This window comes from Rhineura floridana, chromosome 1 (genome assembly GCF_030035675.1).
Source record: "Rhineura floridana isolate rRhiFlo1 chromosome 1, rRhiFlo1.hap2, whole genome shotgun sequence".
Lineage (NCBI taxonomy): Eukaryota > Metazoa > Chordata > Lepidosauria > Squamata > Rhineuridae > Rhineura > Rhineura floridana.
The window spans coordinates 114,635,018-114,707,106 of NC_084480.1; the positions used below are offsets into that span (position 1 = coordinate 114,635,018).

Genomic DNA, 72,089 nt, shown 5'->3' on the forward strand with positions numbered 1-72,089 from the left:
TAACTGTGAATTTGTTTGCTTTTACACCTCACTGTTAATATTATGAGGAATCAAGCAACTAAATCCCAGCACACCGCATTGAAAATACCCCTTAATGTTATTTTAATGAAGATCCTTGTATGAGTAAATTATTTCAGAGTCGCTGAGCAGTTATTATCTTCTTTAGTTTTTAGTGATCCCCCACTGGGTAAATGTTCCCTTATATTATGTTTCAGCCCAGCATTTTTGCAATGCTGTTGTGGGGCTTTTATAGTTATAAATGATTTTCATTGAGTTGAACAATAAGAGACTAGCTGAGTAAAGCAGCAGGACTTGGACTTGGCAACTCACTGCAGCCATCCATGGGGAACTTTTAATTTATTAAATGTCTGAGATGCTTGTGTGGTAATGGTGGTGGGGAGCGCTTTTGTTTTAGGTACTCCCAATCTCTATGTATGGATGTGAAAGTTGGACAGTGAAAAAAGCGGATAAGAGAAAAATCAACTCATTTGACATGTGGTGCTGGAGGAGAGCTTTGTGCATACCATGGACTGCGAAAAAGACAAATAATTGGGTGTTAGAGCAAATTAAACCAGAACTATCACTATCATACTTTGGACACATAATGAGAAGACATGATTCACTATAAAAGACCATAATGCTGGGAAAAACAGAAGGGAGTAGAAAAAGAGGACGGCCAAAGAAGAGATGGATTGAGTCCATAAAGAAAGCCACAGACCTGAACTTACAAGATCTGAACAGGGTGGTCCATGACAGATGCTTTTGGAGGCTGCTGACTCATAGGGTCGCCATAAGTCATAATCGACTTGAAGGCACATAACAACAGCAAAGCTAGCAATTCCTCCTTGAGCTTTATCCCACTTTGCCTGTTTGCCTTTGAATAGAACCAGAATGACATCAAGGCATATCGTGCCATGGGCAAAGTATTCAGATAGCAAATGAATGAACATCTACCATTTTGAGGATGCTTCCAGACTGTTGCTATCTTCGGGTAGGATGTTGTTATTGTTGTTGTTGTTATTATTATTATTATTATTGCTAGTCAGTTGCTTGTTACCAAACATCTTATAGCACGTTAAAAATGTAAATATTTGCTGACCTCAGACTGCTGTCTGTGGCCCTGTCCTGACAACTGTTCTGTTTGACACCTTTGCCCCACATCCTCTCACTGCTGCTAAGACTCTTCTCTCTTGCTTTCCCTCTCTGCTGTTCCTCAAGAGCATCAAGGCACCATTAGGAAGGGCACCATCCAAGTAGTGGGACTATCCAAGACTGTGAGCATTAGAAAACAAATTATCTAAGTTTTGAGTTCTAGTGCTGAGTAAAAAATGCCTACTTTCCTGTCTACATTCTCAGGCCTCAGAAGTAGAGAGCTATTTTTGGTGATTTGCTCAGTGGTGGGAGAAACTCTAGAAATTTGGCAGAGGTAGGGACTTAAAAATGGTGGTGGCAGTAGCTCGCCACCTTCTTTTTAAAATTTAGTTTGGCTGCTGCAAGCAATTGCAATGGCTTCCTCCCAGTAGTTATTTTTATTTAATTTGTATCCCACCCTTCCTCTAAAATGAGCCGATATTGCCCCATAATGCCCCTTTTGGAATGATCCTATCTAATGATGTGGCTTTTTTCTATAGGCAATGGGGGACATGGGGGAAAAGCCATCGCCACTGGCCACATAGTGTCATTCCAAGTGAGGTATTATAGGGGAACATGGCAACCTGCTGAACTGCTGAGAGAACTTTTTTTAAAAAAAAGAAGCCTGCTGCTGCCACTGCTTGTCCAATTAAATACCTCCCCTAAAAATGCCTAGAATTGCTTTTCCCTATTCATAGAATTCTCAGATTTCTTTCTCCCTTTTGCTTTTTGTTTGTCTTCAAAAAAACTTGCAAAAATGGGGAAAAGTGACTCAACTCTGATTTTCATACTTAAATGTCTCTTGAAAATTTTGTGGAAACTACTTGTTAATTCCCTGATACTCAGAGATCCATCTCCTTGGCCTGAATTAGCATTCAGGATTCTGTTAATATTATCCAAATGCTAGCTTCCTTGGGAGCCAATAGTGGTAGGAAGCTAGAGTTTAAATGTTTAAACATTGTAAATAAAAATTTAAAACCTGGTTTTGGAATGTCAGACCCTTCCTAATGAATTATCAAGTTCATTAAATACAGGAGTGGGACAGTTCAGAACTGGAGGAGAGGAGTCACAGGCCTGGGATTCATAACCCTGGGATGGTGTTAGTTGCGATAATTCCATTGGCCAACCCTCCTTGTGAAAAATAAAATGATCTTTCTCTTGCTGTAAAGGTATACAGATACTTCTTCTCATTAGAAATCTATTTCCTAGCCATGTTACTTTAAGTATTGGTGAAAATACAGGGCTGAATACTGTTTAGGATGCACAGCAGAACTTCCCCACACCAATCTGAATCCATTTCCTAGATGCTAACATTGCATGAAGGTTTGTGTGTTTTTTTGTATTGTTCTCATGGCTACACATTGTCTTTGAAATGTATCACTTGCAAAAACAATGCCCCGTTCTGCTGAATAGTATTTTCCCCAAAATTGCTTGTGATTAGGTAAGCTAATAATAACTGCTATGAGTAAGGAAGATTTTGTAAATGTCTTTCTGGAGTCTCCACAAACTGCTCATGGAAGTCAGGGACAGAGAACATGTGGCCCTTCAGATGCTCCTGGACTAGAGTGCCCATCATGCTGGACCTTGGCCATGCTGCCTGGAGACCAATAACATCTCGGCAGCCATTAGGGTTGCCAGGTGCATGGCCTGAGACTGATCCTGTATCTTTAGGAGAAGAGAAAGTCAACCAAGTGCAGGTGTTCTTGCAACTCTGTAATGAGAAAAACCACAAGGTGGAATTCTCCCTTCCCCCTGCACAACTTTTAAAGGGGGAATGGAAAATTCCACCTTGTGGTTTTCCCCATTACAGAGTTGTAAGAACACCTGCACTTGACTGACTTTCTCTTCTTCTAAAGATACAGGATCAGTTCTCGGGCCATGAACCTGGCAACCCTAGCAGCCATAGATTCACCACTCCTGATGTAAGCCATGGCCTATTCCATGAACATTTTTGTTTGTAGATGTATTTATAGATCCTACTTTTCAAGCAGACAACAAACAGTTTGCACTTCAACTTTGTTGCATGCTAAGCACTATAAACAACTTCCTACAATATCCAGCTTTTCTTGGTTGGGTAAGTATTTTGGAGCATGTGAAAAAAGAAGGGAAGACGTTTTGGTGTGTGAATACATGAAGCCTGATTAACTCTTATCGACACCGGTGATCTCACCAATTTACTCCTTGCTACCCACTAATGAGGAGTTCATGTGATGTGCCACAGCCTATGATTATGGTAATGAGTGCTAATCTAATTATATGCCCCCAATTGACTTTGTATCATACTACCTCAAAGGCAGCCATCTAAAGACACTAAGTTGGAAAGTGAGGTGGAGGGAGTGCTTCCGTCAGTCTCAAGAGAGAAAACCTCAACGACTAATGCATTCAGGTTGATTTTACTTGGAGTAAAAGGCACAGTTTAATGCTAATTTCAGCATGAAGCAATGAGTTAAGTACACAGATTTACTCTACCTTGAGCAAGCTAAGTTCAATATTGCTTTTTTTTTTAAGTGTTCTATCAATTAGGTATATATTTTCAAAAGGCATTCTAATTATAAAAATCCATGTTTCAGTTATTCCAGCCAACTGTGCCTAAATGAACCTACTTTACGTCTGATTTCACTAGCTGGATTAATTTCAGACACTCTGTCTCCTTTCTTTGGTTTCCTTTATTGATTTCTGGGGGAAAAAAAGAGAGAGAATGATATTTGATTAGAATGGAAGTGTATACCCCAGCCAATTTTGATATTTTCATTTGCAAGTAGCTTCATGTAATGTCCTACTCCTTTGATCTAATAATGAAAATGTGTCACTATATTCTCATTACAAAAGCAAAGTAAGGCAATCCAAGACTCTTGGGGACAGTTGGACTGCAATGCGTGAATTTGAAATCGTTAAGGTATACTCCTGGTAGCTGGTACCTTCCTCAGTACTGAGGATTTAAAGACAATGGAAACAAAATACATTCAATTCATTACATAGCCAAATATAAAATGTTAGATTTTTTTTTATTTCCATGTCAGTGTCAGTGCTTGCAAACTTTCTCTCTTTCCATCTCTTCCCCCCTCCCCCCAACACATACTGAGTTCACTACACATGATACTTCACATCATGGTTATATGTATTCCTATGTGGCTCCATGCCAAAGGGAGCAGAGGCAAAATATATATTCCTTGGTGAAGGTACTTATATCACACACTTGGTTTTTAAAACATGTTTTTGAAGATTGCATAGGAAATCATTATATTTGTCCAGAGTCAGACAATCAGTTCATGAAGGTCAATATTGTTTACATTGACTGACAGCAGCTCTCCAGAGTTTCAGAGAGGAAAGGAATCCTTCCTAGACCTACTTGGCAATGCCAGGGATTGCACATGGGACTCTTTCATGCATGCAGAGCACATGCTGTATCAATGAGCAATGAGCTTCCCCCAATCGGACCAGAGATTGTCTCTTCCAGATTTGATAAATTTAGATGTGAATAGTCTGTTCATTTCTATGAGATGGATAGAAATATAGATTTGTTGGGGACTTGCAAACTGCAAAGAAGGAAACTATAAAAGCTGTACCACCACAGTGCTATTAAAATGACCTATATAGCTTTCTGTTTTCATCTGGGCACAGCCATCTGGGTTTCCAACTAGCCAGAACTGACAATAAATGCAGTTATAAAAATTGTTTTATTTTTTGTTATAAACATGCAGACAACTCATGAATTATAACACTGCAGGCTTTGCTGAAAACAGAACTGAGAGCAAGGACTTTTGGATTTCTTCCCCCTACGAATTGGAATAAAGCTTAATTTCATGGGTTGGATGATAACTAACTAGATGTGTAATTTGTAAATTCTAAAAACCCCAAACTTCCAGTGACCCACATCTAAAATGTATTCATCTTGTGCTTTCAGCACATATAATATGGGGGCAGAGGTATATTTGGGAGAGGGCAGGAAATCTTGTAATTAAATGTGTTATGTTTTTATTAAGGGTGTGTAAAGACCAGAATATTCAGCTCAGGCCCTAATTTGGTACTTTGGAAAACAGTCCACCTCACTCCAAAGCACACCAGAGGCAACCCAATTTGGCTCAGTGTTGAAGTCCACTTTGTAAAAAATGAGGCTTCTTTCCTCTCTATTCAGTATTGGAAAATAAACAAAATGGCTATAACATTTTTCCTTTTTACAGAAGTGGATGAAATTTGTAGGCATAGTGGAGAAAGTCTATCACATTACAGATAAATAGGTCTAGGGGCATTGTGCAGGGAATCTTTAAAATTTGAGTGTTAGAAAGAGAACTATTTCTAACTTTGAAAATATTTGGTAGAAATGGATGTAATTTGCAGGCATGGCCACCCATTCTGAATGAATGCATCCTGCCAAACTTCAGATTTATAGATCCAGTGGTTTTTCTAGAAAGGGATTCATTACAATTTTGGAATGGGTAAAGAAAGGAATCTCTTAATCACATTCAGTGGGAGTTTGGTCTAGAAAGTGGAGACCTGAGTATCCATCCATCCATCCGTCCGTCCGTCCAATCTAATCTAATCTAATCTAATCTAATCTAATCTAATCTAATCTAATCTAATCTAATCTAATCTAATCTAATCTCTATTCCACCTTTCCTCCTGGCAGGAGACCAGGGCAGTATCATGAGTATCTCTATCAAACTACAGAAAAATACATTAACAGGTTTTTTGTGTGTGCTAAGCACATGTTTGCTTGTTTGTTGCAGGGGTGGGAGAATTAAAGGAATTGATGCTTTTTGGAGCAACAATTTATTGTTAACTAGTGGGTTTGCCCCTGTGTGCTTCATGTGCCACTTCCCCACAGAGAGATATATTTCCAAACAGGTTGCCCTTCCCCCCCTAAATGGGTCTCCAAGTTCCCTTTTCTCCCCCCACCCTCAAATGGGTCTCCAAGCTTTCTCCTCTCATCCCCTTTAGACCTTCTCTGTGAGGAGCAGGGAGGCAGCTGGGCGAATAACACAGGAACAGTGTGGAGTGGATGGGGAAGTGCCTCAGCAACCGTTGTGCTCTCCTGCCACCTCCCTCATCCTTGCCTTCTGCCACTGAGGTTGTCAGTGGGGTGGGGGGCAGCAACAGCAGAGCAGGACAGTGGATGAGGAGCTACCCTAGGCTGTCCTTGCTCGCCCAGGCCTCCTCACTCTTCCACCTTGCTTGTTTCCTTGCCTTGCTCACCCACCTATTTGCCACCTTCCTTGCCTCACATTCTCACCACACTTGCCTCATGCTGCTGCAGCTCTGCCCCTGCCCCTGCACCTCTCCCTCACCCCATGAAATGCTGCAGTCACACTGTGTGACAGCTTGCAAAAATATTATATGTATAGATAGAAATTGTGTACATCACAGAGGTAGCCCTAGGACAGTAAAATTCAGCAGGATAGGTACGGTGGCTAGACAGACTTAAAAACAAGAACTCTAGACTAGTGTTCTGCTCAATTGGCACCAAAAGTCACAGAAACTAAATGCAAAGCTGATGTGACAGGAGTGCATATATGAAGCTGTGGGACGGAGGCAGAAGGACTTGAAAGTCCACCATTTTCTAAGCAAACACCACTAGCAGAACTAGCAAAGAACACAGAACAGACAAGGGGCCTTTCCAGACATGATTTTTATTGTAGATTCATGATTATTTGCACTCATGATGGTATTGGGGTGGGTATACGCAACCCTGCTTTCAATACTGTTTCTCCCCCTGCAAACGTTTTGGGGTGGACATACAGCTAGTGCATGTCTCCTGCTGAAATCCTATAACTTTTTATACCACAAATGTTCAGAGTAGGAGGAGGGTTGTTCCACTTTTATTGCACCTACAGTGCAAAAGTGTCCCTCTAGATGTCAATAATGTTACACTGGGGAAGCATCACAGAACAACTAATAAAGCTGAATGATGTGTGGACAGTCCAGCATGAACCCACCACTAATAGACTATTAGTGTTCATCAGCTCCCACTGGTAGTACATGCCCTGGTCACCTCTCGTTTAGACTACTGCAATGCGCTCTACGTGGGGTTACCCTTGAAAACGGTCCGGAAATTACAACTTATACAAAATGCTGCGGCTCGACTGCTTACAAATTGTCGCCGCCGGGAATACATCACTCCAGTGTTATTCGATCTACACTGGCTTCCAGTTATTTTCCGGGCTCAATTCAAGGTGTTGGTACTAACCTTTAAATCCCTACACGGTTTTGGACCAGTTTACCTGATGGAGTGCCTCCAGCGTCACCAATTATGCCGCCTGACAAGATCAGCCACTCAGGGCCTTCTCTCAGTCCCACCAACTAAAACAGCTAGGTTGGTGGGGACTAGAGAGAGGGCATTTTCAGTGGCAGCCCCCACTCTCTGGAACTCCCTCCCATACGATCTTTGGCATGCCCCTTCCCTGAATGTATTCCGCAAAGCCTTGAAGACCTGGCTTTTCAGACAGGCCTTTGGGACTTCCGGGGAGGGTTAATTTTCAGGACTAACTGCCTATTACTCTGAACTGTTATCATTCCTATTTATAGTTTCCTTGTTATATTGTATTTTATGTGTATTTTATTGTGCTGCATTTACTGCAACTGATTTGTACGTCGCCTAGAGTGGCCATTGGCCAGATAGGCGACACATAAATTAAATTATTATTATTATTAATGCATCAATGCATGATGCAGAATTCCCCTGCATAAAAATACTAGTCTGGAGGGGCCCAAGATGATAAATTACTTCAATATACCAGTGCCAAACACTGTGATTGGAGAGACCTGGCAAAATAATTTGCTCTGATTGGAAGCTAGGTCTATCAGTTAGAGAAGAGCTCTTCCTACCCTGTCTCTCCACCCTTTCTTTTTCCTTATTTGGCAAACCTAAGGAGATATATTTCAATTTTTGCAGACACACTGTCAGCAATATTTTTTTAAAATCCGTGTCACTGAATCACTTTGGAAAGGTCCTCCTTTGGCTTTGTTAGGTCCAAACCCAACACGCGAGCTGTCTCTGTCTACCCCAGCTCACATCCACCCGGGAAGGGTGCGGAGATGAGTGCAATTAACCCACTATCAGAGATCAAGTAAGCACAACACAATTCCTTTGCAAAGGGGAACCCGATACTTACAAGCCATAGGCCGTTCAGAATGGGAACCCCATTTATTAATAAGCCAGAGACTATATAGCCTTTCCCCGAAGGTTACAATATTGGGGAGCAGCATCATAAACTACAAAGAAACATTTGATTGTCACTATAACCTAAAGATATGCTAAAGGAGGTGAAGGGGTGCAGAGAAAGAACATAAGTAGAAACATCAGAATATCTTTCAGACTATGGGTCTGCATATTTCACATGTCCTTGAGATAAGCGCTCTGCTACTAGGAACAAAAGAGAGATACAGAGAAGGGGCCCCAACTGCAACCGGGCGCCCCTCAGGTGGCGACAGACTTAATATTGCTAGACTTGCATTTCAAAGGTTTACATGTCAAGGTTTATGGGGCATCAGAGAAACGTTAACATTTCTAGACAAGCTATACTTTGCAACTATATGCGAGGCAATAAGTTTGAATGTGATACAAGAGTCAAGGAAGTAAGAGGAGGGGAGGTTTCCAGCTTAAACCGGCTTTTATTGTGTGAGCCACTGGAATGCAGAAAGAGGTCAGGTCACCAGGAAATAAACCGTTGTTTTATATCAAAAGTCATTCAAAGGCCACTTTGATTCTGATCTTAACACTGTTTGTGTTAATATGGGCAAAACATAAAGCAAAGCTATATGTTTAAGGCAATTTCAAATTTCAACCCAACAGCTTGGACAAGCCCCAAAACTGTCTAAGGCAGCCCTGCTTCAGTTCTTGATTTGGGATTTGCCTGACTCTTTTGCATATCTCTAACAGGGGCTAACCTCATCCTGTTGTTTATTGTTCTGGAATAGTGCAAGCATAGCACATTCTGGATAAGTGCATTTTGCATTGCAAGTGATTCCTGACCCTTTCCTTTGGCTTTTTTAAAAATCTTGTAAACCTATAGGCAGATTATCTGTTTGTTTTTTTATCTTGTATAAAATGCTTAAATTTTGTAATACTAATGTAATAATTTAAAGGAAAGGCCTTCCAGATGTGAAAGTGCACCATTCATGCAGGAACATATCTTTACTGGAAATAAAATTAACTACATTGGGTTGTATCGTGAAACAGAGCTTTACTGTCTTCTCCTACCCATATGAGCCCTTACATCTTTTGAAAAACCTATTGTGATGGTCAGTGGGCCCTCAGAGAAGCCTTGGGTGCAGAGGGAGGGGGGATTGCTGAAAGTCAGAGGAAGTAGCTGGTATGAGCAAATTCCAAATTGAGCAATCTGCCTCCCCCCAATCTTTGATGATTTCCTTTACCACTGCAGCCCACAGCACCATGTCTAGGGATGGGATCCATTAGCTGGTTGGAAAGCATTCTGTCAGCCTAAAAGGCTGGTATTAATTTGAGTTTGTTTGTTGCCCACAAACCGCTACTTTTACTGATCTGGTTCCTCCTCCCCCCCACACCTGGAAAAAATATTTATTTATTTATTTATTTTATTTCATTTCATTTATAAACCGCCCATAGCAAGTAGCTCTCTGGGCGGTGAACAAAATAGGATTAAAATACAATATTACAATAAAATCAATAACAAATAGCAGCAAGTTAAACGAAAAACATTGAATATGAAACATTGAACATTAAAATGCCTGGGAGTATAGCCAGGTCTTAACCTGGCATCTAAAAGAAAGTACCGTAGGCGCCAGGTGTATCTCCTCAGGTAGGCTGTTCCACAGTTCGGTTGCTGGTACGCTCCAGAGAGGTGGCATCCAGGCGCTGCTGGTTTTCCGCCAGCTTTACCACCTCGTTCACGTATCGGAGGATCTCACGACACTGGTCCCAGGCCCAACACAGCTTCTTGTGCTCCAAAGTCTCCCCATCGGTGTGCTTGATGATGTTCTCCAGCAGCAGAGGGTACTTTGTCAGAGATTATGAGATCTTTCATCTGAAGATGCTGGCACTGAGGGTTGCTCTCAGCTTCTTCACGTTCGAAGACGTTCAGAAAATCGAGTGTGAGATGAACAGATTGCTTCGTCAGAGCGAAAACTATTATTCTTTCTGCAAGGTCACTCTCTTCCAACCTGTACAACGTGCAAAGTTCCACCACCGTTTATCGCCTCCGCTATTGCTCAGCCGCTCATGTTTCTCGGCTACAGTGCCCCCGTCTTCGCCCTCTGCCACGTCCAGGTCGAAGACCCTGAGCTTGCCCAGTACGGCCTTCACAGCCAGCGGCACCATTGCCGACCTCCTTTTCCGCCACTTCTCTGTGGAGACGAAGAAAAAAAAAATATTGACATTAATATTGATCTTTTGAAAGGAAATATCGATATTAGGAAAGGAAATATCAATAATTGAAGGGAATATAGATATGAATATCAATATTTTAGATGCAATTTTTTTTAAAAAAAATCAATTTCTGAAAATAGTGGCAAATCACTACATAAAAATCCTATCCACAATGATAGTGAATGAGAGAATTAATGGGAAATTCAGTACCAAATCCAAATTGGGTGTATCCCTAACCACATCTGAGGCCTTTCCTCAGAGGAGAGGCTCAGAAGAGGCTTTTCAGGAGTCATATGAGGCTGTGATGGAGAGGAGGAAGAAAGCCTCACTGGACTAATGATCTTCTGTTTGCATAACCCTGAATACATGAAACTGAAGATTCCTGCATCTCATTCCTTCTTACATTGCCCTCCCCCCCACCTTCCTGGTTGTTCTTTCCAAATACAAAGGAAATGATATTGCCCTTTGTATACTATTTGTAAAGCAAGCTTCAATTAGTGTTTCTTTTAAATCAAATGCATTAATCTGTGAGCTCTGGGAGGCCACACTAATGCTGTGTTCTGTTTTAACCTGTTCACCTAAATAGCTAAGCAATTTTCTAACTTGGCTCACTTCATAGATAGCTTTATTCAGCATGGCTGACCTTCTCTTTGTTAACTTGGCTTTTTTCTTACATAAGTGCTTTGCATCAGACACTCCTTCATACAAAACAAAACAAGTGATTATGGCGCATTCATCCAACAAACTCAGATCATATTTGCCATTCTTGAGTATAGAACAGGACACACTCACAGCATGCTCAGCTCTGAGTGCCAGTCCTTATGTAGCCAAAACAGCACCATCCACATACAAGAGGGAGATACCAGCAGGCTTGGACTTACCTCAAAATTTGCAGAAGTGCAAAAGAAAAAAAAACACCTTAAGGGGAAACGGGCAAGGAACCTGAAACAGCCCAATGAGGACTGAGCAAGCTGAATGGAAATAAAATGCTGACTGATTTGGTGCAGGGGGTGAGAATAGAAAACTGTGGAAGCTGAAATGAAATGGAGTATCCTGGAAGAGGGCATGGGTGACTGGCCATGAGCAGGAGTATTATACATGTAATACAATCCTATGCATATATTATACAGCCATGAGAGTGGCTGTATACTATAGCCAGCGGGGATTTTTCACATTCCGCAATGTTAAATTGAAAATACCCCCATGCCATTCTGATGCTTCCCATAAGCTCATTTCAAAACAAAACCTTACACAACTTACAGTCTTGAACTCAGAAACACTTGCTTAACAACCCTCTAACCATTCATGGTGATACACAAAATGGTCAGAGAGAATAGAGAGTTCAAAGTGTAAAAAGAGAGGGGGGGAACCAGACCCCTTTGGGACTTTTTTCTGTCAGAGTTCTCATAATTTGTTGAAATTAATTAAAAATCAGCCATGTTCACAGAGTACCTGTAATCCTATTGCTGACCTTGCCCCATATGCTGACTTTCATCTTCTGCAGTTTAAAAGTTAAAAAATGCATAGCTGATTTTTAATTAGTTTAAGAAATTTAGCATTATGATAAGCTGGGGCATGCTCAGTAAAATTCAACTGTGAGTGTTCTAAAAGTCAGTCTCACAGCTGCTGGGCTTGGCTAATCAGGGAGCCACACAAGACCTTTATTTCACTTTAGACAGTCATGGCTTCCCCAAAGAATCCTGGGAAGTGTAGTTTGTGAAGTGTGTTGAGAGGAGACTCCTATTCCCCTGACAGAGCTCCAGTGGTCAGAGTGATTTAACAGGCAGCCACTCTGATTGAATCTCTGTGTGAGGGGAATAGGTCATCTCCTAGCAACTCTCAGCACCCTTCACTAACTACACTTCCCAGGATTCTTTGGGAGAAGCCATGACTGTCTAAAGTGAAATAAAGGTCTGGTGTGGATGTGGCCAGGGACAGCTTTGTTTTAAATTTGGATGGGAGGTTACATGTCCCTCCCACCCAAATTTAGAATAAACATATTGTTATGAGTATGGGGGTTGGAATGGATGATCTCTGTGGGTCCCCTTTCCAGCCTCTGATTTGGAATCCTATGCCTTGGAATGAGGAACTCGCACTGCTGGTCAGATGAGTCTCTTTTGTTAAGCTAATATAGTGGCCAGGTAGAAGAATGGGTCTAGCAGTTGCCCAGCAACTGGTGAATGTGCCAGGAAGACCCTTTTGTCATTGAAACTCTTCAGGAGAGCCTCCCCCCCCTCCTGGCTGCTAGGAGAGGCTTGTGTTTTTTAGTTGTGTCCAGGAATTGCTGGGGACTAGAGGCAGGCAGAGAGGCTGGCTCTCTGCACCCTGGCATTTGGGGTGCCTCCTGTAGCACTGATGGGAAAGCTGGATATTGGACTGCTGATACCTTGAACCCAACCATCCGAAGCTCAGGTTGGAATGTGTGTAAATAAATAAACCATATTTCATAAAGACACCACAGTCTCCACTAACCTTCTTCCCAAAGGAAACCAAACCCTGGATGAGCGCAGGGAGCCTGGAAATCTCACCGCTCAGAGATTGGGGAGGCGAGCAACAATATAGAATAAAAAGGTGGGGGAAACCCTGGAAAGGAAAGGGGCTGCCCAGTGCCCACCCATCCAATCTCCTCTCCTCCCCCTTCCCTCCCCTTTCCATCCTCCCCCTCCTGTTCCTGCCCCTCCCCCAGGTCAGTTTCACTTATCATAAACAGGATTGCACAGGAGTAAATTCCACTGAACTCAAAAAGCATGCATATGATCAAACCTCCCCTCCCCTCCCCTCCTCTGCCCTCTTATCCCCTCCCTCCTCCCTCTTCCATCCCCCTTCATTCACCCTCTCTTCTCCTACCCCATCCTCTTCCAATATCCTCCTTCCCCCTCCTCTTTTCCCTCTCCTCCCCCTCTCCCCATAGTCAGTTCTACCTATCCTAAGCATTATTGCACTGGAGTAAATCCCATTGAACTCAATAAGCATGCAAATGATCAAACCTGCCTTCCTCCTCCCTCCCAAAACATCCCTTTTGCCCCTTTCCACCCTCTTCCTTCACTCCTCCCCCTCCCCTTCCAATCCTCTTTCCCCCTCCTCTTCCTTTTGCTCCTCTCTTCCTCCTTCCCCTACTCTCCCCCTCCCCTCCCCCATGGTCAGTTTTACCTATCCTAGCCATGATTGCACAGGAGTCCCACTGAACTCAATAAGCATGCAAATGATCAGACCTGCCTTTTCCCTCCTTACCCTCTCTGCTCCCATCCTCCTCCCTTCCTCCTCCTCTCCCACCTTCCTTCTTCCTCCCGCCCTGCCCAATCCAGCCCTCCCTCCCCATGGTTAGTTTTACCTATCCTAAGCATGATTGTATGGGAGTAAATTCCACTGAACTCAATAAACATGCAAATGATCAAACCTCCCCTCCCCCTCCTCCCCTCCCCATCCCCTGTGGTCAGTTTCACCTATCCTAAGCATGATTGAAGGGGAGTAAATCCCACTGAACTCAGTAAGCTTGCAAATGATCACTCCATTCTCAGCAAGCTTGCACAGGATCCCATTTTTTACCTCCCGGATTAAAAAGCAGAGGAATTCACTAATAGGCAAAAAAAAACCCATGCAGTTTAAGAACATACCTATAGCCAACAGAGATTTCTATCAAAGTTTAAAAAGCAGGAACATTGGGCAGCTATAGTGAATGCACCAGGGGAGCAGGAGACCTGACCTCATCTCTGAGATATTGTACTGCCCTACAAATTTGTCAAAATGCAAACACAATTTGGGTTGGTCTTTCACAGTCCAATCCACTTCCTGTGTAGCTTGGAATAATTTGGTAACATGTGCCTCTGAGCATATGATGAGTGGTGGCAACACTTGCCATCTCTAAAGATGGAGAATTACATTTTTGTATGTTTGTTGGTGTTCTTCTTACTTTGCTTATTTTCTGTTAGTACTGTTTCTACACAGAAACTAACCTAGAAAATTATATTTCTCTCATTATTCGTCTTAGAAATCTGTGTCAAATTTATTTTGACAAATTTTGGCAAAGTGGGGTAAAGGGGCACCAAATAGAGATTTGTTCCCCTTTTGTGGCGGTAAGGTACGGGAAGGGAAGTAGGTAAGGACAGCTAGGTGGCCCCCTTAGGCACCTTTGGAGGTGATTGGCGGTTCCAGAGGCCTGTCTGTCAGGGCTTTATGGCCCGAGGGCAGGATATGGACTGTTTCTGGGGCCAACTTACCTTATCCACCCGGAGTTGTATGGCCCCAGGGGTTGGTGACATGGGAAGGCCCCCCTACTCACCTACAGGGCATGGCCAGGGTAAGGGGTAAACAGATGAGCTTGCCCTTGCCCCAGCAGGTGCTGGTTGCCCAAGAGCTGTATGGCAAGCTGCTTGCTTATAGACAGTTCCCGCACCTAGGTTTCCCCTGTGCAGGTCACTTTAAAAGGGGTTTTGTTTGCTATAGTTTTAATAAAGTGGCCCTTGTTCAACCCAAGCTGATGTGTCTGTGTCTTATTTCGCCCCTCAACTGCAAGTATAAGCCACGGGGACAAGGAAGAATGACACAGGGTCAGGGACTGATGTATTATGGGCTGGTGATATCATTACTTAAATAGACTTAAATAGAGCATGGCTAGTACACAGTTTGAGTTTTCTACTTTGGCAGATTAGAAAGTAGACATTCTAGAAAGTAAAGTCAGAAGTGTATACAATATGTCTGGCCATATGACTCAAGCGGAGCTTTGAATCCATCCAGAATTCCCGTGCAGGCAGAATGTGATTTCAGGTAAAACTGTTAATGTAATTCTGGCTTATGGGTTTCTCCTAGGCATTTGGTGGGCCACTATTAGAATGGAACACTGGTCCAGATATGCCTTTGGTCTGCTCCAGAAGGGTTCTTCTTTTGTTATCTTTTAGAAAGATTGGGGAAATTATATTGCAAGGCCTTTTCAAATGAGCTTTCAGCTCCTAATGAGTGGACTGCTTTAATGTAGGGTTTCCCTTGATTATATAACCTTAGATTTATTATTATCATTATCATTATTATTATTATCATCATCATTATTATTATTATTATTATCATCATCATTATTATTATTATTATTATTATTTATACCCCGCCTTTTGGCCAAAGGCCCTCAAGGCAGCTTACAAATTTTATGTGGGGTTTTGAAACTATAACCTTCCCTGAGTCCTAGAAAAAAAGAAGACTAGAAATCAAATTAATGGGGGGGGGATTAAAGTTGACAAAAACATTTTCTTTATTTAGATAAGAAAAAGCCTCATAAAACATGTTTCTTCTTTCCAATTTTCCTCTATGGTTCCTAGCTTTCAAATGTTCTAAATTTCAAATTCAAATTGCAGGTAGATAAGCTGAAGAGACTCCTTTATGAGCCCTTGCCAAAGTGTTCTAGATTTTGTTCAGGTCAGCCTCTTGCTTTGAAGTTCCAATTAACTTGAGATGGCCACTTATGTCGTGTGCTGGTCTCAAGGCCCTGGTGTAAGGAAGCCTGAACCAGCAGCAATTGCCTGTGATTGATTAGTTCCTGAAAATTCAAAGCTACCATAGAAATCATAATAGAGCTCCAACTGAAAGAGTTGTTCCAAGTATGCTGTTCAGTTGTGAATTGAAAAGCAAAACAATGCAATTCATAACATTAACATTGCTGCAATGCATCATTAAATTCTTGCTCCAGTATTTTTAAAAAAGATATTTTTAAATCCTCTTTCCCATTGTTTCTATGGGTGAAACAAATTTGGTATAGTATAATTAATACACCATAATTAATCAGAAACATAAAGTCCTTGCATATTAAAAATGTTGTGGAAAGTGTTTGGCATAGCAATTTGCTCTTTGTTTAATAAAATGTCATTAGCAGGCTTATGTAGCACCTAAACAATCTGCATACTTAACAGTCCCTAAGTATTCATAAACATTATCAACTGTAATGCTTCCAGATTAAAAAGTAGATAACAATATGAAGGCTGTGGCCTGAATGGCATACAAAAGCCACAGAGTTCAAAGCTATGGTAAGAGAAGTTATCTTAACTCACCTTGTAAGCATCTCACCAGTAAAATGTTTGGGTCATGATCTAAAATGGGTCTTGTTTTATGGGTCTAGTATGATCTGCAAAAAAAAATTGTGTTCTTGTTCAGGGTGCCAGCCAGCCAGCCATGTTCCAGGATAAATAATAAGTAGTAATAAAGCCTTACATTTTCACCAAAGTCCTCTCAAATGTGTGTGTGTGTGTGTGTGGCATCATACACATAATTCAGTTCACCACACGTGCAGTTCCCATGTGTGAAGGATTTCAATCAGCTTAAGACATCACTGTTTTCCTTTTCTCTGTCTTTGCACATGTGTTTAGGCTGAATAGCACATTGCTCATAAGCTTAATAGAGCCCAGACTTCCATCCATTTCTCCATCTGGCCATCTGTCTTACCTCAGTGCAAGTTCTGGAGCATTAATAACTTGTACTGAGCAAAGAGGAAGAGCAAGGTGGAGATATGGAAGGTGCACAAACCTCTCTGTTATGTTGGCAATGCTTTACATTGTCACTGTGCCGATCTGCACACATAGGTGCTACAGGGGAACACAGAGCTTGAGTAGAGGGACATTTTTCACATATGAGCACTACAGTCTTAGTGGACTGGATCACAGCCATCTGTTGACTTTAAACCATCAAATCATTTTAGATTATTTCCCCATAGCAGATATTGGTGCTGCCCAGACAAAGTTAAGTCTGAACTATATTACTTTAACTGAAGTTAAGCACCTCATTCTTCTTGATTACAGTAGGGGTTTGGTATTCCAAAGGCTGACTGCTCATTCTGCATTAGGATGCAGGGACCTCAAAGTACCTCTGGAATAGTATTCCAAAGTGAGAAACTAGAAGGATGACTTGATGCTGTGCTACTGGCATTCCTCTGAGTTTTTAAACAAATTACACCTTTTAAATTTTCCTTCATTTGACTCACCCAATGCTGTGTCAGCTGTTGTTAATGTCAGCATGTCAGTTTGAATTGTGTGATGTGGCATGATAACACAATTAGGTAACATGCATCACATGGCTATAACAGCTGGCAACAAAATTTTAAAATATTATTCTGGTGCTAAAATGCATTGAATCCTACTCTGCCTTCCTGTTATTAACTGGAAGAGAGAGAGAGATTCACTGAACGTACCTGTTAGGCTGCAATCCTAGGCTTAAGACTCGCTTCATTCATACACTGATGCTGGTGTGGGAAACATTTTCCTCATCGTGCTGGAGAAATGTTGCAATTTAAACAAACATATCATTGTCCCCAGTCATACGGACATTTTTGGGAGGTAGAAGATCAGTATTTTGCCAGGAAGGAGGGTGCTAAGCTGTTGAGGAAGACACAAAATGGCCCCACCCATGCTGGGCTTCTGGTGTACAGGAATGCTTAGTGACAAAATCAACCATCAGCAAACATCTGATAATAAATATTACCATTTATTTATAAATCACCTTTGCCCTATTTGGGCAATCTACTTGCACAGATAAGGAGGACATGCAAGTGAGGCATGGGGCCATGACAAGTAGCTTCTCCCTCTGATCATCTGTGCACACAATGCAAATGCACACTTTTAAAGCTCCCAATTATGCATTGACAGCCATGTTTCCACCTGCCACTGACTGGATGTCACATGTGCTGCCAGATGTGGGACAGATGGGTATAGTTTGTGGTAAGCAGCCTTACAGGCCAAATTAGACCCATGCCAGGCCTCATTAGGTCTGTGGGCTGGAGGTTTGCCTTGCCTGGTATATAGAGTTGTAGCCTTGGGGTACTGAGTATGTGTATGTGAGGAAGCTAAGTCAGCATGAAATAGCAAAGTGTACATATAATTAGTGCATTTAAAGTTATTTTATTAATTTGAATTGAATTGGACTGTAATTACAAGATACCAAGTGCTCATCTAAGCCTTTGATTCTAGGGTAACCACTCAATAACCATTCATTCAAAGAGTGGTTCTGTCTATTCATTGTAGCATTATCTAACTAAACAGTTTTTGCTCTACCCAAAGATGAAGTCTACAAATTCCTTATGGGCAATAGTGAACAATGTTTCACCCAGCTGCCTTCTAAATATCTCAGAGATCTCTAAACCACTGAAGAAATGACCATAATGCAGAACTGAAAATGTGACGTTCTCAATACCTTCATAAAAGCAGCATATTTATTTATTTATTTATTATCATTATATTTACCCCACCCTTTTTCCAAAACTGGAACTCACAGCGGCTTCTAGATAAAAGCACACATATAATTAAAAACATACAAAAGTCTAGATTAAAATCGAATTAAACTATTTACAGTATTAAAACCATTCATTTGGGTGAGGATGGAGTTCTGACTAGGCTGAAAGGCGATGAGACATGTGGAACATTGACTTCCACACTGAAGGGCAGACCTAGGAGGCTTTTAAAGCATGCTCCACCCTGATCCCAAGCTCTTTTCATTTCTGGCACCGACCCACTCTCTTTGATCTCAGTGCAAGATTAGTTGGTCACATCAGTGCTGCGTAGGATTTTTGATTTTGCCTGTCTACATGTAGCGGCTTTACCATTAGGTAAAGTGAAGTGACTGCCCAAGGCAGTGGATGCTGTGGGACAACAGCAGTAGACTTCAGTGTTCCCCCTGAGCTCCACCCCCAGCCATTTATCTCCGTAGCCAGTGGTCCCACAGCCTGTGCTGGACCTCTGGACCTGGCCTGCTGCCTCAGGTGTAGGTGAGAACATTATCCCATCACTGGAATTCAACTGTTCTATATATGGAATGGGGGGGCAGGGACCATCTCGTCCTTTGCCTCAGGTGCCAAAATGTCTTGGGGCAGCCCTCTGTATAACAGGCAGTAAGGAACAATGGGGTCATGATAGAGAGCAAGAGAACTTTGAGCAGCTAAGCCAGGAGAGTTGGAAATAACGGACAGTTATATTGTAAGAAACAAGTCCTAAAAGATAAAGTGGGGCAAAGCTATGCAAATATGTAAAGGTAGGGCTGTGTGCTAGATAAAGATTAGAGAGGGCATGGTTTGAGCACTGGGAAAGGTGAATCATATTGGCGGCAGATGTTCGTACAGAGGTGAGACAACTGAGGTGTAAATAGGAATGGAGGAGAAATTCATTCACACTTCCCACGACAATATGCAAACTGACACAGCTATTATTTTAAATTCTCACTTCTCTAAATTTTGCGATTAAGTTGTCCAAGCAAATAATGTATACAAAGATGCATATGTTAGGGCAAAGTGTGCATAAAAATGAATATTTCTGTGAAAGTAACTTGCAAAAATGCATTACATTGCAAAAAATGTGCGTTAGGCAAAACTGCATACAAAAATGTGTATATTAGGAGAAATGCACAATTTTTGTGACAATTGATTACACAGCCCAACAAAAAAAAAATTTTTTTAGTTGCCAAGGATGTTTGAATAACTTTAGGGTATTTTGGGGGTGCTAAATCCAAAAATGACATTAGTTTTGCCGAATTGGCTCTAGTTTTTGAGATAATGGATACCCCTCAAATGATGATTGTACCCCAATACGACCTGTAGCTGCTGACATACGCAGCAGGGTTTGGTCTGTTTTTTTACTCTTGAACATTGTTTTGCAAGTTTATCTATTGCATATAATATCATTTTAATTTTTAATTTTTTTTTGAAGAGGAATAAGAGTTCATCACGAAGAGGCTGCTTAAACAATCCTAATGCGTTCTGCTACATTTGTGGTGAATATACTCTGCAAAAACAAAGAAAAAACATCACTGACTTTGTAAAACAAGCATATCTTGCTTATTTTGGAGTGAAGCTTGGAGATCAAGATAAGTCTTGGGCTCCCCATAAGGTTTGCAAAACCTGTGTAGAGTGCCTACGACAGTGGAAAAATGGAGAAAGGAAACGTTTAAACTTTGGTGTGCCTATGGTGTGGAGGGAGCCGCTAAACCATCACGATGATTGTTATTTTTGTGTTGTGAATGTGAAAGGCTTCAATCCCTACAAGAAACATAAGTGGGAGTATCCTGATTTGGACTCAGCAAGGTGACCTGTGCCACACAGCGAAGACTTTCCCATACCAGCGTTTACCTCACTGCCTGACCTTCCATTGTCAGATGTTGAAGAAATGCTGGACGTGGAGTGTAGCACAGGTGGTAGCCCTGGAAGTGGATAGGAAGAAAGCTTTTCAACACCTGAGCAGTTCTCCCAAAAAGAACTCAATGATCTGATACGAGTCTGTCAGTCTGTCAAAGCAAGCATCTGAACTTTTAGCATCCAGGCTAATGGAAAAGAACTGTCTACAGGCGGAAGCTAACATAACAGCTTATCGGACACGAGAGGAGGGACTTCTTCCATACTTCAGCCAAGATGAAGAACTTGTATACTGCAATAACATTCCTGGACTTCTTCTCCAAATGGGACTACAGGAATATCGACCAGAAGATTGGCGGCTTTTTATAGACAGCTCCACCAGAAGCTTGAAATGTGTTTTATTGCACAATGGTAACCGCTATACATCTCTTCCAATTGCTCACTCAACAAAACTTAAAGAAGAATATGAAAATACCAAAATGGTCTTGCAGAAGCTCTGCTATCATGAGCACCAGTGGTCTATTTGTGTTGATCTAAAGATGGTGAACTTCTTGCTTGGGCAGCAAAATGGATACATGAAGTACCCTTGTTTCATCTGCTTGTGGGATAGTAGGGCAAAGCAAGATCATTGGAAAAAAGTGACATGGCCTTCAAGGGAACACATGACTGTAGGTGCAGCGAACATCATTAACAAGCCATTGGTGGACAGAGAAAAAATCATTCTCCCACCACTCCATATCAAGCTTGGACTGATGAAGCAATTTGTTAAGGCCTTGGACAAAGATGGCGATTGCTATTAGTGAATATATATATATAAGCACTGCCTGCTTGGCCTGCTTCCTGCCCTTCTTTAACTTTCTCCAGCAATGATATTGACAACTGTGGAACTTGGCAGTGGAGATCCAGATGCCACATCTTAAAATCTGTTCTTCCAGCCGAAGGAGCATCTGGGTGTTTATGTGCAAGTTATTTTTGACAGTCCAACTGGCCTTTCTGACTGACATTTTCTTTCATCTTTGCTCATGTCATTTTCTCATTTATGAGTGAGCTGGTTATAGGTAACTATTTGCTGGAGGCCATCCATTAACTGTTCATAAAAACAACAGGCCAGACTTTTATATAGCTGGTTTCTCCAAAATATATTTTCTATATAAACACATCTGTTGAAACAAAAGGCAATTTATTCTACAGCAGTGGAGGGCACATTTCAGGTCTGCAGGATCTGCTCCTATCCACCCACCCCAAATGACAAGATCCACGAGTCAAATGCAAAATAGTGGCCAGTGGTGGTGGAGCATACTCTTAGAATTAAGGGACAATGCACCTCTGAACATAGGCTCAGCCCAGGAATTTGTTTTCAGTACCAGACCTGTAGCTTGCTGTCCTATCATACAAAAAAATTACTCCTGGTCCCCCCTCTCCAAAGTTCATCAGCAGCCAAACATAGCATTCAGAATCCTTGCTGATCTACTGCACATTTCTCAGAGATATTCCAACCAACTGGTGAATACTGTCACACAAAAGCACTGATACCAATAGATTCAAATCTACTTTCTGCCCAGCCCTGTTCTACAGAGTGCAACTCGCCTCTATTTCTGTATCAAAATTATTTGAATTCTTAGCATTCATGTTGTGGTTATTTTAAAAAATACATATGGGAGTTTTTTGTGATATGCCTGTAGAATGGCTTTTTAACTCATGTTAGTGGCTTGTAAAGAGGCATTCAGGAAATTAATTTATCCTGCAATAATCATCTTCAAAACCATAAAGTAACAAAAATATCTTCGTTTCCCAAGGTTGCCTCTGCATTGGAGCTTCCTGCTATTAACTTAGCTTGAAAAACAGAAATCTCAAAAATATATTACTGTTAGAGTGTCATTTCATAATTATAGGGATTCTCCTATAATTTTTCTTCTCTTGCCCTCATGTTCTCTTGACAGAACACACAGGAAGCTACCTTATCCCAAATCAGATCATTGGTCCATCTCATTCAGTATTGTCTACACTGAGTGGCAGTGGCTCTCCAGGATTTCAAAGTCCTACCTAGAGATAGCAGGAATTGAACCTGGGACCTTCTGCATGTGACATATACACTCTACCACTGCGTTATGGCCCTTCCTGTGCTTCTCTTTGGGATATGGAGGAGATATGATGGGAATGACTGCTTATCTGGCATCCAGTATTTAGAAGCTCTGGGGCCCACTGCACTCCCCTGAGAGGCGCCACTTGCTCTGCTCCTCCATTGGCCAACATGGTCGAATGAGATCTGAAGGACATGCCATATGAACTTGTTAGTAGGACACTTTACTGAATGGGGATTGAGGTGCTGGTCAATCAAACCTCATATTCCTCTGAAAATGGATATTTAGGGAAATGTTGCTGACCAGGGCACTTGACACTTTCCACATGTGGTTTACACGAACTAGTGTCACTCTTATTGATCTCAGTGGAAGTATCTAATTCAGATATGGTGGGAAAAATACATTTTTTTTACTTCCTAGTGTACAAACTACAGAGCATCATAGTGATATCACTGTTTTTTTCCCATCATAGACATTCTTGCTTCTCTAACTGATTGAGATGTGAAAACATCCTAGGAATGTAATTCAAAGGTCAGATTCTGAATTCTCATACTGGGAAGTTTTCTTGTGGCTGATAACCTTCATATTAACCAAGTATTACAAGATGGTTTCTGGTAGGTAATACAAAGATTCTTCCCACCCAGGAAAAAACAAAGGGGGTAAGCATAAAATATAAATGATATAAAAAGTGGGGGAGTACTATGAGAAGCCTGAGGAGCACACACAGACAGCTGGCCTGCATCTTCAATTTCTTCAACAGTGGCTCAAAAAGTTGAGATCTGTGTCTATCTGGACCAATAATGGAATAAAACCAACACTTTTTGAGGAGAGTTCAACAGAAGAACCAAGGCAACCAGGGATAGCGCAAGGCACGAGGGGGCTCTCAGGCACCAACACACCCCATGAAGCTGGCATGGGCTTAAATAGGCCCAGCCTCCCTGCCTCCTACATTGTCACACCAGTGGGCTAGCATGCTGCATGACCACACCTTCACACCCACTAATGTAGCAATGCAACCTTTCTCTTTCAACAAGCCTTTTAAATTGAGACCTTGTCCCAGTCTGCTTCTGTGTTGGAATTGCTTTTTAATATGCTTTTAAAGCTTTTTTGTTTTAAGATGTTTTTAAAGATGTTCTGTTTTAATATATTTTAAACTCTTTTTTAAAGATGTTTTACAAGTTGTATATTCCCAAGGAGCCCAGTTGCCCCCCAGCTGGCAGTTGCAGACAAGGAAGGGGCTGGCTTGTGCAGCTGTGGCAAGCTGAGCAGGCCCTAGTGAGCTGGGAGGACTAGCCTCAGAGGGAGGCAATGGTAACCCCCCTCTGAATACGGCTTACCATGAAAACCCTATTCACAGGGTAGCCATAAGTCGGGATCGACTTGAAGGCAGGCCATTTCCATTTCAGAGTGTTTTTAGTGTTCGTGTTTGCCACCCTGGGCTCCTACTGGGAGGAAGGGTGGGATATAAATGTAATAAAGAAAGAAAGAAAGAAAGAAAGAAAGAAAGAAAGAAAGAAAGAAAGAAAGAAAAAAAGAAAAAAAGAAAAAAAGAAAAAAAGAATACAGGAGGTGGGGCGGCTGCATTGAGAGGTGTGTGTGTGTTGTCTGAGAGGAAGAAGTGCCTGCTCCATGATCCATGCCAGTGTCAGTTTGGTTTAGGTCATGTCACAGGGTATGATTTGAAGATCATGTCAACCCCTTATCCCAGGCAGCAAATTACACCCTGCAACCGATGCTGGTGGGGATCACAGAGCTCGACACTACGATAGATTTAGGCAAGGGTCCTTCTGAGCTCCAGGGGGCACTCTGGGCCCCAGGGACTCTTGGGCTTGGGCCTGGCCTCATCTGGCTGCCAGTTGGCACCGGGTCTGAAGGCAACACAGATCATCTTTAACAGAATGAAATCATTAGTGATTATTTAATAGCTAATGAGTCCCCAAAGTGAACATTATAACTCAAATCATTTCTATATTGTGGACTGCTGGTCAACAACAATTGCTCATTGCACAAATTAGGTGGCAATAATCAAAGGAGTATCAAACCATGTCTGCACAAATCCTCTCTTCATGATCATGTGCCAATTGAAGAAATAGTGGGCATGTACAGTAGAAGTGATGCATACAGGCAGGCCCAGCAAAAGCAGATGGCCAGGTCAGGCACTGGCTGAGGACCCAGGAGCTCACAGAGGTCCCTCACCACCAACAGCAAGAGGGGCATGTAGTGAAGGACAGCCCTAGATGGGTCTGTGAAAGAAGGGGAAAGGGCATGGAGGTGAGTCAAAAGAGAGAGGGGGAACTAGAGCAGAGGGTTAGGGGGTTGGAGAGAGAAAGAAAGTGTGAGTATGGGGCTGGTGATGGAGGGGCTGGTGATGGAAAAAGAAAAACAGCATGGAAGAGGAAGGATCTGGGGAAATGGAGGGATAGAGGGCAGGAGGGATGAGGGGTTGGTGTATGAGAGAAAGAAAATGGTATGGGGTAGGAGAGGTGTGAGGAGAAAGGGAGAGAATAGGGGGCAGGAGGGGCTGTGAGTGAGAAGGAGAGGGGGAGAGCAAAATGGGGGCATGGGACAGGAGGTTGTGAGTAGAAAGGGATGAATATAGGGGTGGGAGAGGCTGGTAAGTGAGTAAGAAAAATGAGGATATGGACCAGGATGGCTGGGATGAAGGAAAATGGAGGAGGAGGGGTCAGGAGTGGCTAGTCTGTGTGTGTGTGTGTGTGTGTGTGTGTGTGAGAGAGAGAGAGAGAGAGAGAGAGAGAGAGAGAGAGAGAGAACAGGTGCATGGGGTGCGAGAGTGTGAAGGGAAATGGCGGGTTTATGAGTAAGGAGGAAAATGAGAAATATGGATGTGGAGGTGAGAGGGAGAAAAGACATACAAGATGAATGGAGAACTGTGGTAGGGAAAGGGGTACATAAGGTGCTATGGTGGTAGCGGCTGCCATACAGTAACACCAGGTGCCCAACAGCCCCCAGAAACCTGGAGCTGGCCCTGCATACAGGCCATCTGTAAGGCCAGGGACCTACTACCAAGATAACAAGTTGGCTTCCTGCCTTAAACACTGGATTTCCAGGAACTTAAACTGTTTCCTTGGCAGACCTAAAATATACTAGTTTAATCACATTGATTAAACTTTCCAGTCAGCAATCGAAATAATAGGAATAATAGGCATAGGGATCCAGAGTCCGAGGAGCCAAATGTGGACTTCCAGGCCTATCTGCCCTTTGAGACTCTTCCCAGGAGACATCCTCTCCCCAGCCACACCCTCTCATCCCAGGCCAGACTTCTTTGCATCCTCCCTGGGTGCTTTTGTGTGGTGGGAATGTGTCTGTGAACTTTGATGCTGCCTTTTGTGTGCCGGATGAAGGTGAGTATGTCTGAAGTGCAGTCTGCTGTATGTACTATAGAAAGATAATGCACTGCTCTGCCCACTTTTATCTCTTGCCTTGCCCAGCACTGCCATATCTTCCCCCTCCTCCTTCTGGACATTTGCTCAGAGGAGAATGTGGCCCTTGAGCCGAAAAATATTTCCCACCTTTGCCCAAGGGAGAATGGAATGTGGTGAGATTGCATTTGTGAAAGCACAGATGAGTCAGCTATAGGTGACTTCACTCTGTGGAAAGTCTACACACACAGCAACACAGCAGATTCTCTCTCTCTCTCTCTCTCTCTCTCTCACACACACACACACACACACACACACACACACCTTCCTATTTTGTTCCTATTTCCTGTTCCTATCTTCTGGAACTAGATAACAGACTTTGGCTGTCAACACACTTGTCCCAGATCAAAGTGTTTCTGTTAGCCACACCTGGAGGGGGAATGGATTGATCTGCAAATCAGTTGTGAAATCTCGTTGAAGCTGATTTTTTTAAAAAATACACTCAAGCTGCTCCCACCAGGTTTTACAGTAGAAAGGGGTGGGTTTGACTAGTGTCGTGTGCCCTAGTTTTCGGAAGAGAGAGGTGGAGATGTACTGGAACTAGCAGAACAGTGAGTGTGTTTTCTACCTTTTCTATATATCAACTACTTTCAAGGCAAGGAGATAATTGTTACTCTTGTGGACTTAAACATGCTTGACTCTATGCTCCACAGGGTATAAACACATGGGAAGTTCTCCCATTCCTTGTCTTCCATTTTAGTGGATTTTTAAAATGGAAAGAATATCCTAGCTCTGTTCTCAGAACTGGCAAAGAAGCGGTTAAGATTTTTATTTCTGTATTTACAAAAATATTCAGTGCTCTTAACATGGCTGAGATAAGCAGTCTTTAGGAGCTCACCAGACTTTGTTGTAATTAAAATACAGTAAAATCAAGTAAGCATTTTCACTTCTATGGCCATTAGTAAGTGAATAACTGGTCTCTTAACCATGCTAAAAACTCCTGAGGGCAATTCACATGGCCAAACACCATTACCTTCCACTAAGTATTGCTTTCCAGAAATTTTGTGTATATATGTGTATGTGTGTGTGTGTGTATTCGGTAATGCCGGAAAAACAAAAGCTTTTGAATGGGTCAATTGTTAATTTGCTACTGAACCCTATTATTGTTAATTATGCATAGCATACTTTGTGGCTTCTACTGTACTTTATGGCTACAGATAACTGCTTAAACTGGGCAAAACCTACTGATCATTCAAGGCTGACTCCTACCTAACCATTTAGTATCAGGCAAAATATCAGTCTGCGCTAAAACACCAAAGATAAGGAAGATGCTTCCCAAAAATATTGGCATGGAAATCTATTAGCTTTATTAGTTTAGCTATTTAAGTAGCCATCCTAGAATGCTTTTAATGGTGTAACTAAGCACTGGATCACATGAGCAAAAATTAACACTGACTGTGTAGTGAGATAAATTTGTATCATAGCTGCAGCACACTCCATCAGTCATCAGATTGCTCTGTTGTAGGCCTGCACAACTTATGAGCCGCTAAGCCAAATGCCAGCTGCCAGTTATGTGCTATGGTTTGCCAAGTGCATGACATCCCTCAGATTTTCATGCCATAGGCCAGGAGCAAGAACAGGAGGTTTATCAAATCCATGCAAGGTTGGTTGAGCTTCAGCCTGCTGAGAGTAATGGGCCTAAGCACACTTAACTGTGTGAAAAACTATAGCCGGGATATGTCATCATGTGGAACATCATCCCCTTGCGTTGTTCCATGTTGGTGCTGTGCCAAAATCTGCCCTCCTAATTTCTTGACAGTTTTCTTCTTCCATGAAAGAGGCTTCATTTTTTCTGCTTCATTCTCAGGGCAATTCAAAATTTCTTTAGAATTTTGGTGGGTGTAGAGTTTTGAGTTAATATTATCATCGCAAGGTGGCCAATAGTGGTATATGTGTGTACATTTCTCCTGCCCTCTCCAGCCTGGCTACTCAGTGTTTGTGATCTGCTAAGGCCTCATGGGAGGACATATCACATGATGTCTTACTCTAGACTTTAATTGAAGCATGGGCAGATAGAGATGAGATTTGTAGAATGAAACAAAGGATACTCACAAACACCCTGAAAAGTAAGGTAAGTGCATTAAAAACCCTTTACCCACCCAGGATAATTTCACCAAATATGTTATCTCCCCTTTGATTATTTTTGAATGCAATTTCCTTTCTTATTCAGTGATGGAGAATGGTGAGGAAAATTGATTGCGACCCAGGGGTGAAATAAGACGCAGCCACAATATGATGGGTCAAATAAAGGGCCACTTTATTAAACCAAATTCATATTATGATAATGAACCTGCAGAGGGGAACATAAGTACGGGATTCTCCTGATGAGTCAGGCAAAGCCTGCTTGCAGCTATTGGGGCGACCTAAACCCCTGCTGGGCAAGGGGGTGCCAATCTGTCAACCCCTTGCCCCGACCACACTCCAATTGTGCGTAGGGAGGCCAACCTGCGTCACCGCCCCCCGGTGCCCTGAAACTCCGAGTGGATGAGACCTGTTGGCCCCAAAGGTGACCCGTATCCTGCCCTCGGGCTGTATAACCCGGAGCTGCAGGCCTCCGGAACCACCTGCAGGCCTCCGGAACCAAAGGTGCCTAAAGGTGTCACCTAGCTGCCCTTCACCTTTAACCTTTCCCGCACTTCCTCAATAAAGCAACCATAATTAAAATATTAAATTCAAACAGCCAAATTAACCTAATAACCGCAAGAACACCCGTGCTAACCCTGAAATACCCTCCCCACTAACCACAGTGTGGAGTAGGCAAAAAAAAAAAAAAAACGCCGGCTAAAACGCAGGTGGGCCAAAAATTCCTAGTCGACCCCAAAGGCGACCAAATGAATCACACTGCAGCAGAGGGAGGGTAGGGCAGGTGCCGCAAAATTAGAAGAGGGGGAGTGGGCGGCTGGCACGAGCCTAAATAAGCTCGGTCGCCCCACCCACCTGAAGCAGCACACCGTGACGACATCACGTCAGTATGGCGCGCTTGCCCTCTTCCATAATGGAGGCTCGGGATTAGCCCCGGGCTGCAAACTCCGCCCCGCGACCCGGTAAGTCCCGAGTGCGGAGCGGGGTTGCGACCCAGGGGTGAAATAAGATGCAGACACAATATGATGGGTTAAATAATGGGCCACTTTATTAAACCAAATTCATATTATGATAATGAACCTGCAGAGGGGAACATAAGTGCGGGATTCTCCTGATGAGTCAGGCAAAACCTGCTTGCAGCTATTGGGGTGATCCAAACCCCTGCCGGGCAAGGGGCTGCCAATCTGTCAACCCCTTGCCCCGACCACACTCCAATTGTGCGTAGGGAGGCCAACCTGCGTCACCACCCCCGGTGCCCTGAAACTCCGAGTGGATGAGACCTGTTGGCCCCAAAGGCAACCCGTATCCTGCCCTTGGGCCATATAACCCGGAGCTGCAGGCCTCCGGAACCACCTATCACCTCCAAAGGTGCCTAAAGGTGTCACCTAGCTGCTCTTCACCTTTAACCTTTCCCACACTTCCTCGCCACAGAAAGGGGACATTGATACCTGCAGTTAATCAAACCCACTGAGATTATGACTTCCTGGTTTCTTCCAGACTTACATATAATGATGGACAGGACAGAACTAATTTGGTTCATGCCTCTTTTTCATGTGTTCCATCCCATTTCTCCGCAGATTTTAAGGATATAATCTTTAAAAATTCCCAAAAATCCACACAAATTCAAAAGGAAGGGCAAGAGATAAATAATTAAATATTTTTAAAAAAATGTTTGTAAAGTACATGTGCAGTAGTCTAAGGGATGATTTGGTTCCTTTTTCCTCTGCCCTGCCCCAGATATTAGCCACTGTTCATCTCAACAGTTCTTTATCTCCATTCTGCTGCTGCCTCCTTCTCCTCCTTTATCCATGTTCTTGCCCTCCGGCTCCTTTCCCCCTCCACTCCATTCTTCATCACCACCATCTCTTTTTTTTAATAATTGTTTTCTCCACTCCTCCCCGTCTCGCTCTCCACCTCCTACCCACCCACAGATCATGAGGGAAGAGCGATGCTGCACAGAAGCCCAGTTTGAGGCTCATGATTTTCATCCACAAATCAGAGGAGCAGCTTCCCCCCCCCCAAGTAATGCCCCAAAGTAATGCTAGGAACATTACAATTACTCCTCAAAAGTAATAAAATTACTCCTAGTTCTATTACAATCAAAATGTAAAGGAATTAACCACTTGTTCCTCAAAAACGTAATGAATTACAGGTAATTCGTTACTTGTAACGAATTACTTCCATGCTCTGATTGTAATAAAAAATAAACAAACAAACCTAAAAATATTTCAAGACAGATAAAAGACAGGTCTTACAAAATCTGTCATACGAAAAGAGGCTACCAATACCCCAAACCCTTCAAATTAAGGGCCAAAAGCCCAGCTGAAAAGGAAGGCTTTTGCCTGGCACCTAAAAATAGATAATGTTGGTGCTAGGTGTGCTTCCCTGAGGAGAGCATTCCACAAGCAGGGAACCACCACTGAGAAGGCCCATTTTCATGTTGCCACCATTTCCCCTCTCATTCTCTCACAAAAGGGAACACCTTTTCTAAGATTGTGCCTGCTGTTATGCATCATCTTAAAGACAAAGAGAGTGTCATGTTTATGGTGGCTATATATTGTCTCCAGGATCAGAGACAGCATGCCTCTCTGAAAACCAGTCTCTGGGAAATGACTGCTGAACAGAACTTCTCCCACCATGTCCTGCTTGTGGGCTTCCCATAGGTATAACTGGTCACTGTGGGGAACAGAATGCTGGACTAAATTACCATTTTATCTGAAAACCCTGAAACAGCAATGGAATACTAAGAGGATATAGATATATGACACAGCAAATGGCAAGACTAAAATAATGATGGAAACATAAGCATAATTCAACAGAAAAGTCTTCAGTAGAACAGCTTAAACCTAAATCTCAGAGTTGATATTAGCCATCTTGATGGCTTACATCAGGAATGGAGAAGTTCTGGCCCAGAGTCTGGGTGCAACCCCTAGGGCCTCCTCATCTGGCCTGCTGTTTCCCCTCCTTACCTCTTGCCCTGATACAGTTAGATTTCAGGACAAAACTTTTATTGGAGCCAATAGAAGGCCTTTTCGTGCCTAATTTCAGTGCAACTATTTTAGGGGGGGCAGTTGCAACTGGGGAGGAAAAGGATAACCCTCCTCTCATCTTGCCCTGCAACTGCCACTCCCCAACACTACCTCCACACCATAATCAGACTTGAAAAAGCCCATTGGCTCCAACAGAAGTGTTTCCCCTATCAAGACTAATTGCTGTGGGATGGGGTGATCTTACTGAAGAGTGCAGCTGGGAAAGGAAATGCTAGCTCTAAGCACGAGGCACTATTGTGGGGTGGTGCACAGCCCCAGGCGGCAACAAATGGGGGGAGTCAACCTCCCAACGGCCAGTGGTGGCTAGTGGTGCCATGTCAGCAGAGCAGTGAAATCCACTCCAGGTTTTAGTCCAAACTTTCAAGGACCTTTCCAAGGTGCTGAACCTATTTTGGGAAGGTTTCAGCATCTTGGACAGCTCATGGAAAGTCTGGACTAAAGCCCAGAGTGGATTCCACTGCCCAACAGACATAGAGCTACCAGCTGCCACTGCCATTTCATCATCATCTTTTCATCATTTTATTTGTATGCCGCCTTTCCACATAAAATTGTGCTCAAGGCGGCTTACAGCAAGGTGAACAAAAATACATCTCAAAAACAATTGCAAAAACAATTTCCTAATAACAAAAAATAATAAAACAGGGACATAACAAATATAATAAGCAAAAACAACTTTTCAACATTATGAACATAATAAAACAATCTTTAAAAACAAAGAAGTAACCATTAACACCCCAAGCCCCTAAAGAGAACCATTTACTATATCTCCTACAAGACTTCATTATTCAGAGTGGAGGCTTGCTTTGTATCGGCACAGTCTCTTTGTAAGCAGAGGTGTGGACTCCAAAGTGTGTAGGCTTCCAAAGTCACAGAAGAGGCAGGGCGGGTGGTCTCCCAGGCTGGCAGAGCTTCTGCAGAGAACTCCTTACCAGACAAGGTCTCAGCAGAGGCACAGTCTTTGTAAGCAGAGGTGTAGACTCCTCCCCTTCAACACAGGTGTAGGCTTCCAAAGGCTGTTTCTGCCAAAACTGGTTGTCAATACTGCAATGTGTGTCAAATGCGACACAGGATTAAGATGCACTTGGATCTTCATCTTGGGATATGTGTCAAGGCACGCCTTCCACTTTAATCTGCAATTCAATCTACCACACAAAAGGCATTTGTTAAAAATGTCAGAGAGCTTCAGAGAAAAAAATAATGGCTTCCCATGTTTGCTGAAGCCTTTGATTCACCGTGTATTGGAAAAATGCCACTCACATTCTAGCTCTCATGGGACAACCTGTAATCCTGGGCCATCCTGCGAGAGCTCTAGGGGGTGGAGTCAGACCCAACCCTTTATGGAGGCTCAATCACTCCGCCTCTGCCTCTTTCTTCGTGCAGCAGCTTCCCTACCTCTCCTCCCACATTGGGCTGTAGTGCATCACTGAGCTTTTCCTAAAAAGGTCACTGGCTGGACAGGAATTTTTCCTCTTAATCACATTGGCCCCTGGTTGAGCTCCCCCCCCATATTCCTCAGTGATTGCTGTACAATTTGTTAGGGGTTCTGATGCTTTCGTTACAACTTAAAGATAACCTGGCATGGGGCAGGATCAAACGTAAGTGGGACCCCTCAAGGGGTCTAGTGGGGTTATTGTAGGCCATCTCCCTAGCTTGGGAGGGGCCAGGCCTCATCCAGTTTACACCCAACCCCATGGTTGGCCAGCAGACTCAAAAGTTCATTGGCTTGCACCATACTCAGGGTCTCATGCTGGCCAATACCCAAGGTAGATTCCCCAACTGCTAATTGGGCAAACATTCCCTCAGCGAGGGCTGTTGGAATGAAAGCAGATCATTGCCTTACCGCCATGTCAACCCCACTTACTTGCTGTAATCAATAAATTTGTGGCCCATAAACCATTCTTGGTTGTTTTATTCCCATTGCTGGTGGGGGAGGGATGTACAAGGGTTAACCCTCCTTCCCCTCACATATATTCATCTGTGGGAGGTTTAAAAAAAACCCAGGAGAGTTGCCCTTTACAAGGCCTGGAGATTATCTGGCTACTTGTGATGTGTTTACATTTAGTTAATTTACAAGCTCAGTTTTTATATGCCCAAAGTGGCTTATTGTAATCATTAACATATTTATCAAAATGCATACTGTACTTTTGGGCTGACCAGTATTTTAGGCAGAATATGTCCTCTTTCTAGTATATATATATTCACATAGTTTATGTATTTTATTTTATTTTTAGGTGAATTCAGTATGTGTGTTGTATAAATACTCTGAGCTCTTGCATGACCTAGTTTTACTTGCCATTTACTTATGCCACACAATGAGCGCAATCTTATTTTAGCTGTATGCTCAATTTATTTTAGCTGTATGCTTATATTTATACTTATATTTTTAGCATATTTCATTTTATATATTTATCATTATTTTTAAAAAGCCATAAACTGCCTGAACCTATAGGATAGATAGTGGGTAACGACTGGACGGAAACAAGCAAGCAAGCAGACACACACAAATAAATAACTCATTGCAACTTTAAAGCGAGAGAAAAAAATAAGGATGATCTTACTAACTTCAGGAACTGTTCACTCAGTATCTGTTACCAAATGCTGGAGATGGGAAAAGGGCAGAACAGAGTATGGAATTTACGTCTTCTAATTGTCAGGTCAGTGCTTTAATTAGGGATGACAAAGATTCTGGTTCACTGCAAATTTTGGAGTGAGCCTATCTGTTCCGCCCCTATCAGATCCATGTACAGATTGGAACACAGATTTGTGGATTAAGCTGCATAATTGATGAACTGATCCACTCAGGAGTCTGTACTGTACTGTCTATTTCTCTTTCTTTAATTTTTTTTTTACACTGTGTAGAGCAGCTAATACCACCTATGCAGTGTTTTTAAAAACTGTTTTAAAAAGCTCCAATAAAGTGCTTTCTCTTCCTAGCCTAGATATTGTCATCTACTCTGTTCCTGAATCGGATCAGGGGACAAGACTCCCAGAACCGTCACTGACATTGGCAAGGAGTTGCTTCTCTTAACTGCATTATAAGAACTGACAGTTAAACACTTGACCTTGCTTTCTAACCCCATCTGTCCCATCCCTTTTTCCTTGCATGTCATGTCTTAGACTGTAAGCCTAGGGACATACCGTCTTAATACTGATTTTTGTAAACTGCTCTAAGAGCCTCTTTGACTAAAGGATGGGATATAAATGCTGTAAATAAATAAATATGTGAATGTACAGCATAATGTGCAGTTCCTTACTGTGAAGATTGCACAGAGAAAAATGGCTGCGCTTGTATACCTATGGGGAGCACCATCTTTTTTCTATATCATATCCTTGAAAGGTTACCAGACATATTTGTACAGGGAAAAGATGGCTGCCCCATCTTTTTTCTGTGCATGGTTTCCCCAGGAAGGGGCTATGTGTTATGGTAGTTGCTTCCTGGAGAAGCTTTCAAAACAGCTTTTTTACTGCAAGGCCACAGAAAAGTGATTAGTTGCTCTGGGCCATCCTGGGCTCTTTCTGAGAGGAAGGATATACATTTAAATAAACAAATAAATAAAAGTTAAAGAAAAAGAAAGATAGCCTTTAGACCACCTCATAAATACTAAAAAAGAGGGGGCAGATCTTTTAAGATTTCTCAGGATTTTCCTCACAAATAGGATGAGATAGAGTTAATTTTGTGTGTGCACAAAACTCTCTGGAACATAAACAGGATGATCCATCCCTTGCTTTAACTCAGGTGCTCTCTAATCATACTGGCTTTCCCACCCCCCTTTATTGTGTGGGCTAAATAATTTTCATACAAGTTGAGACTGCACTGTGCAAGGGTTGCAATGCTGGTTGTAATGCAAAATGTTGCCTAGGATTATACAGCCACAGGAGTGGCTATATATTATAGCCAGCATGGATTTTCCACATTCTGCACTGTTAAATTGAAAATACCCCCATGCCATCCTGCTGCTTCCCATAAGCTCATTTCAAAACTGAAACTCAGAAACGCTGGTTTAACAACCCTCTGTGTTTTCATGGCAATACACAAAACACGCAGAGAGAATCAAGAGTTCAAAGTATAAAAAGAAAGAAAGAAATCCAGATCCTGTTGGACTTCTTTCTGTCAGTGGTCTCATAATTTGTTGAAATTAATTAAAAATCAGCAATATTCATAGAGAACCTGTAATCATTTTACTGACCTTGCCCCATACTCCGACCTTCATCTTTTGCAGCTTAAAATTTTTAAAAATGCATGGCTGATTTTTAATTAATTTAAAAAATTTAACATTGAAGTCAGTAAGAACCAACTGTCAGTGTTCTAAAAGCCAGACTAACAGTTGTTTGACTTGGCCAATCAGGCATTCACACCCATGCCAGACCTTTCTTTCACTTGAGACAGTGATGACTTTCCCTAAACAATCCTGGGAAGTATAGTTTGTGAAGGGTGCTGAGAGTTGTTAGGAGACTCCTATTCCCCTGACAGAGCTCCAGTGGCCAGAGTGGTTTAACAGTCAGCCCCTCTTCTGGAGATTGTAGCTCTGTGAGGGGAACAGGGCGTCTCCTTGCAACTATCAGCACCCTTCACAAACTACAGTTCCCAAGATTGTTTGGGGGAACCCATGACTGTCTAAAGTGAAATAAAGGTCTGGTGTGGGAGTGGCCAGTGACAGCTTTGGTTTAAATTTGTGTGGGAGACTACATGGGGAAAACCTTGAAAAACAGTGATAGTGTTCACAGTGTTTTCCATTTAGAAAGGAAAGGGGTTTCCCTCTGCCCACTGCCTACCCACCCACCAACCCACCCACCAACCCACCCACCAACCCACCCACTGTCTTCTCTCCTCCCTCTCTCTCTCCCTCTCTCTCCCCTCTTCCCCCTTCTTGCCCCTCCCCAGGTGTTTCACCTATCCTAATCATGATTGCACAGAAGTAAATCCCATTGAACTCAAAAGGCATGCAACTGATTAAACCTGCTCTTCCCTTCTCCTCCCTCCTATACCCTCACTCTTGCCCCTTTCATCCCCCTTCCTTTGCCCCTCCTGTCCTTCCCCCTTCCAATTCCCTCCCCCCTTCCTCTCCCCTCTCCTCTCCCTTCCTTATCTTACAGACTCCAGAAGTGTCATAAAATCATTTAAACTGGGACCATTGTTTGTTTGAAGGATTATTCCCTGGCAGTGTTAATTATTAGAATTCTTAGATTATCAGTTCTGAAGTCAGGAAGCCTGTTCTGGTCTTCCTAATTCACAAACAACTCAGAGTTCAACAAAAGGCCTGTTTCCCAGAATACACTGCAACTGAGCTCTTATGCTCTGATCCATTAATATGAACCTATGAATAAGAAAAAACTCAAAATATGTGTCTTCTTACAGTATGCACACCAACTTTCATTCTCATTTCTCACAGAAGATATCACAATTCATTATGTGCTTGTGTATGAAATGCAAAATGTTGTCTTGAATATGTCTTCTAACTTTCATTCCGATACCTTCCATGAGCGTTGAGATATCACAGCCACTCTCTAAAAGCATGGACATTCATGTTTTTACTTCTTTTCTGGACCAATTTAAAAATGGGTGAGGGCACTGAGATGGTATTTCACTGTGAAATGAAGAATTGTGCCTTCAATGGATGATGCAAAGTTCATTCTGTTATCTCAGTGTTCAGCTAAGATATTGCATTAAGAACTAACCAACAAATGTACAAATAAAATGCAGAATAGGTGAGTTAAAGGCCCCTCTTTGCTCAGACAATCATTCTGGAAGTAATTACTTTTTTACAATGTGACTTCCATATTATTTGCTCATGTCAGACATTTCATTTGACCTTTGACCTGTAGTTTATTCCTCACAGAACTCAGTTCCCAGTATCCTCAACAAACTACACCTCCCAGGATTCCCTTTCTTTTGGGGGGAATATACTTTTGATGGGCTTTAAATTATTGTGTTTACATAGCCAAGATCTAGTATTTACAACCATTGTATAAACCTAAACCGTTTCAAAGAACTAGTGAGATCAAGCAAATGAAAGGGCCTTTCTGGGATTCGCCAGAAGCTAGTACAGATTTTGAACTTCCCCCACCCTCACCCCTCAGATTCCACAGTCAGTTACTACCAAATGGATCCCCAAATGACTCAGTGAATTCCATGTTCAAGAATCTAATAATTAAGGCAACACCTATTGGAACCACACATTTGAAACCTGCTGAGACTCAAGGCTCATCTACACGGTGATTTACTGTGTGTTTGGTGCTACTCACATCTCCTTTGCATGATTCACATGACATTACTGGCAAACAGAAGCTATCACACAGTTTTCCCCCTGTAAATCCAAACTATCCCAATCTGCTGATAATACAAAAAGTGGAGAGAGAAAAAGTCTCCGCTCCGTTTCTCTAGTGGTTTCATTTTGTTCCCTGTGGGCTGGCAAACAACTTCCAGCTGCTCTCCGCCATTCTGCTGGCCTTTTTTTATGTTGCTGTAAATGATGCCTTTATTTTCTTTTTCCCCTAACTTGTGCACAAAAGCATAACACTGCTCAAACAAAGAGTTGTATTTCAGCTCTTAAACCATAAGCAGGGAAAACACAGATATTGGCTCTTGTGGGGTTTTTTTTTAGGAACTTACTACAGCTGGTAGAACAGACTGAGCTTGCTCGGTCACCTAGCAACCAGAGGGAGTGGAAATGTATAATTAAGGGGTGGGGCCACAAGGAAACAGCAAGACTAATCCTTCCCAGAGGAACACCTACTTGTGTGAATGGGGAAAAATGATTGGCAGCTACCATTGAGCAGGAACTGCAGATGGTGCAAATCAATAATGAAGGCAAAAACAATGTATTTGCTATGAAGAAATGCTCCTGTGTAGATGAGCCCTCAGTCTTTGAGTCAAGCCAGATATGCCATCATTAAAGCAATTAGCAATTTATTTAATATCCCAACCTTCCTCCTAGAATTTGTGTGAAAGTTTTTTTGTAAAGTAAACAGTAGATGTAGGAGGCCAGATCAAGACCAGGTCCCTGGTGGAAATCAGGGAACTTTTTCTAGATTAGAACTGTTGCACCTGCTATTTGCATTGGAAGGAAAGCTTCTTATTGTTGTGAATAGAAGCTTTCAATGCAAATAGCAGGTGTGACGGGCTTGATCTGTATAGCGTCTGCAATGGAGGGAGGATGGTAAAACTCCCTTTTACTCCTTGCCAGGTGCCCATTCAAAATCCATCCTGTTTACTTTAAAAAATAACCATTCACTTGCTAATTGCATGAATGGTTTCACATATAATTTGGCCCTTCTACGCTGCCTGAATGAATGCCATCAGTTTCAGTGGACTAATTTCCCAAGTGACTACACTAGAAATATAGGAATCTGCCTTTTACTGAGTCACACCAAGAGTCCAGTGTTGCCTACAATGACCGGCAGCAGCTCTCCAGCATTTCCGACAGGAGTCTTTGCCAGCCCTGCCTGGAGATACCAGTGACTGAACACAGGACAAAGCAGATGCTCTGGCATGAGCTATGGCCACTGTACTACTGCTTTGCTCAGCAATGTGTTTCTCTGTACTTGACTGTTTCCCACATAAATATGGTTATGCCTCAATCCTGAAATGGATTTCAGGATTTGAATAATACTTGCTGTTTCTGATAGAACATCCTTCCAATTAGCTCTGACCTTACTAAGCCTGCTTAAACCTTGTTGCCTAGCAGTTTAGTGCGTAGTAAAGATAACAAGAAACAGAAACATTTAAAAATAAGGCATGTGCAATTGTTTCCCTGTAAATTCATAATGACTGCTTTGGAAAAACAAATATTTCTGTCTGAATCCAGGAATCTATTCCTGGAAACAAGTCAGGGTTTGTTTATTTAGGGGTACTAAAAGCATTTTAGGCATAGTTTTTAAAGACAGGTTTCAAACTATCACAGCTGAGAAAATGACTGTGCAGTGATAGTATTGGCAAAAAATATTGTAGCATGTTTTACAATTCATAAATACAACGAACATGTGCAAACCACTCAGCAACACATAATCCTATAGCTTTAGATAAAATACAGATCGATCTTGCAAACGTTTCTGTGTGCATCTAGATTGGCCCGTTATTGCATCATGAAATCAATTTTTCATACAGTATAATTAAGATGAGATTTATCTTGAAAATTTGTAAACTAAAGGAAGGGTTCTGTTTTTGCTATTCCAGGCATAAAACCTAGGAGGTTTATTGAGAATGGCCATGTGGATATGAAACATAGGAAATGGCCTTATATCACTCATCCCCCTTGCACCACCATGCAGATACATTACATATGACATGGGACTGGCTGCTCCATGTGGATATCTCATCATATGATGGTTCATCCACCCATCCTTGCACAAGGGGAAGAAATTGCTATCCACCTGGAGCACCTGCGTAGGAAGCTGTTTTATCCTGAGTCAGACCACTGGTCCATCTAGCTCAGTAATATCTAATACACTGACTAGCAATGGCTTTTTAGGGTTCTAGACAGGAGTCATTTCTAACCTTGTCTGAAAATGCTACAATCTGGAGTCTTGCATGCAAAGCATGTGCTCCACCAGTGAGCTACAGTATGTCCCCCCACCAATCAGCTGTAGTGAGTGAAAAGTGATGTAGATGCGTGAGATAAAGTATTGGGTTTGACAAAAAGAGACAGTGTATGCACATTTTATTCCAGAATCAATGGATACTGAGTATTTTTTCTACATAGTTCACACGCATGCTAGATCTATAGCATATTCTTTTTTGCCCCTAAAAAGGGCTTCTTGAGAAACTGCTTTAATTCCAAAAATAAAAGCTCATTGCAGATTGATTCTGCATTACCCTGCAGTGTGTCAATTTGAAAACAGATGTAGGCAATCCTGGCAGTGGGGGTGTATCGCCCAATGAAGTTGTGGGTAGGTGTATACGAAGATCACAATCATTATTTCCTTCTTCATTCATGTAGGGCTTGTGCAGGGATGAAAACCTACTTAAGGGGAGGATTTTCAAATAGGTATCAAGTAACCACATCCACCCTTGTGGACAGCAGAATGTAGTATCTATTGCAGAGTAGCGAAATTGGGAATGGAGCATCTGAGTGAGCTTTTGTTTATTTGAATCTTTGCTAAAAATTACACCTTCACTGGAATTAGTCAGACAGACTTTAAGCTTTAAAATAAGAAAGAACTACTTTATTCTGGAAGTACATACTTGATAGGAAAGAGTTCTACATCTAGCTAACTAGCTAAGATGGAGATGCAATCACTAAGCTTAGTGTTTGCCCTCATGCTTGGAGGAGAGGGAAAGACAAAGAGAAGATGACTGCTCTCCCTCTCAAGAGAATGAAGAAGAAGGAAGGAGATGTGGTCAACATCCTATGCATATCAGTCTAGCAGGAAGGGAGAGACAGCAGGAGATCAAAGGTTAGGCATTAGCCTAGCAATCAAGAGGTCTCCTTTCTAGCTACCCTTTTTAACGCCATGAAGCCTCAACCCATAAGTTGGAGTTGAACCACATATTCCAACAGTATCAATCTAGATTCAAAGCAGCATGTTGGGGACAAGCACAGACAATCCTAGATTGAGAAAAACTACATTTATCTGCTACAAGAACATTAGTGTATAAGCCTCAGATTCCTAGTTAATTGTGAAGTTTACGGCATTTCATATGCTCTTGGCCTAAGCCAACTCATATCATTGCAATGAGGATAAAGATAAAATGGGGGTATGTAGTAACATGGGAGAATGCATATATTTTAGTTCAATGGATGTCATTATTAGAGCAAATCCATTAGAGGCATCCAGAGCACTGTCTATTACATCTGTACTGGATCAGTTTCAATTACTGCAGCCTCAAGATGTGGCCAACCACCTGCCCTTTGACTCGTGTCCTTAGAGCTAGCCATAGGAGGTCAAGTGGGTGGGTCCAGGGTGTGATTAATGCTTCACTGGAGGAGGAGGAGGTACCATTTGCTTTGAAGAGGTGGTGCATCCCCTCCTTAAGAGGATCTCCCTGGACCCAGAAGTGTTAAACAACTACCTCCTAGTGGCAAATATCCCCTTTTTGGGCAAGGTACTTGAGAGTATGGTGGCAGTCTAGCTTCAAGCATGGTTGGAGGCAACTGATCTATTCCAGTCTGGCTTCAGGCCTGGCCATGGCACTAAAACTGCCCCGGTTGCCCTGGTTGATGACATCTGTCAGAAAAGAGACAGATAGAATGAGCCATGCTCATTCTCCTTGATATCTCAGTGGCTACTGTTTGAAGAAGTACTGTTGACCATGGTATTAGTCGGGAGCGTTTCAGGAGGTGGGGGTTGGGGGCACTGTGCTTCAGTGGTTCCGCTCATGCCTCCAGGGCCACTTCCAAAAAGTAGTTATGGGAAGCTACTGTTTGGCACCAGTGGAGCTGCCCTGTGGTGTTCTGCAGAATTCCATCTTGTACCCCATACTTCTATGTGAAGCCACTGCGAGCTGTCATCAGGAGATTTGGAGTGAGGTATCATCAATATGCAGATGACACCCAACTTTATCTATCTGTTCCATCTGAATTGTGAGAGGCAGTTGAGATTCTAGACCAGTGCTTGGAGGCAGTGATGGGCTGGATGTGGGCCAATAAACTGAAGCTAAATTCTGAAAAGACAGAGGTGATGTGTTTCTCATGTCCTGGATGTGGGGAGACAGCATGTTCTAGATGGGGTTGCACTCCCCTTGAAGGAACAGGTCTGCAGCTTGGGATACTCCTGGATCTAACATTGTCATTGGAGGTTCAGGTGGCTTCAGTGGCTAGGAGTGCCTTTTTCCAGTTCCAACTGGTTTGCCAGGTTTGGGCCCTTTTGGACAGAGATGACTCCATGCTCTGGTAACTTCCAGACTGGCTTATTGCAATGTTCTCTATGTGGTGCTGCCCTTGAAGGCAACTCGGAAACTTCAACTGGTCCAAAATGCAGCAGCCAGATTACCGGTTGGGCTTCCCTTTAAATCTCATATAACCCCTGTTTTAAAACAGCTGTACTGGTTACAAGTTGATTTCTGAGCCCAAGTCAAGGTGCTCACAGTGTTTAAGTCCTAAACAACTTAGGTCCCATATATCTGAAAGAATTTCTTCTTCCCTACAGACTTTCTTGGGTGCTGAGATCATCAGAAGGGGCCCTTTTGGTAGATCCACAACCCTCAGAAGCTGGGGTGATTGTGGTCCAGGAGAGGACATTCTCCATGGCGACCCCTAAGTTGTGGAACTCCCCACTGAGGTGCATCTGGCAACTTCACTGCATATTTTTAGGTGAATGCTGAAGAAAACGTCTTTACCCTGGACATCTGAAAGGTATTTTTTTAGGACCCACCCTTTTTTGTGATTTTAGATTGTTTTTAATTGTTTTTAGCGCTGTGTTTTTAAAGTTGTTGTAACCTGCCCTGAGGTATTAATTAATTAATTAATATTTTTATGTACAATCCAATGATTTTTAGTGGTTTAAATTCTTAAGATATAATTTGTTGAATGTAGGTGGTCAGTTGTACAGAAACATGATATGGTGCTTTTGCACATGTGTAGCAGGCCATAGGTGGTTTTTCAAAATATGTTCAAAACAAGATTGACAGCATTTCCCATAAAAATATGTATACTCAATTTACCTCGCTTTCTTCCCAGGTTAAGTGTGTTTGAAAGAAATGGGGGATATTAATGCTGTAAAGTCAGTTATGCTGAATTACAGACACTGTGCTGAGAATTTGTAGTATTACATAACTAATAAATTCCTTCATGGCATTTCTCACTTTCCCTGCAGTGTCCCTCTTGCTTTTGATTCCTATAAGGCTCAGCTAATTTCTGATATTTTAATTTATGGGATAGCTTGTGAAAATTTGAAGCACTGAGTTCACTTGAGTGGTATGTGGGTTGAATACATCCTCTGTAGTTGGAAGAAATTTCATCTTCATCAAGATCTCTCGTACCAGAGGCTGCTTTTCCATAGTGCATTAACAATACCCCCCTCCCCATTTCCTCTCATTGTTATTTTTATGTGGCTGTTTAGATTAAGGTGAGCACAATGCTGGACTAGGGCTATTCAAAGTGGGAAAAACAACCCCACCACATTTCTTAGGATCATTGTTGCTGTAGAGATGACCGGGCATGAGTTTATTTGAGCGATATGCTTATATTTGCAATGTATTCATCTGTCTCTCCATCCACAAGCACATTTATCAGTCAGTAAAGATGGAAAAAAAACCCCATCCATACAAAGAACTCAATATAACATGGAATAAAGGGCTATATTAGAGAAAGCATCTGCTACAATTAGCTGCCTAGTTTAAGAACACTAAGTGTTTTTTTGCTTTCTTTTTATCTAGGGTTTTGTCATTAGTGAGTTAGCATATTTGCCCTTGGGGTGTGATCACTTCAGTTTCTCTTGATTACCATAAACCTCAAGTGCTTTTTAATGGGGATCACCCCCTCCCCCCAAATAATACAAGTTAGGCTATAATATCAAATGTATTATTTCCTACTTATTATTTTAAAAAAATTGTTGTCCCCATGAGGTCTTCCCTGATTTAGTGCCTACATTCATTGCACTATCATGTCATTTAATACTGAGCTCATTTTTAAAGGATTTGCCATGGGCAAATTCGGACTCAGGTGAAGAGAGGAATTATCTGTACCACGTCTCACACAGCACTGAGCTGACAAGGAATAAATCTGTGTGCAGCATTAAAATGATTCACTTTGCAGTGCTTAAACCCTCTACAGCTGAATCCCCCCATTCACAATGGCTCCAGATCAATTGCAGATCAGATCAGACCATACCCTCCCAAGGCTGTCTTCCGGGGGCTGCTTCAGAGAGAAAAGGTGAAAGGAGCATTTGTGTTTAAGAGCTGGGAACAGTCATTTTACTTCTCTGCTGGTGGCATACACAGTTTATGAGCGGTATAAGCCAGTCTACTGTAGGCCTAAGGGCGGCCAGCATGTGAACTATGCTTTTCGCTGCCACTGCTATATGTGGGTGTTTGAGTACCAAATGCCTATGAATGAACAATTGGCTTTGGATGCCGAAGAAAAAGCAAGACGAAAAAAAAGGAAAAGGCTTGCAAAGCACTGTAGACTAAATTGAGAAACAAAGAGACACCTAAGACATGCTCCCAGCCTATATAAACCACTGAATGATGAGAAATGCCAGAGTTTGACACCACTGGCAGCAGTTGCTGCTGGTTGGCTTTGTTTCTGCAAAGATTGACAGCTCCCTCTGCTGTTCCTCACCATAAGGTGCTGGTGAGCAAGTCTCACCCCTTTGTGTAATTTGCCTTCACGCCATGGTGGACTCTTGCAGTTCCTCAATTAACGGCCATCAGGCTGGCGTGCTTTCAAACACGCTGGCTGTTATTCAGATGCCTGATGGCACCTTCAGGATGTCTGCTTGGAAGGCACAGCCACTTCAAAACCAGGCATGATACTGTTATTAAAGCAAGGCATGAGAATCACACCCTCCCTTTGAAGCGTTCTATTTCTGTGCTTGCCCGTCTGGTCTGTTTACAACAGAGGCAAGCTTATGAAAGCAGTGCTGACTGGCAAGAGAGGAACTTATGTCTTCAGGAAATGATTTTAAAGAGCTGCTCAGACATTTGCAGAGCCAAAGAATCCTGCCAGTTGCCCAATTACTGGCCCGGCACGGGCTTCACCTGCTCCATATTAAGACTCTGCAACTAGGTTTAAATAATTAATACAACAACCAAGGTTTCTAATGTGTGTTCTTGAAAACACTTCAGGGTAGTGCCAGTTACCAGTTATTAGCACTATGAGGTTGGACAGAGTGCCAGCGTTTTACAAAAAGATATGCTACCGTAAGAAAATATGAACAAGTCTGCCTACAACCTGGTTTACATGTTACATCTAATCCACAGAAGGCATGTTAAACTGATCCACTTGACAGCTGCCACCATGGCGAGCTGTTCATGCGCAGTGTCTCATCATAAGGAAGGAATGGTGTCCTTCCTACTGCCATGAAAAGCTTCTCCTAAAAAAAGTGATTTGCAAATGTGTAGGCGAAATCACACAATATCTAAAGTGAGCCTCTGCACATGAATGGCTCACAGGGCCAGCTTACCAATAGGCAGAGACAGTCACATGCCCAAGCTGGAGGACGTTGCTGCTGCTGGTGGTGGTGGTAGAGTGGTATTGAAGTGCTGGAGGATAGAGCTCTGTGGGTCATGCAGCTTGCTCTGCATGCCCCAGCTTGACTGCTGTCTCAGAAGGATGCTGGCCCATCACCAGCGTTGAAAGAAGATTCAGCTGCCAGTCTGATAAGCTTCTGTATTTGGAACAAGGAGTGTCATCTTGTTCTTCATTTCAGGCATTGAAGTGTCTTAGGCTGGCCTTGATCACCATACACATCAGTGGCTCTCAGGGCCATCCTACCATGGCCCTGTGAGCCATTAATGTGCATGGTGATCAGAGACAGCCAAAGATAGTTCCCACTGGGATTCAAAAATGGCTTCCGTACAGCGGATATAATGTGAAAAGTAGCCCTTAGGTAAATAGAATTGTCAAAGTTTGTGATCCTGTGAATGTAAAGAAGAGCATGAATAATGCTATATAGTTCAATGGATGCCATGGGTAGAAACTTTCAATTTTCTAAATAAACAAAAATTTAAAAAATTGTTCTGGGGATGGAAAAAAAGTGCCTCAGTTGTGCATGGCCTCACATTCAATAACACAGACTTGGCTGTTATATATCCTGCAGCCCTGATACCCAGGAAGACCACATGCAAAAGGTTCAAACTACATTAGGATATTTGCTCACTAGCAGACTATGCAACCCTTGGACTATGGAAAGCTTATGCCAGGGACTGCAAATTTGATAGGAATGAGAATCCACAATACCTGTGGCCACAATATTTGCTACCTGTTCATTCTGGCACTGCAGCTCACAAGAATTCATAATGTGTTACATATTCATCACATGAATATGTATGTTACATATTCATCACAAGATCAATATGTTACACATCTGTGCTAATAGATCACTTGAAGTTGCAGGTTGATCCACTGCTTCAACGTAATAGTTGGGCATCATGATTTTCTTCATGTATTGATATTTCACTGATGAAAAATGTAACTGTGTCAATTTAGCTCTCCATGCATTCCACAAGGCCCTGTAGTAAATTCTCAGTGAAGTATAGTAAGTACTATTTCCTTTGACCAACTGAACTTCTGAACGGAGTTGTTTGCTAACTCTTTATTGGTGTGTGTTCCTAAAAGGAGACTGCCTTACCACAACGTTTGCACCCTAAATATTTAGAAAGACTTATGAGTGTGTTGTACTTCATGGAAATGATATGAGCACATAACTTCAAGAGCATGCATAAATTGTCAGAGAGGTGAAGCTCTCCTATATGCCTGTAGTTCACTAGACTTGTGGGGATTATTTAGGCTAAAAGTTGGAATATAAATGTAAAACAGAATTCTGTCCCTGTAAGTTTGCTTTCTCAGGCTTCGTTGTACCAGATGAGTTTCACTCTAGTATATCCTGAAATTATGTCACTTCTCCAGAGCTATTACCTCCTAGATCATTGTTCAAAACCTCTTAGTATGGCAGCTGAACTACTTTAGGTCATGCAAGCAGTTTCTCATTAGGGGTTTTCTCCCCATCTTCTCTGCAATGTAACCTCAAACATGGTGCATCCAGATCCAATAACTCTATACCTCCATTTCCAGCAAAGGCCCCTGCAACAGAGTATGACAGGAATGTGTCTGCCAGCTCCACAGAGAATTGAGATGCTGCGCTGGCTCTCTGGTTGTGACCCACTTGAAAATAGCTTCACTATAATGACTAAATGCAAGGAATGTCAAAGATTTATCTACTAATCCTGGCGATAATTGCTATGGAAGGATATTTATGGGCTAGCTCTGCAGCACAGCAGTTTAACAAAGCCATTTATTTTTTTGCCAACTGGAGCAGCTGTTTCCTGGGAGAAGATTCTACTCCTCTGCCTTTTTATGATACTGCATCAGAAACAGATTGGGTCTTGCCTTCTGTACGACCCTCCTCCTTTTTTCCCTCTTTCTGAAGGCTGTGGGTGGTAAATGAAAAGCTTTAGCCTCTGTTGTATTCAATGTGAAACAATGTTACAGGCAGCTCTCATTAAACCAAAGCAAAGCATATTTAATAAGAAATCTCCTTTAATGTATGTGCCTTTGCATATAAACCCATTTGCATTCAGTGTCATAGCCTGGAATACTTTGTAATTATAATTCCAATAATTTCTATTGGAATATTTGCCTCTACTTGTTGTCATCATTTGTGGGCAGGCACTCTGTCTCCCTACCCCCCCCATCAGCTATCTAGGCTAGAGGCAGCCAATAAGGGCTTTGGTCACTTGTAGATATGAATGGGGGTGAATCAGTTTGCATTTAAAGCTGAATTTGTCAAATGTGCACTTTCCAAAACAATATGAGAACTGAAACACAGACATCAAAATTCAAATTTCGTAATGCAGTTCTCCAATGCACATTTACAAAAATACGTGTATAGAGAATGCTGTGAATATATGAGTGAAAATAACACAAAAATGCATCATATTAGGAAAAATTGCTTGCAAAAACATATATAATAGTAAAAACTGTCTATAAAAATGTGTTTATTAGGAGAAATGTGCACTAAAATGCTGAAGAATTTTCATGAGTTTTTTTAAAAAACCAAAAAAAAATCCCAAATTGCTGCAGAAATCTGGAGAACCAAATTTAAGATTGGAAAATGAGAAACTGAGAAAACTGAAATTGACAGATCCTTCAATCTCTACTTCCAGATGACCTGTTTATTGAGCAAACATCCTGTTTTGTTGGTGGGGAGATTATACAATGTTGTGTCAAGCAAGTGTTATTCCATATTTTCCACGTTCCTTATTACAAAAACTCCAATCTTTGGGGGAAGTGGATTTGTTTTGCAAAAGCTCCAAATCAGCGTGAATTGCACAGCCTGAGTTTGCTGGGATGTGATTGAATTCCACCCAAAACTAATGACAGTCTGGAAGTGTTCTTTGTTTTGTTTCTTTTCCTTTCTTTTTTTGCCCCTCTAGTCAAAACAGTTTTTTCAAGTTTTGAAACAATCTAAAAACCTTTTTACAAGAAAAGAAGGTGGGGTGAGTGTTCACATCATAAGCAGCAATCCCTCTTTCAAGCAGTCCTTGGGCACTTCCAGATTGTCACTATTTTTCACATACCAGCAAGTTCAGGTAGCACAATTAAAGTTGATTTGGAGCTCTTTCTCAACAAACCTGCTTCCAAAAAAAGAAAGGTTTTTTTGGAATTAGGAAAGATATGAAATTGCACCAGAAAGTTTGGGATAACACCTGCTGTACACAACACCATGTAACTTTCCTTCAGACACATCAGAATGAACGCTCAATAAATAGCTGATGTAGTCTAATCTTCCTGGAAGCAAATCAGGTTGAATGCTCAAGAAATAAGTAGTCTAGGAGCAACCTAGGCAGTTGTCTCTGGCCTTATTTGCAGCTGCAGTACAAGGAAGAATGAGTACCTCTGCAGCACCATTGGAATTATTCCTGGTGCATGAACAATCTCCTTCAGATCAGCTTTATCTGTGTGTCAGTACCTCAGCGGGGCAGCTGGCTGTTAGTGTACTCATAATGCTGGTGGTGTTACATGCTTTTTTCATTTCCTACTCCCATATGGATGAGGCACTCACCTAGCACCACCGGAGTGAAGGTCCACACTGTGTGTGGTCTCCTAATGGAAGCCACTCCCAATCCAATTAAAATAACATGCTGTATTTTTATGGGGGATTGTGGTGAGGTAGTTAGATTACAAAGCATGTGAATGCGGTTTCCTCAGATCATTGTGTTTTTCTCTATATAGTTTGATGGATAATGAATTCGATGGGTGCTGTGATTACAGCTTCTAGCAGACTCTGCTGTTCGCTTATGACATCTGCCGAATCCTGATCTGCCTGTCTCCTTGATATGAAAGAAAGACATGCATAGATCTCTGTCTCTTTTTCTCTCTTTCTGCCACAAATACCAATCTGTGCACCACATGACACTGTTCTGCATAGCTCTTTACTAATTGTCCTCTTCTCCAGGGTTCAGATATAATAAATTATATGTTTTCCATGCGCTCAAGCCAATGGGAAGAAGTGCTGCTAGCTTAGCCATTTATATCCATTACTCTGAGGCTCAGAGACTGAGCAGGCCTTTTCTATACAACCGTTTGGACTCCCAGGCAGCTCTACACTTTCCCTGCCTCCACCAGTGCTCTATTCTGGCTCTCCTTACAGAATGCTTGTGCTTGCTATGATTTGGGGATTGCAAATTATTTACCGTATCAGTAAACCGACCCTTGCCACAGCAAGCTACCCCTCTTCAAATTTAAAATCTGTTACTCCAGACAATCTCATCCCCACCCAGAACCCATTTATGCATTTATCATATTATGTAGGCAAATTAGCTAGAGCTATCTGCTGATATTTAATAAGGCGACGAGATGCAATGGTTTTCAGTACTTTTTTCCTCAGAAGTATATGCACAAAATACTTTATCAGCTGCTATTGTTTTCCATGTCAGCTCCTAGTCTATCATTATTGCAGTGTCAGTGTTACATGATAATCCTTATTTATATTCCACATTCTAACTCTCTCATAAGACCTTAGGGTCAGGGTAACCAAACTATTAATCATGCTCTCACCAGAACCTGACAAATCCTCTTTAATTTGGATCTCCTTTGAGTTTTTTTAAAATATAATAACAATAACGATAACGACGACAACAACAACAACAACAATAATAATAATCCTCCCTTCCAGTAGGAGCCCAGGGTAGGGTAGCAAACAAAAACACTAAGAACACTATAAAACATCATAAAAGCAGAGATCAAAATATATTAAAACATTTTAAAAACGTATTTTTTTTAAAAAAAAGCTTTAAAAACATCTTAAAAAGAAATTCCAACACAGACGCAGCCTGGGATAAGATCTCTACTTAAAAGGCTTGTTGAAAGAGGAATGTCTTCAGTAGGAGCCGAAAAGATAACAGAGATGGGACTGTCTCCAAAGGGCAGGTGCCACTACACTAAAGGTCCACTTCCTATGTTGTGTGTAACAGACCTCCTGATAAGATGGTATCTGCAGGAGGCCCTCACCTACAGAAAGTAGTGATCGACTGAGTATATAAGGGATAACACGGTCTTTCAGCTATCCTGGTCCCAAGCTGTATAGGGCTTTGTACACCAAGACTAGAACCTTGAACTTGGCCTAGTGGCAAATGGGCAGCCAGTGCAATTCTTTCAACAGCGGGCTGACATGTTGGCGATACCCTGCCCCAGTGAGCAGTCTTGCTTCCCATTGTGCACCAGCTGCAGCTCATGGACCAACCTCAAGGGCAGCCCCACATACAGCACATTACAGTAATCCAGCCTGGAGATTACCAGTGCGCAGACAACAGTGGTCAGGCTATCCGGTCCAGAAATGGCTGCAGCTGTCTTACCAGCCAAAGCTGGTAAAAGGCACTCCTAGCCATGGAGGTCACCTGGACCTCTAGCAACAAAGATGGATCCAGGAGCATCCCCCAGCCTACGGACCTGCTCTTTCAGAGGGAGTACAACTCCATCCAAAGCAGGCAATTGACGTATTATCTGAACTTGGGAACCACCAATGCACAGCGCCTCCATCTTGCTAGGATTCAGACTCAGTTTACTGGCCCTCATCCAGACCACCAATGAGTGCAGGCAGAAGTCCATTGCTTGCACAGCTCTCCCGATTCAGATGTTACAGAGAAATAGAGCTGGGTATCATCAGCTTACTGCTGACACCTCTCCCCAGTCCCCTGATGACCACTCCCAAGGGCTTCATATAGATGTTAAACAGCATCAGGGACAATATGGTACCCTGTGGCACCCCACAGCACAACTGCCAGGGGGCTTAAAGACAATCGCCCAATGCTATTCTCTGAAAACATCCCTGGAGGAAGGATCAGAGCCACTGTAAAACAGTGTCTCCAATACCCATCTCACCAAGTCACGCCAGAAGGATATCATGGTCAATGGTATCAAAAGCTGCCAAGAGATCAAGTAAGAATAAGAGGGTTGCACTCCCCCATCCTTCTCCCGATAAAGGTCTTCCATGAGAGTGACCAAGGCTGATTCAGTCCCATACAAGCCTGAACCCAGACTGGAATGGGTCAAGATAATCTGTTTCACCCAAGAGTGCAATTGTTGTGCCACAACCCTCTCAATCACCTTCCCTATGAAGGGGGTATTTGCAACTGGTCTGTACTTTTCACAAACCAATGGGTGGGCTTTTTCAGGAGCGGTTGGATCACTTCTTTCAGGGTGGCTGGAACCACTCCCTCCCACAATGATGCGTTCACCACACCCTGGATCCACTTGATCAAACCCCCTTGGCAAGCCAAGAAGGGCAAGGTCAAAGGGACACATTGCTGGCTGCATCGATTCAAGCACCTTGCCCACATCTTCAGGCTGCATCAACTGAAACCAATCCCAAGAAATTGCAGCAGATGTTGCACTAGACACCTCACTGGGGACTACAATAGAAGTGGATGGGGCATCAAGATTGCAATGGAGGGGAGCAAGTTTATCCTCATAGTGCCTTGCAAACAATTCACAGTGGGCCTCTGACTTGAGGATGCAATGGTGGCAGAGAAGTGAGCCTTCTTCGCCACCCTCACTGCCACACAGTAGGCATGGTTCTCATGTTTTATTTGTGCCTGATCAGCCTCACAGCACATCTTTTGCCACTTGTGCCCTAGCCATCGTCCAGCCTGTTTCGTTGCCCTTAGATCACTGGTGTATTTGGTTTTTATTTGAAAATAGTGGGGAAAGGGTATGGTGGAAGGGATGAAGAGAGACAATTATACAAGCAGAATTTCATTTTTGGGGGGAGGTCCCACAAATTTAGAGCTATTGTAATTGTATTTGAAATCATGCTGCATTTGTTGCTCTTTCTGCTTAGACATGGTGTAAAAATGAATGGGGGGTGATGGATAATTGAGTCAGTGGACCAAATGCTTGAATTCTCACTTAATTTTTTTATTTTTAAAAAGCATCTTATGAAATGTTTTTAAAGAATCACAACAAAGTAAGAGCCAATAATTGAAGTGTCACATACAGAACAAGAAGCACCCCAATAGACTGTAAAAAGTATCAAATAAGGTCCAATGCTATCCAATAGAACAGCCAAAAAACTAGAAATCATGCAAGTATACCATGCCAAAAAGAGTCAAGGTAGGGGGACGTGCAGGGCACACCACTTCGGCACTTGAGTTCACATTCTGAATAAACAGGAACCATGTTGAACTTATCTTTGCTTCCCTTCTTGCCTTTTTACAATCTTATATTAGTTTTCCATCCATAGACTAGTTACCATAACTTGACTTACCAATTTTGAATGAACAAATTTTCCAAGCCTTTCCACTGTTGTGCTACCTCCAAGCATGCTGAAACCAGCAACATTAAAATTAAATCTTTATGTGTAATGTTTCATTCACTCCATCCCTGAAAATGTATAATAAGGCCAAAGCTGGATCTAGCACACCTTCCTGAGGGACAGTGAGTAAATATTCTGGACCAAAAGTCATTTACCCTATTGCATTTCCACCAGAGATGTTCCGATTTTTCTTAAACTTTACATTGTACAAATCTCTCTCTCTCTCTCTCTCTCTCTCTCTCTGTGTGCATGTGTTTTGGGGAGGGGGTGTCTCGCTACTGCTACAGTATCCAGGATCCAAGGCACGAATGGTCCCCATGTCCTTCATCGGAAGACTGGCGTTGTTGATCCACCAGGGGGCGCTTGGACACTTGCTTCAACACACGAACTCCCCTCTTTTGTTGAACCTTCTTGGGAGGCATATTGAAACCTTTATCCTTTACAAATAACAACAGGAATGAAGGAAAATCAGAGATAATGTTAAGATAGCAAAGCACAAATATTAACAACTGTCAAGGGGAACCCAAAGGCTATGCAAAATACAATCTTAATAAGGCAAAGGATATAAGAGGCTGGAATAACAATAACAAAAGACAATAGGCTACCACGAACCAAAAGGAGGGGGGGTTGGAAGGGTTAAAGGGGTGGAGTGGATTATCTGAAAGCAATTGATAAGAGGAAGAAATTAAATATTGATTGATTGATTGATTGATTTATCTATATATGTATTTATTTATTTGTCTATATATATATATATGTATTAATCCCACAATTAATCCATTCCTTTTTGCTTTTTGCTTTGAAGGTCACCATTGTAGAGAAGCCTTGCTCACAAAGATAGATGGCACCAAATGGCAGCAGATGGATGATAGCTTGACTTGCCTATTCTGGGTATTCTTTACTAACCAAGATCCAAAACTTTGGTAATGTTAGTTGTTGAAATTGCAGTTTTAGGATTGTGTCACAAGAGAGCTCAAGGAATTGTTTCTGCAACTCATATCTTAATTCCAATGACTCTATGTCCACAGTGAGTGGTGATTGTACCTACCCTATACCCTCACACAGATCTTTGTGGAAATAGGCACTGAATTGTTCAGTTAATATCTGTTGCATAACGTCTCCTTAGAGAGAAGCAAAATTTGCTGTTTGATCTTCCTCAAGGAACTGTGCAACAATTGGAAACATGTTGGTAGAATTTCCTGATAAACGTCTCAACCAGAGTTTCAGAGTTTTTTAAATGTCTCTATTTTTTTTAGCATAGTCAAAAATTGTAAAATTTCTTCTGTGCATTGAAATATTTAATTCATTCAAGCAGCTGAATACATCTTCGATGTGTGCCAGCCTTAAAAGCCACAATGAGTTGTCAATTGATGATGAATATGTTGATGATTTATTTCTTAAAAACTCAAGAACATGTCAAAGTTCAAACAGCCTTGTGAGTACTTTTCCTTACGAAAACCATTTCACTTCTGTGTGCAACAACAGAGTTTTGTGGTTGGAACCCATTTCTGTGCAGAGAACTTCAAAACATTTTGAATTATGAGCACTGCCTTTTATTAAATTAACCATCCTCACACAGTTTTGTAGAACAGAATACAAGACTTCACTCATATGTTTGGAGGTTAGCACTTCTCCATGGAGAAAGCAATGAACTCAAGTTGCCTTTGGAGCAACTTTGTGAACAAGTTGAATCAGTCCTTTTTTTCTTCCTGTCATACATGCTGCACCATCCATTGTTAGCTTGACATAGTTGCTCCATGTTATTTCAGTTTCTACCAGGAAGCTGTCCAAAGCTTTGAAAATATAATTCACTGTAGTTGTTGGCAGTTCGTTACTGAATAATATTTCTTCCTCAATTTCTTCTTCCCATACATACCTCACATATGAAAGAACAGCAGCATGCTGGACATATCTTTTGACTCATCTAACTGTATTGTAAAATGCTTACTTTCTTTTATATGCTGAACTACCTGTGTTTTTAAATTGTCAGAAAGGTCATCAATTTTTCGACTTACTGTGGTGTCTTAGTATACTTTTCAGCTTTGCAGCTTCTGCCTCACCGAACATTTCAGTCCACATATCAATGGCAGCTGGCAATACAAGTTTTTCTCCAATTGTGCAGTCTTCTTTTGCTTTTGCAATTCGGTATGAGACAAGAAATGTGGCTCTCATTGCATTTTCTGAAGATGCTGTAGAGTGGAGCAGAATTTTCTTTGCTCTTCTTTGAAAAAAATCAAGTGATTTGTGTTTAAAACTGGCATGTTTTGTTTCTTTTTGGGGTTTTCCTCTTCAGCAAAGCCTGTGCTTGATGTTACGCAAGAAGGCAAGTCATTGCCATCATTCTGTTTGCATTTTACTAAAAATGCATCCATAGCATCCAACAAGATTCAGCTCTGCCTCATCTTCTGTCTGTCTTCTCACTTTCTATTACTGTCACCACCTCCTTTCATTCTCTGTCACCTGCTGGTACCTTTTCTTACCCTGCCTTCTTGCACTTTCTATCCTCTGTCACCAGGCTTACCTTTGATTTTCCTGTCTTCTCACTTTCCACCTTCTCTTTGCCTCCTTCTTCCACTTAGTCCTTTCTCTGCTGCCACTTTCTCTTCACCTCACAATGTTTGCTATCACTAGCCACCTGCCTGTTAAGAACATAAGAAAGGCCTGCTCGATCAAGCCAATGGCCCACCTGCTCCAATGTCCTGTTTTCACAGTGGCCAACCAGATGCCTCTTCTGGGAAGACTGCAAGTAGGACCCAAATGCAACAGCGCTTTCCCCACATGCGATTCCCAGCAACTGGCATTCAGAGGCATGTCACCTCTGACAATGGAAGGAGAACATAGCCATTGTGGCTAATAGCGATTGCTAGCCTTATCCTCCATGAATTTGTCTAACCCTTTTTTAAAGCCATCCAAGTTGGTGGCAGTTTGCAAAGTCTTGCCATTTTACAATTCTTTTAAAAGCCAGCTAAATAAAAACACACTCCTTTTTACTTCAAATCAACAATGAAACAGTAAAGGTTGCCATCCAATGCACACTTAGTTGAGAGTAAGGATGGGAGAGGGTTTTGATTCAGTTCACATTTCAAGCCAAATCTATCAAATTTGCACTTTCTAAAACAATATGAGATCTGAAACACAGCCATTGTTCAAAATTCACACTTATTAAATTTTGCAATGCAGTTCAACAACCAATGCTTACTAAAAATGCATATATTAGGCAAAAGTGTGCATAAAATGGATATATGAGTGAAAATAATATACAGAAATGCATTATATGATGAGAAATGGCTCACCAAATGTATACATTAATCGACACTGCCTACAAAAATGTGTTTATTAGGAGAAATTCACACTCAAATGCTGAAGAATTTTCATGAGGATTTTTTTTTTTTAAAGGCCCCAAATTGCTGCACACATGTTGAGAACTGAATTTAAGATGGGAAAAATGAGAAACCAAGAGAACCAACATTGACAGATCTTTCCATTCCTACTTGCAAGTAAATTCTATTAAAATGAATGTGCCTTACTTCTGAGTACATGCATAGGACTTGCTTACCAATGTAATTAAGGTTGTTCTTACCTCGAGAGCGGAGTCTCCACCCACTTTACTGTTGTTTGTTTCTTCTTCTATCAACTGTTGTGAATGCCTCTTACAACCACCTTCCTATCTGCCCCTTCCTAGTGTTACCTTGTCTGGAATCAAATGTAAATGTTCAGAAAATAAATTTGGAGGAAAGTCAATACAGGTGGACAGCTGCTCTTTATTGTGGAATACGCTCCCCAGTGAGGTGTGTCGCCATCATTATTTACTTTCTGGAGGAATTTGAAAATATTCCTGTTTACCCAGGCATTTGATGGCTGAAAGGGACTGTTCCTGGCAACCTGAAGATCACTGAAAAAAGAATGTTTTTAACTTGTTAAATTGTTTTGCTTATATTTGCCACCCTGTGTGTCTTCAGGAGGAAGGGTGGAATATAAATTCAGTATTAAATAAATAAACATTCACTGAGCAGGTGAAATGTTAACCATGACCACTGAACAGCCACGCCAGCTCGTACAATACATATTTCAGTTAGGGGAGTAGGACTTCCAAAAGGGTTTGAGATGTTGAAGAAATCCTATCTGTCTCTGGAGGAAGCCTTACTAGGCTGAAGGCAACAGCAAAGATGGCTTCCTCACCACCAAACCGGGGGGGGGAGGCAGAAAGGCTAACTAGAGGCCCAGTTGCCCCTTCCATTGCTGTCTTAGCTCCTTCACTTCTTATGGCCCACTTTTTCAAGTGTGTGTGTGTGTGTGTGTACACACATGCTTTCTCTCTTTCACACACACACGTATAATCTGCCATTTCCCTTCCTTCCCCGCCTGCCCTCCATCAGCCTCCCACACTTCTCTTTCCATCTCCAGGTGTCATCTTGTCATTTTCTCTTTGGTTATCCCAGGGCTTATTTGTGTTCTTCCCACCCTCCCTCCCACATACCCATTCTTTCCATGTCTCACCCTTCTATAGTCTCTCCTCCAAGCCTCCACTGCAGAATGGTGACCCGACCTCTCCTCCTTCCCCACCCCACCCATTTTATTTTCCTCCTGAGATTATCAGGATGGGGGAGAGAGAAGTAAATTCACTTGCAATTAATCTTCTCCCCCAAAGAGACAGAACTGAACAGTGAAGATGGCAATTACATGACAGTACATTATCAAATGTCTCATATTACCACATTCCCAAGCAGGTTCCTACTCCTGAGGTGGAGGACAGAGGGTGTCTTTCCTGGCAAACACTTTGTGAAGGAATTAAGCTGCTATTGGTGCTGCCTCCGCGACTCCTTCTCATCAGTTCTTGGATGGACACTTTAAAAATTTACCACTTGCTTAGTCATTGGAGCCTTTAACTGTCGACGTGGCACACACACATGGAGTGGTGGGAAGGTTCTATTTCTTTTCCTCCTCCCCTGTTTCTGCCTTCCCCACCCCCATTTTAAAAGGTGTGTGTGTGATTTGCTAGCTTTGCAGAAAGGGGCAAAGCAGCAGGAGGAAACAATGTGGGTGAAGGAGACAGTTGTCCCAAAGGATGCACACTCTGCCTACTTACCAGACAGGACTTCATCCCATAGCTTTTTGTGACCCACCTGGCATGGCTTCATGCCCCCCCCAGGAGTCATGGCCCACAGGTTGAAGGCCTATGGTCTACACCCACTGACAGCAGCTCTACAGGGTTTCATTCAGGAGACATTCCCAGCCCAGCTTGGAGATGCTGGGGATTGAACCCGGGGCCTTCTGTGTACAAGGCAGATGCTCTAACACTGAGCTACTGGTGGTGATACTGGGTTAACATACAAATCATTGCTATAATTTTTTTCTAGTAAAATGCAGAAGACTTCAAACAAATTAGAAAAGAAACCCTAATATTTCTTGACAGAAAGGATGAGTGACTGAATAAATTTCTGTATGCCAAATGTAATTCCACTATTTCATTGAAACTTGTTCCTCCTGCCGCTCCATACATATCTTGCCATTTCCTTATTGTGTTCCAGGATATCCTCCTACTTTTTGCTTAATGTAGAAGCTATGAGCTGGCTTCCTAAATCTTACATTTGTTGCTCCTGGCAATGTGCTTTTGATCTGATATTTCTTTCTTTATATCTTTGCCTTCACTTTCCACAAGATACTTAATTGCTTCATTTATCACTACTCTGCATTATTTTTCTGTCATATTCTAGACCTACAACATACTTCTTTTTATTTTTTTGGAAAAGCTAAATTCTCTCATGCAAAATATGAGTTTGACTAGGTTCCAATATTGCTATTGTTTTATACAGTAGCAACGCTCAGCATTATTAACTGATATCATGTCATAAAGAAGCATTTCAGATTCTAAACACTTTCTAAAAGGAGCTCATGAATTTACCTATTTTGCTCTCCCCCACAAACTATAATACAGCAAAAATTAGGGGAATTCAGAGATGGGGCTTGTGGATTTCATAAAGCCCCCCATCTCTCTCTTCCCCATGTTTTAAACACTAATAAAGGGCCTGAATACATGCACCCAATTCATGTTACCCGTACACTGCATTAAAATATCCCCCCTCTCTCCCCCTCTTAACTTTAGATTATATTTAAATTTCCCTTCTTGATCCCTGGTTTCTTTAGGTTAGCTGTATTGTTAACTCCTCAAAAACTCCATAATATTTTCCATAGGGCTGTACTGAAAATTTATCTTGTGTTTTTCCCGACTATTCCCCAACAATTAAGGAGAAAATAAATTGCATTCAAAAATTATCAAAAGGGGAGAGAAAATTTCAGTGAAATTCTCACAGCTGGGGTGGGGTTTTAATGCACTAACTTTACTTTTGAGGTCACTGAGAGACGTTTGTGAGTGTCCTTTCTTTCATTCTATGAATTGTCTCACCAGTGATCTGACTCTGCAGCCTCCCAGGTCCCCCACATTTCAGTCAACGTCCAGAGGATGACATCATGAAATAACTCCTCCTATAGGGCTTTTTCAGATCAGGAAGTGTGGGCAGCCAGGAAGGCTGCAGACTGATGGAAAGAACATAAGATCATGGGAAGCTGCCTTGTACTGAGTCACACCCTTGGTCCATTGACCAAAGGAAATGCAAAGGAATTACCCACTCATTCCACAAAAAAGTAACGAATTACTTCTAAGCTCTGGTGCTTTCCATGTTATGGGTTCCACATAGTACTTGTTCTGCTCTTGTAAAAAATCAGTCCTTTAGTGTGACAGCACCTACACTTTGGAACTCCCTGCCTATTGACATTAGGCAGACACCTTCATTGTACTCATTTTGGCACCTGATAAAAATATATTTGTTTAGCCTATCCAGGCATGTAGAAGCTACTGTTTTTTAAATCTGTTTTTAACTCATTGTCGGTTTTATTATTTTGAATGTTTCTAAATACCTGTTTTTAACTCTTTTTGCCAAGAATTGTACTGGTTTAATTCTTTCTGTAAGCCGCTTTTAGATTTTTTACAATAAAGAGGTATATAAATGTTGTAAATAAAATACATAAATAAATTTTGAAATACTGTGGCCCTTGGGTCTCTTCCCACTTTTAGGAACAAAGGAATCTATCTTATACCGACTCAGGCCATTTGATACCATCTAGCTCAGTAGTGATGACATGGACTAGCATTGGCTCTCCAGGATTCAAGGCAATGGTCTTTTGTACCTTTGCATGTAAAGCATATGCCCTGCCAGTGAGGTACAGCCCCTTCCCCTGTTTAAAAAAGTATATTTTAAAATGGTTCTTTTCAATTCACTAATGAATGCACAGCATACCTAGGACAGATCCACCCCATTCATTTAAAGCACATTCAACACACATTGGAAGCACATGAATCTCACTACAGAATAGGGTTGCCAGGTCCATGGCCTGAGACTGATCCTGTATCTTTAGGAGAAGAGAAAGTCAGCCAAGTGCAGGTGTTCTTGCAACCCTGTAATGGGAAAAACCACAAGGCGGAGTTCTCCCTTTTCCCTGCACAACTTTTAAAGATACAGAAGACCTCTTGGTTGCTAGGCCCGGCCTCCAAGAGGTCTTCTGTATCTTTAAAAGTTGTGGAGGGGGAAGGGAGAATTTCACCTTGTGGTTTTTCCCATTACAGAGTTGCAAGAACACCTGTACTTGGCTGACCTTCTCTTCTTCTGAAGATACAGGATCAGTCTCAGGCCATGGATCTGGCAACCCTAGTACAGAATCATGGAAACTGTAGTTTCTTAAGGGTAGTGGGAACAATAACTTTAAGGGGAAAACTATACTCCCCAGGATTCATTACTGGAAGTCGTGCACTTTAGATGTAAGTTGGATGAGCTTTAAATGTATTGTGTGGGTCTACTTTGTCTGCATGTAAATAATTTTAATTATTTTTTTAAATGGGAATGAGCTATAAGGCTTAGTGGGTGACCATGGGCTACTCACCATCTCTCAGCCTAATCTGCCCCTCAGGATGAAAACAACAGGGAGGGACTATGACCACCCAAAGGAAGAACAGCACACTTAAAATGTAAAGGAAATAATGATGTACAACCACAGTGTGAAATCAGATACTTATCAGGACATAGTATGAAGAAATATTTATATAAGCATGACTATCAAATATGTTTATTATTTACACAACCTGTAAAGATATTTATACTGCAATCCTACATTTATTTACTCAGACGTAAGCCCCAATGTCCCAACATTACTCAAACAGGGAAGTATGCACAGAACTGCAACCTCAAGTGATAAGGAACTTCATTCACCCAACCCAAAAATCAGAATCAAGCCACTTTAAGCTCTATCTCTCATTTAAGTCCTCACCAGAGTTGGCTGTGAATACCTTGTCCAAGTGCCTGGAGTCCGTAAGTGGATGGATGGGAGAGAACAGGCTGAAGCTAAACCCCGACAAGACCGAGGTGTTGCTTGTGGGTGATAAGAGAAGGTTGGGAGATTTTGACTTGGTGCTTAATGGGGTGAGATTACCCCTGAAGGACCAGGTCCACAGCCTAGGGGTCATTCTCGACTCCCAGCTGTCCATGGAGGCTCAGGTCTCAGCAGTGAGCCGGGCAGCTTGGTATCAATTACATCTGATACAGAGGCTGCGACCCTACCTTCCTGTACATCTGCTCCCACGAGTGATACATGCCCTGTTCTCCTCTCGCTTAGACTACTGTAATGCGCTCTATGTGGGGTTACCCTTGAAAACGGTCCGGAAATTGCAGCTGGTACAGAATGCGGCAGCACGCTTGATAAAGCAGAGCCGTCGCCGGGATCATATCACCCCAGTGTTGGTAGACCTACACTGGTTACCAGTTGTTTACCGGGCCCAATTCAAGGTGTTGGTGTTGACCTTTAAAATCCTATACGGTTTCGGCCCAGTTTATCTGAAGGAACGCCTCCAGTATCACCAATCATGCCGCCTGACAAGATCAGCCTCACAAGACCTTCTCTCGGTCCCACCGGTTAAAACAGCTAGGCTGGTGCGGACCAGAGAGAGGGCATTTTCAATTGTGGCCCCCACCCTCTGGAACTCCCTTCCTTTTGACCTTCGACATGCCTCCTCCCTGATGGGTTTTCGCCGAGCCTTAAAGACCTGGCTATTCAGGCAGGCCTATGGGATTTCTAGGGTGGGCTAGTTTTATGATGTAATAATTGAAGGATGGTTTTAGATTAATTGATGATTGTGGCTTGATGTTTGTATATTGATTTGTATATTGTATTTTATATTATTGTATGTCACCTAGAGTGTCCGTTAGCTCGGACAGATAGTCGACTAACAAATAAAATTTTATTTTATTATATTATTATAAGCTGTTTTGCAGCTGTTTATACTTGTTTGTATGGTTATTAGATTTTAAAGGGATTTATTTCTTACTGTAAGCTGCCTTGGTTTCCAGTCTGCAATGCTACCTAACAGGGTTGTTGGAAAGACTCCATACATGCACACACACTGGAGATGTAAAAATTCATATACCCCATACAATAGTTTATTGTCAAAACCAGTGGGTTATTGCAGAACATTTTTTTAAAAAAAATAAAATCAGTATTCATTTCCAAGATAATAAAAGCAGTGATACCTAAGTGAGCCCTGCCTAATTGCTTTAAAAATAGATTGAAGATTGGGAGAGAAAGATTTACAACACAAACTCAATTCTTTGCTATCTTCACTCAAAAGTCCCATCAATGTACAGCACAATTCTAACCATGTCTACTCAAAAGTAAGTCCTACTGAATTCAATGGTGTTTATTCTGGGTATGTGGGATTAGCATTGCAGCTTTATTCACAGAAAAGCAAGTAGCGGATTAAAACTTCATATTGGGAAGGTTTTCAAAACACTGCCATGTTTGAACAGGAAAATTTAAACTTATTTGACTCCGGCACACAAGAGAGAAAAAGACTGAAAGCTATATACTTACTCAATTTATGAGATTTTCAGAAAGCAGGAAAAAAACAAGTTTTCTGACTTGCAAAGAAGTCTAGCTACTGCCTTGTCAATCACAACCCTGACTTCACTTATTGGCTACAAACAAAAGGGTGGGATTAGAGCAGCCAGCTACAAGCTCATTTAACTGAAGTTGCAGGGGGGGTGGCTAACTTTTGGTGCATATCTCGTGAACCAGACTACCTCGAAACTTAATTTAAAAGAAAGAAAGAAAGAAAGAAAGAAAGAAAGAAAGAAAGAAAGAAAGAAAGAAAGAAAGAAAGAAAGAAAGTCTGGAAATTAAGGTGACTCATCCAGAGACCTGGAGAGTACCCCCAAAATCCAGAGTCTCTGGACAAAAACCGGAGACCTGGCAACCCTAGTGAGAACTCCTACACATCCTAGCATTGGGGTTGAAATCAATGAGTCCATCCAGACAAATTTAATAGAACTAAGTTAGTTGAAAATGAAACTTAAGTTTCCCGATGGGGACTTAGTCATGACTTAGCCTGCAATCTGAGCCCCACTTACCAGGGAGTAAATCCCATTTAATTCAATAGGATTTACTTCTGAGTAGATATGGCTAGATTATACTGTAATTTTGCTTCAACTAGGGCATTTCACAATTCTATTAGCATTAAGCGTTTTGCTCAAATAGAATCACAATGTTCTAACACAGCCCCAATGGAAGTGCCCATTTATTATGAAGAAAGTTACAGTTTGCTAAGAATGTACTCATATTGTTATTTCTATACATCTGCTTCATCTTTACATACTGTCCGTTATTGTTTATCTAGTAAATGAAAGCTTGCTAGGTGGCTGTAAAATAATTCATCTTTCTATGGGTAAGTGATATGATTATGTACATCTACCATCAAAAAATATTTAGATCAGAACCAAACAAAAAGCTTTTCATTGGCTGTTTGAACTTCTTATCTATACATTCCATAGGTAAAGGTCTTCATATGGTACTCTTCACCTTCTTTAGAAAATAAAGAAAATTGTCTGCAGAGGGAGCAATTAGGGAAAAAATCCAAGTTGAAAATATTTACTTAATTAATATCAATTATTAAGAGTTCTGAGTGCTAAACATATTTATTGATGTTGTGATGATATGACTGAAGCACTCACAAAAGTTCACATTTATTTATGAATGACAAATTCTGGTAGAAAACTGGGGAGGTGAACTAAAGTAGAGAGGAATTCTATGGATCAATTTTACAGGTTCAAAACTCAAAAAAAATCAAATAAGGGTGAAAATCAAAGAGCAGTGAAGCACAGGCAAGAATTAAGCAGAGAAATGGAGAGAGAAAAATTCAACTGCAAAAAAAACCAAAACCCCAAACCCTGTTTCAATCAGTGAAATCAGGGGTGCGGGGGAGAGAGAAAAAGATCAAAGAGCAATCATGATATATTTCAGAAATATTTAAGTTTTGATGAGCCTCATGCAAAGGCAATGCCATTTCAAGTGACATCATATTGTGCACTATGCCCTCAAATTATGCTTCAGGAAGAAGACAGTATTAGCACCATGTAGACAGGTTTTAAGATATTATCACAGGAATTTACATGAAAAACTGCATGCCAAATTACAAGATACGGTGATTTAATTCATTGCCTGAAAAGTGGAAAGCAATACTAAAGGCAGACTGAAATCACAATGTTAATGAGATTCAAAAAATACAGATATGACGGACTCCAGATAAAAGACAAATGCCGGTATCTCTGCATTTTAATCAGTCAGATCACAGTTTTTGATGAACATGCCTAAGGGATTGTTCTGTGCACTGCTTCCAGAGTGAGTAAAAGAAAACAAAATGAGCAGTTTTATATTGCACAGTTAGCGACAGATGATGCACTCTTTGGGATTAATGCTAGAAAAATGGGGATAATGATCTTTGCCCCGGCAAATTATCTGAAAAGTGGTACCAAGGTAAATTACTATCCCACTGAAATCGAAGAGCCCAAACATCTGTTTGCTATTTGAATAATATTTTCTGTTCCAAAGCTATTGCCTGTAAAATCTAAGCTACAGTAATAACAGAACAATCTATGTAAGACACTCTGGCTCTGATCCAGTGACCCATGTGTGTTCAGATGGTCAGCAAATCTCTTACGCAGGCTGTCTGATTCATGTGGAAGGATCAGATCCATATCCATGAAAAACAATGTACACAAATCTGCCTTCTCCCTTAGAACGGTCTGAGAGGTGGGTTACAACATATATTCATCACAAAGAAATGCTTGCATGTGATGCCTTGTACCAATTCCTGCCACAAGCGTGGCTGTATACTAGAGCCAGCATGCATTTTTCTCATTCCACAGTGTTAAATTGAAAATACCACCATGCCATTCTGCTGCTTCCCATAAGCTCATTTCAGAACAAAACCTTACAAAACTTATAGTCCTGAACTCAGAAACACTTGCCAAACAACCCTCTAAGTTTTCATGACGATACACAAAACAGTCAGAGAGAATCAAGAATTCAAGGTGTAAAAAGAGAAAGAAATCAGACCCCTTTTGGACTTTTTTCTTTCAGAGTTCTCATAATCTGTTGAAATTCATTAAAAATCAGCCATGTTCACAGAGTACCTGTAATCCTATTACTGACCTTGCCCCATACTCTGACCTTCATCTTCTGCAGTTTAAAAAATGCCTGGTCAATTTATTTAATTTAAGAAATTTAGCATTGGAGTCAGTGATATGCTCAGTGAGAACCAACTGTCAGTGTTCTAAAAGCCAGACTCACAGCTGCTGGCCTTGCCTATTCAGGGGGCCATACCCACACCAGACCTTTATTTCACTTGAGACAGTCATGGCTTCTTCCAAAGAATCTTGGGAAGTATAGTTTGTGAAGGGGGCTGAGAGGAGACTCTTATTCCCCTAACAGAGCTCCAGTGGCCATAGAGGTTTAACAGGCAGCCACTCTGACTGAATCTCACTGAGGGAAACAGGGCGTCTCCTAGCAACTCTCAGCACCCTTCACTAACTACACTTCCCAGGATTCTTTGGGAGAAGCCATGACTGTCTCAAGTGAAATAAAGGTCTGGTGTGGATGTGGCCAGGGACAGCTTTGGTTTAAATTTGGGTGGGGGGCTACATCTGCCTGGTGTAGAATAAAAAGATGGGAGAAACCCTGAAAAAGAATGACACTATTCACAATGTTTTCCTTTTGGAAAGGAAAGGGACTTCCCCTCTGCCCAGTGCCCACCCACCTGATCTCTTCACCTCTCCTTCCTGCCCTCTTCCTGCCCTCCCTTCCCCATGTCAGTTTCACCTTTCCTAAACATGATTGCAAAGGAATAAATCCCACTGAACTCAAAAGCATGCAAATGATCAAACCTGCCCTCCCCTCCTCCTCCTTCGTATCACCTCCCTCTTGCTTCTTCCCTCCCCTTCCTTTGTCCCTCCCTTCCCCTCCCTTCCAATCCCCTCCTCCTCCTCCTCCCCCCCTCCTCCTCCTCCCACTCCCCCCTCCTCCCCCATGGTCAGTTTTACCTATTTTAAGCATGATTGCACAGGAGTAAATCCCATTGAACTCAACAAGCATGCAAATTATCAAGCCTGCCCTCCCCTCCTCCTATTATCTCCCCTTTGCCCTTCCCACCCCCTTCCTTCACCCCTCCCCTTCCAATCCCCTCATTCCTCCTCCCCCTCCTTCTGCTCCCCTCTCCTCTCGCTTCCTCCTTCCAACTACTCTCCCCTCCCTCTCCTCCTCCCCCACGGTCAGTTTTATGTATCCTAACCATGGGCGTAAATCCCACTGAACTCAATAAGCATGCAAATGATCAGGCCTGCCTTTCCCCTCCTTTCCCTCTCCTCCTCCTGCCTTCTTCCTCCCCTTCCTCTTCCTTCATCTTCCTCCTCTGCCCACTCCAGCCCTCCCTCCCTCCTCCCCCCCGGTCACTTTTACCTATCCTAAGCATAATTGCACAGGAATAAATCCCACTGAACTCAATAAACATGCAAATGATCAAATCTGCCCCCCTCCTCCCTGCTCCCATACCCCTCCTCCCCTCCGCCCTTCCTCCTCCTCCCCTCCCAATCTCCTGTGATCAGTTTCACCTATCCTAACCATGATTGCAGGGGAGTAAATTCCACTGAACTCAATAAGCATGCAAATGATCAATCCACTCTCAGCAAACTTGCACAGAATCCTCTTTCTTACCGCCTGGATTAAAAAGCAGATAAATTCACTAATAGGCAAAAACACTTGCAGTTTAAGAATGTACCTATAGCCGACATATATTTCCATCATACTTTAAGAAGCAGGGAAATTGGGCAGCTATAGCGAATGCACCAGGGGAGCAGGAGACCTGACCTCCCCTCTGAGAAATTTATTGCCCTACAAATTTGTCAAAATGCAAACAGAAGTTAAGTTCATCTCTCACAGTCCAATCCACTTGCTGTGTAGCTTGGAAAAAATGGTAATGTGTCTCTGAGCATATGGTGAGTGGTGGCAACACCTGTAATCAGCCCAAGTAACAGAAACAAGACATGTACTGTGCTGACCTTGTTTTAGCAGGGAGGAAGCAACAATATTAAAACAGTTGATATAGTTTAGATAGTCATTTTAAATATGTTTGATTTACTTTGCAGTTTTAGTGAACTTTCCTAGAGTAAATCTTTTTTTTTTGCTTCTCTTTCTGTGAATATGTGAAGTACAGCAATACTTTGCAACACTGAAAAAATCCAAAATCAGTTGTGGAATAATGGCATTGACTGTTCTGCAGAATAGTTTCCAAAGGACATGAGATGTGTCTCAGTTTGCACAAGATAAAAAAGTGGGAGGTGAAATATATTCTAGCAACATTCTAGGTGTATTCTATGTTTTTAATTGACCATGCCCACCTTTCCTTAAGTGGAGTGGTTTAAGCACAGCAGGCTGAAAACAAGCATCTTGGGCAGGCCAAGTTTGTTTTTATCCAACAGCTAGAGACATTGCTTAAGTAATAAAATACTGTAATCAGTCTGATTTTACATCAAACTGCAGTTTCAGATTCAACTGTTAATGCACCTAGAATAGAAATAGAATATAATCTTCAGTTTGAAATATGAAAGGCTGTCTTCACCATCATCTGACACTGACCAATAAAAAGGCTTTGAAATTCATAAAAATAAATTTGACACAGATTTCTAGGATGAATAATGAGAGAAATATAATTTTCTAGGTTAGATTCTCTGCAGAAACAGTAGTAACACAGGAAAGAAGCAAAGTAAGAGGAACATCAACAAACATACAAAAATGTCATTCTCCATCTTTGGAGATGGCAGGTGTTGCCACCACTCACCATATGCTCAGAGACATGTTACCAAATTCTTCCAAGCTACACAGGAAGTGGATTGGACTGTGAAAGACGGATTCAATTTGTGTCGGCATTTTGACAAGTTTGTAGGACAGTACAATATCTCAGAGAGGAGGTCAGATCTTCTGCTCCTCTGTTGTATTCACCATAGCTGGTCAATTTCTCTGCTTTTTAAAGTTTGATAGAAATACCTATTGGCTATAGGTACGTTCTTGAACTGCAAGGGTTTTTTGCCTATTAGTGAATATGTGTGTGTGTGTTCGTGTGTATATATATCAACATGAGGCAGCTCCATATTTTTCCATCTTGATATAAATCTCAGGCATATGAAGTTTTGTGTTCTTAATGTGGCAATCCTAGGCATGTTTATTTTGGCCTTTGAATGCCATGCATTACTACTGTTATGTACTCTGCAGCGGTTTCCCAGTGTCAACCTGAGGAGGACTAGGGTTCATATGACACACTACTTGCCCCACTTAAGGGAGAGCCCTCAGTACCCTCCCTACACTTCCCTGGCCTGAGGATGTGGTTCTGTCATCATCCATAAGTCTGAGGATAAACTCCCTGTAGCTTCTCCTGCTCCACAGCCATGTAGGAGCATGCAACTGCAGAATCAGCTATGGGCTCTTTCATGGATGCAGACAACTCTCCCAAGGGGACAAAACCATTGGAAGGGGAGGTCCTGCCAGCTTTCCATATTTTGCCATAATCATTTTATTTGCTTAGCAATATGCCATTACAAACATAGACTGTTCAAAGCTGAGAAACAAATCTAGTTCTTAAATTCCTAGCTGCCAGGGCAAATATGGAAACACGCAATTATATCAGTGAACTTAGAGAACACCTTATTCTAAGAGGATATTCTCCACATATTATCAATTGCAACATCCCCCAAGCCTCCATTCTGTCCAGAGAAAACCTCCTCCATCATACTGAGGTGTCAAAGAGCAGAGAGCAACATATTCCATTTGTGGTAGATTTCCATCCAGCATCTCCTAACTATCACCGAGCAATCAGGGAGAGCTACCCATTGCTGGCAAACTCTGAACATCTTACTGGAGCCATAAGCAGGCCTCCTGTTATAGCATTTCACCAGCCTCCTGATTTGCGCAGACTGTTGGTGAGAGCTGTGTTTAAGCCACCTATCACCAATCCAGGGTCTCATCCTTGACACTCCAAACGCTGTATCACCTGTGTGTACCTCAGGGAGACAGCCACTTTTACAAGCACTAGGACAGGCAGGACATATTACATCAAACAGAACATCACCTGCAGGTCCTGCAATATAGTTTGTATCATCGAGTGCGAAAGACCAGGATGTCATATCCAATAAATAGGAAAGACCACAACTGACCTATGCATGCGCTTCAGGAACCACAAGTCGGCAATTTTGACAAAAAAAGTGGAGCAACCAGTTGCAAAGCATTTTAACATCGAGGGTCACAGTCTGTTGGACTTTTCCATTACAGCGATAGAGATGCCAGCAGATCCAGCAGCACTGACTAAAAGGGAGAACTTTTGGATTTACTCCCTGGACATATTGGCACCACATGGCCTGAACCTGGAGGACAGTACCACCACTACTTAGCTTCTGCAAATAAAGCCCCTCTGAGCATTCCATCCTCAAAGCTCTATAACTGCCACCTTGGTAACAGCATTTGTATGTTGGCAGCTGATGAAGGCGGAAGCTGAAACGTTTTGTTAATATAATAAAAACCTCTGTTTGGTTAATCACAATTACGTTTATATATATATTTGTATTTATTATATATATATTGTCTCTGATAACAAAAAAGACAACTCACTTGGTGAAACAAAATTTTTCCTATGGCTAAATTCCGACAGATATTTCTCACGAGGATCTTTAAATACTGGGTAACATAATCCTCTACAGCTGTTTTACAAAACACACAAAACCTGTGTTCTAAGGGAAGTTTTTTATAACGACCATTGAGAAAGGCAGAAGGCATGACATTAAACCTTAACTCAGTAAAAGCGATTACTAATCCAGCCCGCTTTCATAAGCCTTCAGATGACTCTCTGATCCTTGGTTGAAAAAACATCTTTTTAAACTCAGTCATCAGGGCCCACTGGAACTGCCCAGGGCCTTGCCTACATAAGGTCATATGTAGTTTCGATCCAAATGTACCAGTTTATGAATGCTCTGTTCATGTGATGAGAAACGTGCTCATTCTAACAGAGTGGAGAATTTCCAGAGGCCACTTGTGCACAGCTCTAGTTGGGAGAAAATAGTTTAGAAATACATATTTTGAGAGAAAATACAATGGCAATCAGATTGTCCCAGGGGCCATAGGCAGCATTGGATCTCCACCTTGGTGAGGAAGATCCAAAGTTAAATGCTTCCTCCCCACTGCTGTGGAAACCTCTACAGCTCTTGCTCTGCCGCAGTTGGAGCTCTGTCATTGGAAGAGTCTAAAAAAGAGGTGTACTTGTATGAAGGTATGGATTCTAAGGATCTACAGTCTTCCCAGTAACTCAACATGCCCTTCACACAAGACAAAATATGCACTAATTCCCAATGGGAGGGAAATTGTTACACACACACACACACACAAAGAGGAATGTTGCTTTGTTCTGAGTTCCACCCCTGCAATTTCATGATACCTGCCTGTACTCTTCCTTTGTGGCCTGGCCTTCTTTCCACTTCCTGTATGTGTCCTTTTTTGTTTTCAGGTCATGTCTAAGCTTTTTGTGAAGCCACATTGGCTTCTTCTGTTGTTTTCCCCCTTGTTTCCTTGTTGGAATTGCTTGCCATTGCGCTTTTAGAATTCCCTTTTTTAGAAACTCCCACCCATCTTGAACTCCTTCTCTCATTAGGGTGGCTTGCCATGGAACTGTACTTACAATTGTTCTGAATTTATTAAAATCAACTTTCCTGAAGTCCAGGGTACGCATATGGCTACTCTCAGCTTTTGCTGCTGTTAAAATCAAGAATTCAAGTACGGTGTGGTCACTTTCCCCCAGAGTTCCCATAACTGCCACTTCATCCACCAAATCATCTCTGTTGGTTAGAATCAAGTCCAGGATAGCTGATCCTCTGGTTGCTTCCTCCACTTTCTGTAGGAGAAAGTTATCTCCAACACAAGTCAGAAATTTCTTGGAGAGGCCGTGTTTGGCAGAATTTGTCTCCCAACAGATATTGGGATAATTGGAATCCCCCATTACTACTACATCATGACTCCTCAAAACATAGGCAATTTGCTTTTCAAAAGTTACATTCTTGTCTTCTCCTTGATTGGGTGGTCAGTAATAGACTCCAGGCACCACATTCCTTTTATGACTTGCCCCATTAATTTTAATCCAGATACTCTCGGTGGAACTACGAAGCTCATTTTACCCGATAAGAGTGATGCATGAGGGGGTCAGAGTGGCAGCGGTGCCCTCCCGCTAGTGATGGCACTGCATTCATTGGGACTGTGATGGGGGTGGGTCACTGGTGTGGTCTGGGGAGTTCCAGTTTGGTGGCATCAGCACCCCATAGGTGCACATACAGCTGTGGGATGCCAACATGACCAAACTGGGACTCTCCCCACTCTTCTAATGCCCCACTCCATCTTCATTTTGGTGAGCAGCAGCACTTCTGGTATCTGGAGAATACAGGTGCCACTGTCCCTCCCCCTCCACAACCCTTGCACTGCTAACCTATGCATTTAAATTGAGATTTTCATGATGACGTTTTCTAAACAGCTGATTAATGCAGAAATAGGATGGGTGAACCTATCCTTGAGCCCATGAACCCTGCAGCAATTCAGCTTTTCCATCCCAGTGTAATGTGGGAAATGGCATTCCTGCCAAAGTGGGGGCGTGTTTGCCACCACCCCACCTTTCTAGAAGACTCAGGAACATTCCCAAAGGGTTCAAATTTGGACCACATGGGGCCTCTGGGCCAATCTGTGCAAGGGAGAAGCAGGGCATATAAGTCAGTTCCTCCCTTGAATCGTGCCTTTCTTTGCCTTGTGGCACCCCCCCTGGTCAGTATGGGCTTCGCTAGTCGCCAGTTGGGGCTGAGTAGGAATTTTTGGGGGGGATTCTGTTTTCAGAATCCCTTTCATTTTGCCTACTCCGTACTGCTGGGATTTGATTCAATTGGCTAAATGGGGGAGGATGTGGGTTGTTTCGCTTTGGCTGGCATGGAATTCGGGCAGGTGAGGAAGGTGGGGTACAAAATAGGTGACTGAGGCATTGTATTAAAGGGCACTCACTGGGGAACTGCCAGT

General features: G+C 42.0%; 1 long non-coding RNA gene across 1 annotated transcript; it reads left to right on the top strand.

The window, feature by feature from the left end:
* The first annotated feature begins 26,560 nt into the window (after positions 1–26,560).
* On the top strand, positions 26,561–58,321 carry LOC133379594 (uncharacterized). Its single transcript, XR_009761226.1, has 4 exons — positions 26,561–26,633; positions 42,300–42,505; positions 53,431–53,548; positions 56,022–58,321. It is a non-coding gene; the product is annotated as an uncharacterized LOC133379594 (long non-coding RNA).
* The last annotated feature ends 13,768 nt before the right edge of the window (positions 58,322–72,089 follow it).